General features: G+C 35.5%; 1 protein-coding gene across 2 annotated transcripts; it reads right to left on the reverse strand.

Annotated features, from left to right (window-relative positions):
* Positions 1-11,642: 11,642 nt before the first annotated feature.
* Positions 11,643-55,353, reverse strand: LOC145006526 (cytochrome P450 704C1-like). 2 transcript variants are annotated; one of them, XM_078965606.1, is made up of 6 exons: positions 55,033-55,353; positions 49,420-49,635; positions 48,709-48,996; positions 16,930-17,262; positions 16,400-16,603; positions 11,643-11,970 (listed from the first exon to the last, which is right to left on the reverse strand). In XM_078965606.1, exons 1-6 carry the CDS (start codon positions 55,315-55,317, stop codon positions 11,785-11,787), a joined length of 1,512 nt encoding a protein of 503 aa, XP_078821732.1. In that variant the 5' UTR covers positions 55,318-55,353; the 3' UTR covers positions 11,643-11,784. The 2 variants fall into 2 exon arrangements, with proteins under 2 accessions (XP_078821732.1, XP_078821733.1); XM_078965607.1 differs by lacking the exon at positions 49,420-49,635.
* Positions 55,354-72,089: the final 16,736 nt, after the last annotated feature.

Here is a 72,089-nt window from a genome sequence, read left to right on the forward strand (position 1 = left end):
TTTTTCAAAACAAAAAAGGTCAGTTTTTATATATCAACATGGATCTCTATTTAAGAGGACGAAAAATCGTGAACAACGGTATATTCGGTTTTTTTTTCGATAAAAAGTGTGGTCTAAAAAAATTTAACGAAAAAAGAGGTGAGTTTTTTGGTAAGGATGTGGATTTTTTGATATAATCTGATCTATGTGCATCCAATATACAAGTATACATCTATTTTCTTGGCCATTGATCATTATGATTTCCAACACTCACGACTGGTTCCTTGTTAATTATGGTTCTCTATTGTACCTCACTATATATATATATATATATATATATATATATACATATATATATATATATATATATATATATATCTTGAAATCTAACAAAACGAAAATTGTGTGTAATGCATCACTAAGTTTATTTTATCAATGACAAATCGTTATCCACAATTTACTTAATTTCTAAAACAAATTACCTAGCAATAGTGATGTCATGTAACAAGTTTTGACTGATTAGCCGCACAAAATCACTCACTGCTAGTCGGTCATAAAATTTTGACAAAACTGCAAATTTGATCCTTGTGATTTGCAAAAACCTTTGGATGGGGTCCAAAAAGTTTTCAACTTGCACTGAATGTCCAAAATCAATGTTTTCGTGGGTTTTTAGTCCAAACTGTCTTGGCTCATTTGTTTGGAGCCATTAGGGCCAGCACATGCCCTCCATGTCAGGACATTTTGGTCATTTTGCTTCTCAGCCTCCGTTGTCTCCACTTCAATTAATAAGATTGCAGACTGTACTTCACTCCTTCGTCTTCTCTCATACCTCAACTATGAATCAAGACACAAAAACCCTAACCATTATGTGAAAATCGATTTTCATCCATGCTTTTGAAAAATGTGGGGACTTAGAAATGTTGGAGAGAATCCTAACGTTCAAGAAGTTTATGGTAAGATTCTTTGTATTTGATGATCAACTATCAAGCATTGAAACACTCTAACAGTCATCTCTTTCTGTTTTGAAGATGATTACCCCAACATATTCTCTATTGAACTTCTTCATGGAGGGAGTTCCACAAAGTTTGCAAATATCAGGTATATTAATGGGCAAGTTAGGTACTTTGATGTTGTCAACATTGATGAATTTTCTGTGCATGAACCAGACTTGATGATGAGAGAATTAGTGTATGATGGTACTGAAATCATGTATTACAACTTCACACAATTGGTCAGAGTTGGTCTTTGTCTTATCCCAGGCATCACAACTTACCAATTTCAAATGTACAAGAGTAAGAAACAATTTACTCTACATTTGATAAGTATTATAAACCTTTCTTAAGATTATGTCACTCAAGTGACAATCTTGGAGTATGACTCTAAGATTTGATTTTGGAACGAAGTATGATTCACCTTTTGAGTTAACCATTTCAACAATTCACGATTCCTCTTCTTAGCCATACAAGTGCACTAAGGTGTCCTTAGAGGATTAATTGCGATATGGTTTTCATAATCATAAGGATGATCATAAAACACGATACTAAAGTACTTTCCCTTCTTTTCAGACTAAAGAAACTTATATCTTTCTACCTAATTTGATTATTCTTATTCATTCTACTATTCATTGAAACTTTTCCAACGACTCATAATTACACTTAAACCTGTAAGCATAACCATATTTACTAAACATTAGTTAATCATAACGAATAGTCTTATCATTCTTTGTGGTGGACCTGACTAGTGCACACCCAAGTGTACCTGATCCTTAGTCCTTCACTTGACTCACATATACATGTGAACAAAGAATTAGTCTTAATTCCCTAAAGACAAAGGTTCTCATTCATCAGACAATACAAGTTGCATGATTCCAAGTTTCTATCCATCTGAAACTTGGGTGATGAGAATCTTTCCTTATTTGGTAAATCTTGACACTACCACAAACGAAAGAATGAAATCCATTTTCCAATATTGCTATCAATGGAAACACATAAACAACAATTTTCACAAATGCTATTGAAAGGAAACTTAAAATAAGATAAAAATATAAAAATATATTTTATTTATAAAATGCAGAAAACCTTTCCTTACAATGCAATTACAAATGAAAAACTATGTTATTAAATATTCCTAAGCAACCCATTATAACTCCTAGTAGCAGCTCAAAAATCTGATCAACGAACAATGCATTCGAAATGCGTCTCTTCGCAGCCAGACTCAACTTACTCTTCCTTTAAGCTTCCTTTCTTTTCTTCGATCCTACAAAACATCAAAATGTAATTACATTACATAATGTATAAAAAATATCCAAATAGGAACTTAATAGAGTTAGATAGTGGACTAACCTGAAGCAGAGTCAAACTTTTGACTTTACGATCCTTATGGTCCTTCGGGTAGATACGACAGCTTCACAACCAATGCCCCTTCTCTTGGCAATAGAAACAAACAGACTCTTTTGGAATGGCACACGGGACAATCTCAGACTTAGCCGTTCCCTTTCCTTTGGAAAGAGAAATCTTTTATGGACTTCCAATGTTTCCATTGTCAATATCCATTGAAGTTTCAGAAATTGATCTTCCAATGAAATTTGCATTACCAGTGCACCAAATCATTGCTGATTCAACAGCAATTAGCAAATAGGTAAGATCGATAAGGGTCACATTGTCACACCCCAAAACCATGAACAGCGGAAACGTTTTGGGGTGGAGGACATGATGTACAGTATCACAACAATGAATAGTAGTAAACAAGCCACAACATCATCTATTACATTAATAATATAATTTTAACACAAGTGTTCTGATATGTCTAATAGACACTAAAGTATAAATCAGAATGTAAGATGACTCTTGAACGTACTCCATCTTCTCTAAACCTTGCATCGGTACCTGTCTACTGTTGACCTGAGGATACAAGTTATTTTGAAAGCGAGTATCATCTTTAAAGCTGGTGAGAACATAAATATTTTAGTGTCTAAATTTGTATGAAAGTATTTGTACGTATGAAATGTAAGTATTTGTATGTATATGAAACATATGTATTTGTACGTGTCTGAAATATAAGTATGAAGAAGTTTTGAACATCCTAGAAAGCCCTATTCTTCCTACTGAAAGTAGCCTTCTACCAAGGCATCTAGCATCTGTGTGTCTCTTGTAAGAGTGTGTATTTTCCCAAATCCGACTATCATTAACCAAAAATATAGCTTCTACATTACTGTGCATCGTGTGAATGTTCACGAAGTGAATGTAATGGGAAAATGAAATAGTACTATGGTGTAGTATCAAATAACTACAACCGTACTAACTACCTTAAATCTATTGTAATTTAAAGTAACATGTGATCTACCTGTATCCTGCTACCGACTCTAGTAAAACGACGATGTAAGACGCCGTAAGAAATGACATTTGGCACCCATAGACTTGCAAGTCCCACTATAGCGGGCAGCAAGGTGTACGATAGTCAATCCAGTATACATCTAGATGCAAACTCATACGCTCCCCAATTAAGGAGATTTTGGATACAAAAACGGTCATTGTAGGAAGTGCCATGACCCGTTTAATGGTTCGCATAACTGCATGAAAGTACATGTAATGAATGTGCAACCTATAAAGTGTACTCTTTCTCTGTCTAGCCTGTATGTACTGTAATGTTCTGCGTGTGCTAGCTGTAATGTGTGTTCTCTCTCTATCTAGCATGTATAGTAATGTAATGTGTGTACTAGCTGTAATGTGTGTTCTCTCTCTATCTTGCATCTATAGTAATGTACTGTGTGTACTAGATGTAATGTGTGTTCTCTCTCTATCTAGCATGTATAGTAATGTACTATGTGTACTACCTGTAATGTGTGTTCTCTCTCTATCTAGCAAGTATTGACTCATGAATGAACTGACTCGTGGTATGATTCCGCATTCTAGTAATCGTATTAGTATCTTCCTTTAGTACTCATATGGTATAGCCTACTAGTAATGTAAATGGTACGTATGAACATGGAAGTATACCCTTGCTACCCAAGGGTATTGAATTGACTGGAAGAACCTTTATGCTTATATATGTACACATGATATATAACTAGTAGTTAAACGACCTTCGGATGGATACCCGATACCCTACCAGACCACATCCCAATGAGGAAAAGGAAATAAAGCGGGTTAGTCTTCCTAAGTCCTTCAAACATTACTTATATAACTATACATATCTAGGCATGCAATTGAAAATATAAAAGTATAAAAGAAGTTTTGTAAAACCTTTGAAAAGTTTTATAACTAGGAAAACATGACTTGATGTTAGTTTGTCAAACGATTTGAAAACAGTTTGTTTGATGAGGACAGTTTAAAGTATAAGGAAAACCTTTTTTTTGAAACACAACTGTAAGATGGTTTGAAATGAAACATTTAGTATGTAAGACAGGTTAACAAAGAGTTTTAAACGAGTAAACATGTTTTGGAAAACCATTTGAAGTAATCTGTTTGGTAAAACAACTAAAAGAGTAGTAAATCCTTTTGTATCCTACTTATTAATCACATGTGATTTATATAATAACTAGCATGATTCAACTTGTATCCCCCCCCCCCATAAAAGCATTTAAAAACATTTAAACCATTGATTAAGGCGTATGAACTCACCTGTAGCAAGTCGTTGGCATGAACAGACTGTATAGGATGCTAGGTGTCAAGTGAAGGCTTGCACACATTCTATGATCCTAGATAACATATAATATCACATATATGTAACCAATTAGCCTTTAAACAATTTACTAACAAGGTTAAGACATCCTAAGGCATGTTAAACACTTTATATAAGTGTTACAAGTGCTAAGGATTGCATTTAAGTGTTGTAGAACAAGGCTATTGGGTTTTAGGGTTCAAGGGAACCCCTAAAATGAGTTTACTCCCTAAAGACCATAACCCCTTAAGTTTACGATCGTAAACCTTTTAGTTTACGGTCGTAAGCTCACAACCTTTTGACCATTTGAATGTTTGAAGTCTTCTAAACCATTCCAAGCATTCCTACTTCGTGTTCAAGCCTTAGGAAATGTTTTGTGGCATCAATACACTCCTAGATGGATTTTACGGCCCATGGACCATTTCTCCATGAGTTTGCTGCCATAAACTCCTAAGGAACATGGTTTTATGATGTTTTCAAGTTCTAAACACTTCAAGGTAAAAGTCTAGGCTTGATTCAAGGCATAAGGAAAGAATATGGGTCATTTATACTCACTTTGGATTGTTTACGGTTTTGGGAGATCCCCAAATCGTAAACACATATAAATGAGAGATTTTGGTGCTTCTTATGTGCTAAACACATCAAGGAAGGATTTAGTCATGTTTCTAAGGCTTATGAAGAACTAAGGCACCCTTATTTGGGGTTTACGGTCCAAGAACATTCTTGGACTGTGAACACCTTGTTCTTGGTGTTCTTGGGACATTTCCTTGATGTAAAGATGTATAACAAGCTTTATAAGACTCTAAGATTGAAATAATTACTATATGGAAGCTTCAAATGAGCTAAAAGTCCAAGAACACTAGTGTGTGTTCTTGGTGTTCTTGGTGAAAATGGAAGAATCAACCTTTTGGAATGATTTCATAGTTAGAAATGTGTTAAAACACTAGATTAAGTCTTATAACAACTTAAGAAGGCTAGAAACACTTACTAGATGAAGATCTTGAAAAACTTTTGGATGATACTTGAGAGAGAAATGGGTTTGGATCTTGAGATTTGGAAAAAGTGTAAATAATAACTAACTCTCATATATATACTCCCAAAATTAGGGTTTTTGGCAGAAAATATTTTATTCAGGCCGTAAACTCTAATTTCTTAGAGTTTTGGAATGACAGCGCTACACAATAACCCTAGGACATCCTCTCTCCTGATCACCCGAAGTGTAAATCCTAAAAACTCAAACTTGTTCCAAAAAGTTTGAAGCTTAGCAGCAACTTTTCTGGCTTCTATTGTATTCAAGGGTTGTACAGAATAGAAATTTTAGGTTGTCACATCATGTCACACCCCACTAAAGCAGAAACGCAAGATATGACAGCGATAACAGTTTCATTGCAAAAGATAAAGATACATCACCATAGCAGTATTTAAAAGTTTACAACCCATAGCTTCAATTATTTCCTAATTATTTCCACTTACTAATTATTTCCCGAAAAAGCATGTAAAACGAGGGTCAACAATGAAAATAGTTGGGGAGTTCACAAGTTTATAAAATCGAGCTTGAATAAGGCTTTTCGTAAAACATGTACATTGCTTTGATGAGAAACAAAGTTGATTGCTATTAATGAATACAAGTTTATTGCTATAACGAGAAACGAGTTTGTATGTGTATGAGCAAACAATGAGTCTCAACCAAACCTATGACTGAAGCCCTATCGAGATCTATGCTTATCATTCCATAGATGAATATGGTATCATGCACTCCAGCAATAGGGCGAGTGAGGAGTTGTCAATTCCTAATAGCGTTATCCATAATGACCATTGGCTCAAAGAGTTAATGGTTAGAGATAAGGGAAGGGCCTTAGTATGATAAGTTCTCATGTTCTGTGTTGCATAGACATACATAAAGAAACATAGCAATACAATAGCAATCATGTTTGATAATAATCAATTTAAATACAACATGCAAACAATAGTTTTTTCTGGACATGCTTTTCCACCCCAAAACATAAAAACTGAAAATAGGGGAGTGCGTGAATACTCACAATGTTTCGAGTAGATACAAGTAGTGCCTCGAGATGCACCAACATGTTACTACCGGGATTCTAGGAGATCAAACACACACTAGTGAGTTTCCATGTCGAAATCTAATGTTAATATACTAACTTCTACATATAGTGAAATGCCAATTTATGTTTTACTATTGGAATTTATATTAATTGGTTACACTTTTTCTAAAATAATGAAATTCTACAAGTCGTGCCATTAACTACAACTTTGGAATATTAATTTTCCAGATTTAGTAATATAAATTAAAGGTATTTCTACACATTTAAAAGTGTTTTATATTCCTAAAAATGTAAAATATTATCAAACAGTTTCCAAAAATTGTCAAACCTTGTATTTTCATTGTAAATACAATAGAGGTTTTCCAGAAAAATTTCCTTGAATTTTTAATATGGTTAACTATTTTTCAAATTTTTAAGTCTTCTTAACAACATAAATTCACGAAAAATAGCATTCAAATGATAAAAATTCTCAAATTTTTTATTTTACTGTTATTACACAATACTAAGTTGGGAAAAATATAAAAATGGATTTCCAAGCTGTTTAATTATATTTTATGATTTTTGAGCATTTATTGCAATAAAAATTGAAATAAATAGAAAACAGTTTCCAAAATTACCCAAACTTTTCATTTAACTGTTATTATACATAGCTAGTCTGGAAAAAATTAAAAAGATATTTTTGAGTGGGTATTTCTATATTTCCTTGTTTTATTCCTTTAAATAATCATTAATTGAAGAATAAATATTAAACAGTTAAAATAAATTACCAAAAATTTTTGTGACATCATTTAGAATGTAATTAATCTGGGAAAAATACCAAAAGTGGTTTTCATATTGTATAATCCGGTTTTGGGTATTTATGTGTATTTATGTGTATTTTTGTGACATCGCGCTTTTTCAAGCGCCGTTTCAGTGATCTCATTATTATCATGACGATTCTTTCTCTCTCCTGGCAACGGTATATAAGGAGTTTCTAATTCTATTTGTCTCTTTCACCTGCAACAAACTCTCTCTATATACACGGCGATTTACAACTGCTCATCTTCTTCTTTAACTCAACAATGGTGACTTCTTCATCGGCTGACAATCAAACTGCTTCGTCCACATTGATCTAGATCAATCCAAACCAGAACATGATCATCGAACTCAACCCTTTTTTGTATGATTTGTATATGCTACAAGTGGTTGAGTGTTTGAAGTATTCACCTTTGGTTTTAGCCCTAACACAGGTGGAATCCATCCTAATGTCACTCCTATCACAAGTCTACACTACCGCTTCGTATGATAAGAACAAGGAAAGGATCTACTTCCAAATCTTCTCTCACAAGGCTTCGATTTCAAAAGGGAGATTCATTTGTGATCTCACCGGACTTCATCACCACTACTCAACTATCATCGATGCTTTACGAGATGGGCTACACTGATGTGCTTACCACAGTTACGAAGGGCAAGCAGTCATGCTTACCGCCCAAATGGAATAGATTGCTTACTCTTCTCATCAAGAGTTTGGCGGAGAGGAGTGGTGGGTTTGATGGTACCAGCAAAGGTTTTCTGACCGATCCCCGATCCCCTACTCCAACTGAACCTCTTCATGCCAAACTTCCAACGCCACCTCCATCACCAAAATAGATAGTTCCTATTTCAGTTGCTCATGTTCCCCCACCTACCACATCTCAAACAACAACTTTTATTCCACTACCGCCACCAGTTACTAACATTCCTATTTCTACAACTCCAATCCCTCCTCCTATTATTTCCCAATCAACTTCCACTACTATCCCAGAATCGAAAGTAAGAGTCAACGTATCTGATACGGGGTGACTACTGAGACTAAACCTCCAGTTACTTCCAAACCACTTTCACCATCACCTTCAACCGATTCCGGTGCCACTCTTGGTGGTGCTACTGATGAGTTTGATTCGATCTACTACAGTCCCTATAGGCTTCCTACAGATGATGATGATGAAGCTCCAGTCACACGCCAACAATTGTAGAACATTGATGAGAAAGTTGATAAATTGCTTCATGCCAACAAGTCCTACAATGATGTTATGCTCAAAGCTTTCTTGGATACTACTCTTGAGCAATATACTGAGTCAATTGACAAATCCACAAAGGTTGTTAATGAGTCTACTTCTTCTTGCAAGAAGGCCACTACTGACGTTGCAGAAATTGTTCGCAGTACTCAGATCTTTCTTGAGTCACTCAAAGGGAATGTTGATACCAGTGCAGCCAAGGTGAATGCCTTTGTGGATTCCTTATCCAAGTTCATTCAAGCGGAGCACACAAAGTTTGAGGCTGTTCGTTCTTCAATACAAGCAGAGAACACTTCACTTATCAGTTCTGTGAATTCTCAGTTTGAATCTCTTCACGGTGATTTAGCAAAGGAGAGTGCTATAAAAGAAGATTTTGCACGCCAAGCCTCCACAATTGAAGTTCCGAAGGTGTAGCTCACTCAAGCTAAAAAAGAAATTTCTTTGTTGAAGACGGAGAGAGTTGTCTTTCGTAACTGTGCTGGGGATGTCAAGGATATGCTGACCAACCTCCTTGGTGCTCATGATCCTATCCTTACTTTGACTATAAGGAATCATCTAAATTCAAAACTTCTTCTTGCCCTTGCATTGTTACACGAGATGAAGGGTGTTTCGTAGAGATTTATATCTCTAAAACAAGGGGGAGAAAGTGCTCAACCAAAGGTTATTGTGAAAACCGAAACCGAATCTGCCCAACCGAAAGTCAATGCTACAACCGAACCAAAGGGTAATGAAGCTTCCGGTTATAGTTTTCAAGCTAAGGGGATTGATGATGATAGTGATGATGAAGAAGAAGAAGAGAATATTGCTGACGCCCTTAAACGAAAGAAGAAGGACAGAGAGTTGGATAAAACCTTGAGAGTTGCAAGGGAGGCTGAGGAAAGGGAAAGGAGGAACAAGGAAGAAGAAGAAGCCTTAAACTGCAACAAGGCATTTTTCCCCTCTGGACAAAAGAAACACTTATCAATGAGGCAATAGAGTTTCCAAGCATCTACTGGCTGGAACCTATCGCTTCTTTTGATTGTGACAATTCTAAGGACTCATAGTTCGACATGCCGATAACACGAAAGGCATTCCCGTTTCATTGTTTTGATTCGACAGTTGAGGTTCCTTTCCCTCATCTAAAAGTTGATCGTGAGCTTATCGACTTTTATCTGAAGTATGGCCAACCATAGTACTAGACATGGTGCACACAGAAGATAGTTACTATCAAGGTACTAAAACCTTCTCCTGCTAGGAAGTTCATAAATGTTAATTTCAAAATCACACGAGGATCAGCAAACTCGGTGTCAATTATTTTCGTAGCAGATCTTCTAAATTTAAATCCTCATGACTACATCCTATTGTTTAACATTTTGCTCACCAATCCGAAAGAATATGAGCCGATATTGGATCATTTGAAGAGGATGTTGGCCTCTTACATCCATGAGGTTACTGCTATGGATCAGGAGATAGCGAAAGTGATGAACAAGAAACCGAATGTCAAGCTAACACCGAAACCAGGAGATGTGAACAAAATCAAGATGGGCCAAATCGATTCTACACATCTTACTGTGATGTTCAAAAGAGTCGAAGCCAATCGTTTTCTGTTCGCTCTTGCTGATAAACATTTATTCTTAACTGACTTCTTGGAGTACATTATCAATATTATCCATCGGTGCAAGCAGAATTCAGAAGTAGACAAGAAGAACTTCACGGACATGCTTCGGTGGTACATTACGTTTTGGCATCATCTATTGGCCATCATACCGAAGGTGTTCAAGACAATCAAGAAGTCTTCTGCAACTCAACTGAAGTGAGCTTTCGGCTCCATTGATGCAAAGGGGGAGATTGTTGAGTCTTGTTATGTTGCGTCATGGGCTTGTGTTTTGTATCCGGATTGGGTCTGTCCATCCGTGATTGTCTTGTAAGGGTTTACTATAAATAATGCATGCATGTATGCATTAGAGAGGTTCGTGATTATCATTAATTATTGTTTTGTAACCCTAAGCACCTCTACAGTCGAAGTTCTTAATCGAGCTCTTCTAAGGAGTTGAAGTTTTAATCATACGACATATTTAAAGCTATTCTTGTGTTCATAATTACGTTCTTAATTGTTTGCCTACATAGAATCTATCGATCCTAATAGAACTTTGTTCTAACAGGAATGGTGATCGACAAGGATGAAACAATGATCGACTACGTCAAACGATGATCAGTGACTTTTTTTTAAAACTTCGATGATTGGGTAACACGGAATACGACATATTTTTGCATGACGAGACTGGATCTTAGTTAGCTACGCAATACGCACAACCCAAGTGACTATTCATTTCCTGGGTTGGTCTTTTTGGCTCGATTAAACCTTTACTTTGGTAACCCGAACCAAATAACCCAAAACCGAATTGGGAAAAAATAGATACCCAATAATCGACCCAAATAACTTATTAGGTCTAGGTTTCGATTTCAGTTCGGATATTCGGTCCAAACGTACATCCCTATTTTGGATCCCATCCAATGGTTTTTGCAAACCACAAGGATCAAATTTACAGTTTTGTCTAAAATTAATAATTTCATACTAACCTGTTGTATAATTTGGTTCCTATTATAAAACATCATTTCTTATATTCTATAAAAAGTGACATTGTTGCATCAATTGGAAAAACTACTAAATATTATTTAATAAATAAGTAATTATATTCTTAAATAAGATTTAATTTTTATAAATATAATATATATAGTCAGTTTGGTGGGTTGACCCGTAAATTCAAACATATAACCCAACCTAACCCATGAAATAAACGGATTATCAGGTTCAATGGACAAAAATCTCAACCCTATGCATTCTATTACGCCTATGTCGGTACTTCTACCTTTTCAAAAGCAACACCATTATTCACAACACTTATGCAAATCTTTATTAGCAACATCGTTACATTCCCATTTAAGATACAATTACATATTTTTTTAATAAAGCTTATTAAATTTCTATTTTAACGTATATGTTTTATAAGAGCAAATGTATAAGCATCTTATGTTCACAAAGTTACATCTTAAATTTCACAATTAACTTAACCAAATCTCTTGAAAACACGAATATCCAATGGACCATCGATGTGAAGATTGATTGAGGTTTTGTACCTTGGTATCCTGTTTACGTCACTTAACTTGAACACAAAGCAACCTAACAAGATAGAAGAAAATATTTTCATCTGCATATATGCGAAATCTCGACCCAAACAAGTTCGTGGTCCAGCCTGTGTATGAAAAATATGAAAAAAAATATATATAAGGATTAATTATACAATGAAAATGTACATCAACATGTACTAAATACAAACTTTTAAAAAAAATACTCCATTACGAGAGTTGTTCATACATGGGATTAAAACAAGAGAATTTAGCATTTTCAAATAACATGAAAAAATAAAAGAAAAGACATGTGATATGTGATGTAAGCTTACTATAATAAACATATCTTTTTTATATTATTATTTGTAATTTCTTATCTACAATTCAATGGGATAATGTAATGATGAGATTCAAAATTATTCTCTTCTTATTTTGAGAATATATTAGACACGATTGATTGGAATAATTTTTGTTTGAATTAAAACATATCAAAAGAATTGAAAAGATACAAAAGGGGCCATAGACACAAGGTATTGCCTCGACACAAGGTATGTGGTGCCTAATCCAAGGTCTACAGTGCTCAGTAAAATAGCTAAAATATAGTATGTAATGCTCTAGTGGAAGGTATGTGGTACTACACTATAGCTTGTGGTGTGCATCCAGAAAGCTTATTCAAATATTGGTATCTATGGTTTGTTGACACCGACACACAAGTGGGTTTTAGGTCAATTTTTCATTATACATAAAATTTACATATACATTTATAACCCTAAACATAATGTATGTATTACGGTTGTGTATTTCCTATAACTCTAAATATCTTTCTACTACGTTTGTGGATTAGTCGATCATTTTGATCCTGTGAACGATGTAATTTCCTTGTGTTATTGGTTTTTTATTTATCATGTGAGTTGTGTGTTTATCGATTCTTGATCTTAACAATTTTATTAGTGCTATGACAGGTGATGAAAAGGTTAAAGATCAATATATTTTGATTTCACAATGTTGGCATTTGGCATATGTAGACCAAAGATTATATCTATTAGAAGAAGTTATGTAAACCCTTGTGCAAAAACAAACATGAAGCGGTGAAGAAGGAGGATTGGAACCTGTTTTTTATCAATAGGATCTTGGTGTTCATAGGTTGTCATTAGCGAACAATGTTGTGTATAACATTGTGAACGAAAAGACAAAATTGGTATTGATCAATGTGTTTCAAATATGTACAAAAGGCGCTTGGTTGTGAATATCATTTTCTTGGTTCAACAGTTGATAAATATAAAGGTGAGGAAGGTCGATCAGTTACAAATCATGTAAATAAATATAATCTGTTCCTATCTAGGTTAGTATCAATTGAGTTTCAGTTTGAACTACTAAGATTACTTTTGAAAAGATTTGCAATTTAATCCTTGGTGAGTATATCCGTATAAAAGATTCATGCCGTCTTCCAACAATCCATTAAGTACAAAGGACTAAGGAATTATAATCCAATATAGGGGTTAATGGTAGAGGAATAAAAAAAGTAATGAAGAGATGTCGGTCTAAAAATAAGAAGTATATTTGATTTTGGAATTGTATAGAGAATAGTTACTTCAAAAACCAATGTCAAAACTTTTATAAATAAAGGCAAGAGGGAGATGAATATGGCAGCAAATTATGAGGATCCTTTAATTTTTTAGTTTAGAAAGTTTGATTGAATCTGAAATTTTGAATTTGCATGCTTCGTTTCATGTTATCCATTGAAGAGTAGTGATGTATAATTTTAGGCTTTATAATGGGAAGGTGAGGCTAGTGTATAACAAGCACATTTATGTGACAAATTTTGGGGATATAGTCCTTTACACTAATCTAGGTACGAATTAGAAAATGAAGAATGCCACATATATTCAAGTCATAAAGATTAATTTTGATATCAGTAGAGTACTTGCATGATAATGTGCATAATGTTGACTTTAATGACTAATTGTAGATGGTAACGGAGAATAACCTAGTGGTTACTCAAGGACATAAACAAGAAACATTATATATAGTTGAATTTCCATAGATGTAAAAAATATAATTACTGAATAGGCAACACAATATACTCTACTAACCAAAGACTTGGGCATATGAATGAGAAAGAGATGAATATGCTACCTTCAAAGGGGGAAACTCCACATTTCAAGAGTAAGAGAGTTAACTTTTGTGAGCCATGTTTTCATGAAAAACAAAAGAAGGTTAGATTTGCGAAAATGGAACAAACACCCTAGCAAGGGAAGTTCAGGAAGTAGTAGGTGATTGTGAAGGATCTACATATACATGGATCATAAAGGATAGTGGGAGTTTAGACACTGGAGCAACAAATAAGGTAGAGACCAAAACTCCCACCACCATAAGATGTAGTAGAGAAAGAAGATATTAGTCACATATTCTATTTCATCAAATTAATTGTTTATGAAAGAGAATAAGGATTCAAAATATTATCTAGAGACTCTGAGGATAAAAGAATTCGTATAGTGGAAGAACACAATTGAGGGTGAGTTGTGCTTATTTAACTAAAATCAAAATTAGTCATTTTTTAATTTACCATCTGGGATGAAAGAACTACAAAACAAGTAGTTATTTAGGGTAAAAGGTGAAATATATGGAAATAAGAGGTGCAGGGCCATATTTGTAGTCAAATGTGTCAACAGAAGATGAGATTTTACTACAACAAGATATTCTCTCCAACTGTAAGGACCGCCATAATTATATAGGTTCTAGGTATTATAGATGCATATTGTTTACATAAGGAAATAATAACCCTAAATAAAATATATTGTATTGAGAGATTGACAAAGATATCTCCATGGAACAACTAGAAGGCTTTCAGATAACTAGAAGACAAAATGCTACATCTAGGTTGAAGAAATGTTGTGGAAAAAAACTCCATGACGCTACTAACTGAATCATATTATTTATGATATCATAATGAAGGATATTTTCCCATAATGAAACATAGTGTCTATTCAGAAACAAACAAGGTATAAAAGAGGTAGTACAAAAGAGAAGAGAGGGAGAGAGAGAGAGAGAGAGAGGAGAGAGAGAGAGAGAGAGAGATAGAGAGAAATCCAACCGTTAGTTCTGATATCATTTTGAAGGATATTTTCCCATCATGAAATTCTACTCACAAAATCAATCATATATACAAATTACATATGCATGTGGGCTATACATAATGGAATATATATATATATATATATATATATATATATATATATATATATATATATATATATATATTGAATATACATTACAGCCCCACCTACGCTTAGGTACTAAACCTCTAAAATATGTCGTTTTAACATGCTAAATATACCTGGTTTGGTTTCACTTGGTAAATATATCATTCTCCATAGCATTTCTTTCTTTCATTATCGTTTTATCATCTCCGTTTTCATTCCTCAATTATCGTTTATTACTTCATCCAAGTGAACATTACTAAACCCTAAACCTAAACCTAAACCTAAACCCTAAATTTAAACCCTAAACACTAAAGCTAAACCCTAAACCCTAAATCTAAACCCTAAACCCTAACCCTAAACCGTAAACCCTAACCCTAAACCCTAAACCTTAACCCTAAACCCTAAACCCTAAGCATAAACCTAAACCCTAAACCCTAAGCTCTAAACCCTAAACCCTATTGTGTCGATCTTGAATTTACATCTTGAAGTATTAATCGTGAATCCGTTAACCGTAATCTTTATATAGTAAAACAATATATTTTCAAGAGGTTTAGTACCTAAGCTTAGGTGGGGCTGTAATGTATATTCCCTTTTCCCATATATATATATATATATATATATATATATATATATATATATATATATATATATATATATATATATATATATATATATATATATATATATAGGGAAAATAACTTAAAAGCCCAACGAAGTTTCCAAACCGTTTAAAAAACTCCAATCATGTTTTGTCTGTTCAAAAAAACCCAACAAACTTAACATTTTATCTAAAAAGCCCAACTAAGTTACACTTTTTCGAAAGTCAAATAAGGAAAACAGATGACGTGGCTTATTACCGTATTGGAAAAATAACTTGTTAGACCAACGAAGTTTCCAAAACGTTTAAAAAACTCCAATCATATTTTGACTGTTCAAAAAAAAAACTCAACGAACTTAAACAAAACAAAATTGGAATTTTCTGAACGGTTTAAAACTTTGTTGGACTTTTTAGATAAAAGGTTAGGTTCGTTGGGTTTTTTTGAACAGACAAAACATGATTGAAGTTTTTTTGAATGGTTTGAAAACTTCTTTGGGCTTTTAAGTCATTTTCCCATATATATATATATATATATATATATATATATATATATATATATATATATATATATATATATATATATATATATATATATATATATGTGTGTGTGTGTGTGTGTGTGTGCGCGCGCGCGCGTGCGTGCAAGATAAAGAGAGAAGTAATTATGAAATACAATTGAGATAAAAAAAATTTCGTGAATTTTTTTTTTTAATTTAAAAGGTTAGCCCTTTTATAGTTTGAAATTACACTAACCTGAAAAGCTGTAAATTTAAAGGGGTTCTCTGGATGGAAATTCCCATTTTCATCAAGCCATCTTTTTGGTTTATACTCATGTGCATCATCTCCCCATATGAATTCCATCCTTCCCATTGCATATGGCAAATATGCTACTACATCCCCTTTCTTCACATGATAACCATCAGGCAGAACATCGTCTGAAAAACATATCTTTGGGTCCTATATAAAAAATTATAAGCATGTCAATGCCATTTTACCTAGCAACGAGTTGGTATAAAATATTGATTTCATTAACAAATAAATAAAATGACGATACATGGAGAGACATATTCAGCCTGATAGTGTCGTGTGTGGCTGTGCAACCTTTAACATAAAAAAAATAAAGTGCCTCTACACAATTGGTTTATGAGCATATTTTTTCTTGTAAGAAAAATATTGTTTCACAACTCAACACATGACAAATTGAGATACTGGTTCCTGAAGGCTTGTACTGATTAGAACTCAAAATATGATAATTTAAACATGTGTTGAAAAACATCCCATACCAATGGCAAAGCAGGATAGAGTCTGATAGTTTCTGTCAAAGCTGCATGAAGATATTGCATTTTTTTTAACGCACCCTCACTCACATAAGCTGCAAAATCTACAATGTTTTTTATTTCCTCTTTCACTTCGGTTGCTTCTTTGATATCCTTTGCAACCTTCTCTTGAACTTGTGGATGTTTGCAAAGCAAGTAAATAAACCAAGACATAGTAAGCCCTATAGGATCTTTACCAGCAAGTACATAGTTAAGTATTATATCTCGTAGGTACTTTGGGTCTTTATATTTCAACTGCAAAAACCTCGATAGGATGTCTTCATTCCTCGATTCAGTTAGCTGTAAATCAATAGCCAGATGAAATAATTGAAATTAGATGAGTAGTAAAATTATAAATGTATAATCTAATTGTAATTTAATTCCATGCATTCTTTCATTAATGTCAAGTGTACATATGTAATTAGTAATTCTAGTTGCCATTATATATATATATATATATATATATATATATATATATATATATATATATATATATATATATATATATATATATATATATATGAGCAAAGTGAATATACCTAACAACCTTATATAAGCTTAGGTACCTAATCTCATTAAACTACATCATTTTCCATTAAATTTCCATTGCAATCATCTAAGGTTCTTAAACTTCATCACTAAACTTGATTTACTTCAAAAAAAATTGGAAATTCACCATTATATTTATCCTATATCATTTCATTTGTAGCGGTAGGATATGAAGCCCATCAGGCGGTATTCAATAGAAAGATGTGGTGTAAAAGAAAAATATTGGTGAAAGTCCAAAGATTTTGGAAGTAATAAAGTTATGGGGTTAAAGTTTAAGAACCTTAGGTCATTACAATGTAAACATGATACAAACCAATTTGTATTATGGAGTTAGGTACCTAAGCTTATATAAGGTTGTTAGGTATATTCACTTTACCCTATGTATATATATATATATATATATATATATATATATATATATATATATATATATATATATATATATATATATATATATATATATATATATATATATAATAAAGGAAACATTTTTCCTTTCACCACATTCATTTGAAACTCCTATAACTTTTCAATTTCTTTCAAATAATAATTATAAGTTGCTTAATAAGGTTAAATAAATATCAAATCTAAAGTGTAATCATATATAAACTAAATTTCAATATTAAAATAATATATTTACTTCTACTTATAAAGTTATGTTTTTTAACGTTTAACATATTATATATATAATTTATTAGTTTTAATCTATTGTTATATGTAAATCATTATCATTTTAAAGAGACAATTTTGGAACAATTTGTATAATATATATAAATTATTAGTTTGAATATAACATTACAAGGTCAACTTAAATATCAAGTGATTAATTGTAGTATCTTTCTAATAATGATTATAAGTTGGTTAATAATGTTAAATAAATATCAAACTTAAAGTGTAATCATAAATATACTAAATTTCAATTGTAAAATAATATATCTACTTCTACTCATAAAGTTATGTCTTTAACTTTTAACATATTATACTTAGTTTATTAGATTTCATATGTTAATGTATGTAAACCATTATCAGTTTAAAGCTACAACTTTTGAACAGTTTGGGAAAAAAAATTAAAATTTTAATTTAAATATAACTGTAAAACCTCGTTTATTTATTAAATAAATTAATTAATGAATGAATGGCTCGTAGCCCTAAAACAAATAATTATATATGCAGGGTATTGGTTTCGAGGAGTTAATTCGCACAATTCAGAAGTTGGGTGTTAGAAATGTAAAATATGGCTCTTTGTCGAATTGAATTGGAGCTGGAGGGACCATTTTGGTCATTATGGCAAAATAGTATGAGGAGTCGGTATATAAGGGTATGAAACCCTAACCCTAGCCTCATTTGTTCGGCCGCCAACTTCATCTACACTCCCCTTCACCTTCCTCGGCGTCGCACCACTCATCTCCTCCGATTCCGAGCTGCCATTGACCTCGTTCATTCTCCAGCCGCCAAAAACCACCACGATGCCACACCGTCGCCCAGCTACCATCCACTTGGTAATGGAGACGGGAACACCGAAGACCATCGTCGTGCCTGTAAGTTGTGGTGCCCAGATGCGCTTCATCTCTTCTTTTCATGTTCGCTTTCAACCGCATTGACAGTGTCACTAGGGCTGTCGAGAGCTACCACTCCAAACAGTTGTGGTGAGACGTCGTTGCCACCGCTACCTCCGACCTATGGCGCCACTGTTACATTCTTCTTCTTCTTCTTACTCTGCCTATCGTCATTGCTTTATCTCATCACCACCAGCCACCATGGGTGGTGGCTGTGAGCTCGTGTGGGTGTGTGATGTCGCTTCAAGACTCGTGTGGCTGCTAGCTTGCTGCCACCGAAAACGACCTTATGAAGGCCACCTTTCGTTGTATGCTGCCGCCTACCACCGTTAACCGTCGCTGCCTTCGCAAACTGCCGCCATCTTGCGCTTTCTCCTCCTCGTATGCCGCCAGGTGGGTGGCTATGCTACTGTTTCGGGGAAAAGTGTGTTTATTTCAGTGAAATGGGGTGGTTTGTTTGGCCAGAAATCGTAAGAGCTGCTACTGCCACCACCGTGAGGTGGTGGCTGCCGCCATGAACCACCATTGTGTGTGTTTATGTTATTAGTGTGTGTATTTTAGTGTATGTGTGTGTGGATAAATGCGGTATTTCACATTGTAATTGTAACAAAAAAAAAGGAATAATGAAAAGAACTTGAAAACCACCACCTTATGGTGGTGGCTCCCACCACCGGCCGCAGTGTCGGGTAGCGGTGCGCTTTGCCTCTTGTGACTGATTCGTTTGGGGTGCTAGAAACCCTAATGGGCTCAAAGGAGCTCTAATGGGACCAATGAAGCTTAATGGATTCTAATGGACCCAATAAAACCCTAATGGGCTTAGTAATATTTTAGTGGGCTTAATAGGCCCAATAAAGCCCTGAATGACATAAAAGGCCAACAAATTGATAAATGGGCTAATATTTGGATTGGAAAACCCTAATGCCAATGAATCCCTAACTTTAAGAATCAATCGGGTCACACACACGAGAATTATTTAATAACTTGAGATATTAAATAATAATCATTGGCAAACTAACATAAGGCATAATGGACTTAATGGATTAAGTCCTTAATGGGTTAAGAAAGAAACACCGAACCCTAATCATCATTTCATGTGAAAACTCTAGTTTAGGATTATGGGCTTGGACTTATCGAGACCCACTTTTGGGCCATTGGAATGGAATTGTGTGATTAATCCCAATCACACCATATGACTTATTTAGAAGAATGATGGACTTAATGGATTAAGTCCTTAGAGGAATAATTCCTTAATGGGTTAAGTAGGAAACTTAAGCCTAATCGGTATTTTATGTGAAACCCTAACTTCACTAGGGTTTATTTTTGGGCCTTTCTATTGGGCCTTGATGATTGGATTAATAATGGGCCATCCAAGAATAATTATATGGACTAAAATGATTTAATGGGTCTAGGGTAAGTCCCATGTAAGGGGTTGGGCCCAATTTGGAAAATTGGGCCATAGATGGACCATAGTTGGGCCTTAATGATTGTATGATGTTAGGCCTTAGAATAAGACCATGTATAGGCCTGGGCCTAATTTGGAAAATCGGGCCATATGTTGGGCTTTGATTTCCTAGTGGACTTTGGGCCTAAGGATTGGGCCTTGGGCTTGCATAAAGTCAACCTTGGGGTAATGTAGTAACTATCCAAGTGAGTATCTATGACTATGTGTTGGGACCCAATTATTAATTGGGTGTTATTTTTGTGTTGCCAGTTCGTGAATTTGTCATCTAGCAGATTGGGTGAAGTCTGTGGGACTTCAGCAATGTGGGGTTATGTCTACGGGACTTTAGCAGTATGAGGTGAGTTACCTTCCGGTAGTGGGGGGTCTAAGGCTACAATGTCGGCCTACCAGTAGGAGATGTATGATAGATGATTGTCTTTATGATATCATCTAGGTTTGCTACTACCTGATATGTTCTATGCTAGCATGATATGTTGTATATGATAGTAGTAGAGTTTAGTTGTCAGGACCGAAGGGTAGTCAGACACCCCAGATACGTCTGACAATATGTGATGATATTTTTGCATGCTGGCTTGTTATGTTGTATGCGATAGAGGTAGTAGGAGGGGACCAGTCCCCGAGTTCGGTTGTTAGGACTGAAGGGTAGTTCATGCACCCCATATATGTCTGATATTATGTTTGTGTTATGTTATATGTGATGGTAGTAGTAGGGGAGAAATAGTCCCTAGTATCCGGTCGAGAGGACCGAAGGGGAGGCCAGCTCCCAGACATTCTAGTCAGCATCCGGTCGAGAGGACCGAAGGGGAGACCAACACCCAGATATGCTAGTTAGTATCTAGTCGAGAGGACCGAAGGGGAGGCCAGCTCCCAGATAGACTAGTTTGTATCTGGTCGAGAGGACCGAAGGGGTAGGCTGGGCACCCATATATGCCTGACAAAATATGTATGTCATGTGGTTATATGGTATGTGGTATGTTGGGGGAACTCACTAAGCTTCGTGCTTACGGTTTTCAGTTTTGGTTTCAGGTACTTCGTGTTTAAAGGAAAGGAGCCGGCTTGATCGCAGCTCATCACGCTATGGTTTTCCACACATGAGATCTTTGGGGTTACACTATGATATTATTTTATGGTAACACGTTTGATTATTTCTACTTTGTTTTTGACATGACATGATATTACGGATGTTTTATTACACTGTTGGTTTTATGATGACGTATTTAAAAATGAAAATTTTTGGCCTGTATTTTTAGGATGTTACAAGTTGGTATCAGAGCCTTGGTTTGAGGGATTCGGACATACTCTCGGGTGTGTCTGAACTCAAACTAAGGGCTTGGTATGAAAATTTTCAAAAGTAAAAGCATTTTACAAAAAGAAGTTTGAAAAGAGAAAATGACTTTGAAAAGAACAAGGTGTGTGATGCGTGCAATCAGCCGAGCTAAAGTAAGTTTTCCCCAAGATATCCGTACATGTTATGAGATGTTATGATATGATATGCTTATGAGAACTGCATGCTAGATTAGGGCTAAACATCTAGGAGGATGCCTTATATGCTTATTATATGTGCTTGTAGACGTGTATGCTAGTACTGATCAGTCAGTGATAGGATAGCCTGTTTAGGTTATGCCTGATTGTATGAGCCTTTGAATTGCATGTACAGATTCCTAATTAGAGGATAAAATGATTTGATTGGAATATGATGGTTAGATTTTCCATTGTCTGAATGCTGCTTGCTTTGTGCTTTGTGGACTCTTAGTAATGTGAGTTAGTTATTAAGTGAATATGCTAAGTCACATGTGGCACTGACTCGATAATTTTAGAGTGATAGATTTGACCATATTGCGCAGCTCTCGTTTGAGTCTAACCGATATAGGGATGAGTCAGTTACTTGAAGGATTATCTGATCTTTGTTGCATGTGGCTATATTCATGAGGTAGCTAGTTTCCATTACTGGGAATCTTTCAACAGCTGAGGACTGGGTGAGTTCAGGAACCTAGGGAAGCCTAGGATATGTTTCAGTGAGTTAGTAGTGAGGATGATTGAGACTTGGGAGTATCAGTTCGAGGAAGTGACTTGGAGGATTCTGAAGGATTGCTGAGGAAAGTATGGATAGGTGTGGAAGGTAGTATTGGGCCCATACTACTGAAAGCATAGGATCCATACTCGAATCAGTGAGAGTCTTGGAGAATCTAAGAAGCTTCAAGGAAGAGTTTGTGATCCAGTTTGGGGACAGAGGATGTTCCAGTTGTTGCAGCTTAGACATTGGCAAGCGAGCTAGTGAACGTGACAGGGTGTCAGACCATGAAGGATATGATTTCCAAGAGTTGCATATGCGGGATCAATTTGGGAGCACCCTGGAAATAGAGGTGTGTGCCAGGTGCGTATATAAAGGGGTCTCGGGAAGAGACCCATGATTTCTGATCATCAGGTGAAGGGCCAGCAGGGCTAGAGTCAGTGCAGCACGTACAAGACAGTGTACAAGGGAGTTTGTCACTCCAAGGGTTTAGTCTGCTACAGGGTAGCGGGGTTGGTCATGTCAGTAGAAGGTGATTAGTATTCCTCCAGATGTTGCGGGTATGTCATCTTCCAGTGCTACTAGATGGATGTTGGGGATACGTATCGCATTGGAGTTATGAATGAGTTTGGATAAGTTAGATCTCGGGTCAGTTTCCTGCTAGTGTTTGGGTTATCAAGGATCATATATGTCATCTTGCATGCCGAAAGGTCCTTAATGAACCCACAGAGGGACGCATCTTCCAGAGTGGATTCCGTGCGTACCGTTATCATTCCGGATCTTTGTCGGGATCTATGCAGGAGTGATATTTAGAGGATACTCGGTCAGGGTTAGAGTAATAGTTCTACAGTGAAGTCAGCATTCAGGGGTTCTATCATTGTTCAGGTATGGTCGGTAATTGTCTATGGATGAACTTTGGAGTTCAAGGCACTACCGTTGCTAGGACAGAACTGCTGATAGGAAGAGGGTAGTGTCAGTCGCGGGTGTTAGATGCATAAGTGGTTGGTCATTGGATGTTCAAGAGGATTCTGTTTTCGCCCGGGCTGTGTTCGGTTAGAGTTTAGTGGTACTGCAAGATTGGGAGTGGGAATGAGGATTTGTCAGCTAGAGTGAAGATTAAGGTCTTCAATTGACAGTATGTTAGATGGATTGAGGTGTCCGACTGGATCAGATTTCAAGAGTACTCATCGAGATTTCAGAGGATGGGAGGTCTCAAGGTTTAATCGGCGATTAAGCGCTAGCATTGGCAGACACAAGTTGTCATCAGTGGGATACTAGGAAGCGAGAAGGATTGGAAATCCTTCAATTCTTGCGTGCAGTAAAGATTTAGTCGAATCTAAGTGGGGGAGAGACTTTTTATAAAGTTCTCCAAATGTGAGTTCTGGTTGCACGGGGTGCAATCTCCTGGGCACCTTGTCAACCAGAAGGGTATTCTATTTGGTCCGCCCAAGATAAAGGCAGTGATGCAGTGGGAGATTCTGAGGTCTCCATCTGAGATTCGGAGTTTCCTGAGTCTAGCAGGTTACTACCGGGGATTTACATGTGACTTCTTCGAGATTGTGGTTCTTTTGGCCCGACTGACCAAGAAGTCGATGGCCTTCCATTGAGGGCCTGAATAGCATGCAGCCTTTAATACTCTCAGACAGAAGTTGTGCGAGGCACTGATTCTCACCCTGTAAGAGGGTGTAGATGATTTCATGGTTTACTGTGACGCTTTGATCATGGGCATGGGTACGGTACTGATACAGTGGGGTCACATGATAGCAGGTTTCGGGAACCATGTCAGAATTCCGGTTAGGACTCTAGTTTAGTGATGTGTTGGGTTGAGTGCGTGTCCGACCTGGTATAGAAAGTGTTGTAAGACTACTGGGGTAGCCATAGCATTCACTAGTAGTCAGATGGTATGGAAAGTTTTGTAAGACTACGGGGGTAGCCGTAGCATTCACTAGTAGTCAGATGGTATGGAAAGTGTTGTAAGACGACAGGGGTAGCCGTAGCATTCACTAGTAGTCAGATAGTATGGAAAGTGTTGTAAGACTGCGGGGGTAGCCGTAGCATTCACTAGCGGTCAGATAATGATAAAGTGTTGTGAGAATACGGGTGTAGCCGTAGCATTCACTAGGTTAGTAGATAGTGTGGGCGCATTGTTAGGACGCAGAAGGAACAGTAGTACCCACCAGTTCGAGTGTAGCAGTAAGGATAAGGAAATCCACTGATTGGAATTCGGTATTATCCAGATGGATTAGCTTGGGTTGAGCCAGTGATAAGACTGTAGGAACGCCACTACAATTATAAGATCAGGGAATTAATGGACTGCTTAAGTGCGTTTGTGATGTAAGGCTACCATTGGTTAGGTAGCAATCACTTTTAGTCTCGGATTGGATGATGATAGGATTCGATGCATGGGCCCGATCGGTTAGATCTAAAAGTAGTAGAGTCACAGTGGCATGATAACTAGTAGCAACTAGTTCCAAAGAAGGATTTCATTCAGAAGTCGTGTGAGGCGACTAAGTAGGGACCCCTTTGGCTCCGCGGTTGGATGGGAACCCAGTGTTTCAGGGGATTGGCAAGCGAATTGAGACCCAGGAGGTCTTAGTAGCTTTTGGTAAGCAGCTATGTAACAACGTATACTGCTTCAGGCAGTTCAGTGTTCGGGAAGTTTGAAAGTTTGGTCAGTGATAGTATGTGTGTTTTATTTGCATATGCGGACGAAATAGTTGGTTGATTTGGGGAGTGACAAGTCACTCTCAGCGGGATTAGCTGAGCCTCGACCAAGAATAAGTGTTATTGAAGGAAAATTGGGTCCATGACCCTGTTTTATAGTAGGAACCGCGAGTGATCAGAAGTTGAGTAGTCAGTTGTAAGATAAACTGATTGGATTCAACGATAATGATTCTGTATGAGTGGTCTGTCAGGGAATCCAACTAACTCAAGGCAGCAGATTTCAGACGAAGTGGATGTGATCTTGTCGTGAGGAATTCGTTCACCTTATGATTTTAGGGCTTAAAGAGGATTGGTCATGGCTACCCAGGGAACCCTAGGGTGTGCCCAAGTTGGTGACCATGCTACAAGAGTCGTTAGATGAGTAAGGAATGCTAAGGAATGATTTCGAGGAGGAAATCTAATTTAAGTGGGGGAGAGTTGTAAAACCTCGTTTATTTATTAAATAAATAAATTAGTTAATGAATGGCTCGTAGCCCTCAAACAAATAATTATATATGCAGGGTGTTGGTTTCGAGGAGTTAATTCGCACAATTCAGAAGTTGGGTGTTAGAAATGTAAAATATGGCTCTTTGTCGAATTGAATTGGAGCTGGAGGGACCATTTTGGTCATTATGGCAAAATAGTATGAGGAGCCGGTATATAAGGGTATGAAACCCTAACCCTAGCATCATTTGTTCAGCCGCCAATTTCATCTACATTCCCTTTCACCTTCCTCGGCATCGCACAACCCATCTCCTCCAATTCCGAGCCGCCATGGACCTCGTTCATTCTCCAGCCGCCAAGAACCACCACGATGCCACACCGTCGCCCAGCTGTCGTCCGCTTGGTAATGGAGACGGGAACACCGAAGACCATCGTCGTGGCTGTAAGCTGTGGTGCCCAAATGCGCTTCGTCTCTTCTTCTCATGTTCGCTTTCAACCGCATTAACGGTGTTGCTAGGGCTGTCGAGCGCTGCCACTCCAAACAGCTCTCGTGAGACGTTGTTGCCACCGTTACCTCCGGCCTATGGCGCCACTGTTACATTCTTCTTCTTCTTCTTACTCTGCCTATCGTCATTGCTTTATCTCGTCACCACCAGCCACCATGGATGGTGGCTGTGAGCTCGTATGGGTGTGTGATGTCGCTTCAAGACTCATATGGCTGCTAGCTTGCTACCACCGAAAACGACCTTATGAAGGCCACCTTTCGTTGTATGCTGTCGCCTACCACCGTTAACCACCGCTGCCTTCGCAAACTGCTGCCATCTTGCGCTTTCTCCTCCTCGTATGCCGCCAGGTGGGTGGCTGTGCTACTGTTTCGGGGAAAAGTTTGTTTATTTCAGTGAAATGCGGTGGTTTGTTTGGCCAGAAATCGTAAGAGCCGCTACTGCCACCACCGTGAGGTGGTGGCTGCCGCCATGAACCACCATTGTGTGTTTATGTTATTAGAGTGTTTATTTTAGTGTATGTGTGTGTGGATAAATGCGGTATTTCACATTGTAATTGTAACAAAAAAAGGAATAATGAAAAGAACTTGAAAAACACCACCTTAGGGTGGTGGCTGCCGCCACCGGCCGCGGTGTCGGGTGGCGGTGCGCTTTACCTCTTGTGATTGATTCGTTTGGGGTGCTAGAAACCCTAATGGGCTCAAAGGAGCTCTAATGGGCCCAATGAAGCTTAACGGACTCTAATGGACCCAATAAAACCCTAATGGGCTTAATAATATTTTAGTGGGCTTAATAGGCCCAATAAAGCCCTGATTGACATAAAAGGCCAACAAATTGATAAATGGGCTAATATTTGGATTGGAAAACGCTAATGCCAATGAATCCCTAACTTTAAAAATCAATCGGGTCACACACACGAGAATTATTTAATAACTTGAGATATTAAATAATAATCATTGGCAAATTAACATAAGGCATAATGGACTTAATGGATTAAGTCCTTAATGGGTTAAGAAAGAAACACCAAACCCTAATCATCATTTCATGTGAAAACTCTACTTTAGGATTATGGGCATAGACTTATCGAGACCCACTTTTGGGCCATTGGAATGGAATTGTGTGATTAAGCCCAATCACACCATGTGATTTATTTAGAAGAATGATGGACTTAATGGATTAAGTCCTTAGAGGAATAATTCCTTAATGGGTTAAGTAAGAAACTTAAGTCTAATCGGCATTTTATGTGAAACCCTAACTTCACTAGGGTTTATTTTTGGGCCTTTCTATTGGGCCTTGATGATTGGATTAATAATGGGCCATCCAAGAATAATTATATGGACTAAAATGATTTAATGGGCCTAGGGTAAGTCCCATGTAAGGGGTTGGGCCCAATTTGGAAAATTAGGCCATAGATGGACCATAGTTGGGCCTTAATGATTGTATGATGTTAGGCCTTAGAATAAGACCATGTATAGGCCTGGGCCTAATTTGGAAAATTGGGTCATATGTTGGGCTTTGATTTCCTATTGGACTTTGGGATTAAGGATTGGGCCTTGGGCATGCATAAAGTTAACCTTGGGGTAATGTAGTAATTATCCAAGTGAGTATCTATGACTATGTTTTGGGACCCAAGTATTAATTGTGTGTCATTTTGTGTTGACAGTTCGAGAATCTGTCATCTAGCAGCCGGGGTGAAGTCTGCGGGACTTCAGCAATGCGGGGTTATGTCTACAGGACTTCAGCGGTATGAGGTGAGTTACCTTCCGGTAGTGGGGGGTCTAAGGCCACAATGCCGACCCACCAGTAGGAGATGTATGATAGATGATTGTCTTTGTGATATCATCTAGGTTTGCTACTACTTGATATGTTATATGCTAGCATGATATGTTGTATGTGATAGTAGTAGAGTTCGGTTGTTAGGACCGAAGGGTAGTCAAACACCCCAGATACGTCTGACAATATGTGATGATATGTTTGCATGCTGGCTTGTTATGTTGTATGCGATAGAGGTAGTAGGAGGGGACCAGTCCCCAAGTTCGGTTGTTAGGACTGAAGGGTAGTTCAGGCACCCCAGATATGTCTGATATTATGTTTGTGTTATGTTATATGTGATGGTAGTAGTAGGGGAGAAATAGTCCCTAGTATCCGGTCGAGAGGACCGAAGGGGAGGCCAGCTCCCAGATATGCTAGTCAGTATCCGGTCGAGAGGACCGAAGGGGAGGCCAGCTCCCAGACATTCTAGTCAGTATCCGGTCGAGAGGACCGAAGGGGAGACCAACACCCAGATATGCTAGTTAGTATCCAGTCGAGAGGACCGAAGGGGAGGCCAGCTCCCAGATAGACTAGTCTGTATCCGGTCGAGAGGACCGAAGGGGTAGGCCGGGCACCCATATATGCCTGACAAAATATGTATGTTATGTGGTTATATGGTTTGTGGTATGATGGGGGAACTCACTAAGCTTCGTGCTTACGGTTTTCAGTTTTGGTTTCAGGTACTTCGTGTTTAAAGGAAAGGAGCCGGCTTGATCGCAGCTCATCACACTATGGTTTTCCGCACATGAGATCTTTGGAATTACACTATGATATTATTTTATGATAACACGTTTGATTATTTCTACTTTGGTTTTGACATGACATGATATTACGGATGTTTTATTACACTGTTGGTTTTATGATGATGTATTTAAAAATGAAATTTTTGGCCTGTGTTTTTGGGATGTTACAATAACATTACAATGTCAACATAAATATAAATTCCAGTTCCACATAAGAAATCAAAGAATATTTTGTAAATAGTTAAAAGTGATAAATTGTAGTACTAAATACAAAAACTAAATTATAATCTCAATTGAACTAAAATATTTTCTAAAGATATTTTTAGAATTGTTAAAAGTTTTCGAATAAATAACTTAAAATAACTTACAATAACAATAGTTAAAAATAACTCTATATAAATGTTTATATTGTTACCTTTAAAATCAAAAAAGAATGTTTAATGTTTTAAATAATTATAATGATAGAAATTAAAATGTTAAGCAAATAAAATTTAGAGTAAATTACACGAATGGTCCATGTGATTTGGGGTAATTTACACGTTTTGTCCCTAACTTGTTTTTTTAACTCTGAAGGTCCCTACTGTTTGTTTTTGTTACATGCTTGGTCCCTACTATTTGTTTTTGTTATGCGTTTGGTCCTTATCTTACCTAAAAGTACTATTATTTAAATAGCGAAAAATTGTGAGGTGTGTAAGGTTAGGTGACGAGGGTGGGGTTGAAGGTGTGTTTATTTAAATAAATTAGAAAATCAAGGTTAAAATTGTCTTTTTTTTGGTACAACAGGGACAAAACGTGTAACAAAAACAAACAGTAAGGACCTTCCAAGTTAAAAATATAAGTTAGGGACCAAACGCCCAAATTATCATAAACCATAAGGACCATTCGTGTAATTTACTCTAAATTTTAAAAAATTAATTAACAATAACAACCACTATAAATAACATTAAACCATATATTATATTTAATTTTATTCATGAATAACTCGCGGGTAGAAATCATTCAAACGGTTGAAATTATGCAGTTATAATAGATGTAGATATTATCATATAATTCAAAATAATCAATATAGTATATCAATTTAGTATACGAATTATTATATTAAATTTAACAACGAAGTTATTGCTATATTTAAAAAAACAAATATTTCTAAAGACTCCAACTATATAGGTATTTTTGCGCGTTGCGCACGGACATTCGCCAAGTATATATATATATATATATATATATATATATATATATATATATATATATATATATATATATATATATATATATATATATATATATATATATATATATATATATATATATAGGGAAGGGTTATTTGGAAAATAAAAAAAACCCAAAAAAAATACTTAGAGATCACAAAAGTTTTTTTGAATTTTTTTTATGAAAAAATCGCAGGTATTTTTATAAAATTGCTTGAAAAAAAAATCGTCTTTTTTTTTGTTCTTTTCAAAAAAAAAATTCAGCGAAATTATAGTAAAAGTAACAATTTCTCTATAAAATAGTAAAAAAAAAATTAGGGTCTCTAAGTATTTTCTTTATGCATTTTTATGATTTTTAGGGTTTTTTGTTTTCCATAGAAACTATATATATATATATATATATATATATATATATATATATATATATATATATATATATATATATATATATATATATATATATATATATATATATATATATATATATATATATATATAATGACAACTATGAAAAATATAAAATCAATGGTCCTTTAAAGTCTTAGGGGGAGGTGCTCGGATGCTAAGGATGTCTCAAATATCATCAAATAGAAGATGAGGAAGTCCTTTGGTGAAGATGTTTGCCATATGAAAACGGAAGAACATATGATGTACTCACACATCATCGCGTCATATATTAGCCTGGACAAACTACTTATCAGTTTATATGTTTTTAAACTCATGTTGAAAAGTTTTTATATAGATATAAATTGCACTAAAATTGTTATAAAAAATTAGGGTTGTTATTGTGAGTAGTGAATGAAGTTCAAGAATCATATTACTATATAATTAAGACTCGGAGACAATATTTGCAAAACCTCAGCATTTAGCTTCTACGATGAAGCATGATAGTGTCAAATGTGTTTTGGATGACTATGAAATAAGATTATCACTAAAAATGCATAGTACCCAAAAGTTGATTTGCAGGTATCCAAACACTCACTTAGTTGGCATCCTTGTAAAAAACAATTTGAGTGGATATTTATTTGTTGACATATAATCCAAAAGAGACGGTGTCTTGAAAATACCAAATAATTTGTTTCAAAGCATTAGAGTGATCGGTGCATGGATCATATATGTGTGATCAGACATGTTTGACAAGAATAAATGTTGTTATGACTGGTAAAGGTGGTGTATTGAAAGTTCCCCGAAGAGGCTTTGTGACAACCCGATATTTCTAGACAATGAAATATAACATCAGTCAAATATAGGTAAAAATTAAACTTTCCTAAAACCTTATATGGGTTAAATAAAGTAGTAGGAATCGTGTCAAGGTTTTCATACATATGAAGAACCCTAAAATCCGAGTTATAACGAAGAAGTTATGGCAAATCGAAGATTCTCGGCGAAACCGGCAATACTGATAAACGTAAAACGCGAAGTTTCAATACAATAGTTTTTGGCCTTAGGTGTCTAAATGAAAATTTTAGATATCATCAAACCGTAAACGTACATAAATAGAACGTCCAAATCTAACTTCGTATGAGGAAGTTATGATTTTTGTAAGTTACAGATATAACAGTAGATAGCTAAAAACTCGAAATAGAGATCGAGAGACTTTTAGCCGACACAATCTAAATGAGAATCGAAGGGCTCAACAATACTAGCGCAACGGTAAAAAGTCTGACGAAAACGGACATCGGATGAAGAAGTTATGGAACTTTAACAGACTTTTCCTGTCCCGACCTATTAAAAATATAGTATTAAAAATAAATCAAAACTAGCCAACGGAGTCTAAACGAAAGTTGTAGATCGTAGTCTCACCTTTTTGTGGATATAGAGAACGTCGAAAACGGAGTGCGTATGAGAAAGATATGAATTTTTGAAGTTTGCTAATTAATTAAAATATAAATTTAATTAAAACCCGGTATTATCCGAAGAACGAGTCAGCGGTCCGATCCCTCGTACGCCCAGTGTACTCGGATGCTAGGCTCCGGTTCGTCCACGTCGCTCTAATGTTTCGACCGAGGATGCGCTCATGCATGACGCATGAGTACGCAGCGCATACTCTAGTACGCCCCACGTAACACAACCTCTCAGACCCCTATAAATAGAGATGCGAGGGTGCCGGCCGAAATTGCTAATTTCCTTCCTTTCTCGCGCCGAAGCTCTGCGTTTCGACCCTCGGAATCATCCCAAAGGCCCGGTTTTCATATCCAAGGTGGGAAGAAAGTTTTACACTCCCGAGACTCCCGAGATTTCCCGAGAATCTCGAGAGATCCGCTTTCTCGAGTAGAAGTTCTGCTCGGTTTTCGTCACGCTTTCTTCAATCGATCAAGTGAGTTCATACCCCTTTCAAACACACTTTAAATGCATTTTAAATGCTTTTAATATTCTATAAGGGGGGGGGGGGGAATACAAGTAACCATACGGTTATTATCGTATATTTTATAAAGTCTCACTTCACTTGTTTTTATCAAATAAATCACTTGTAATTCCTTACTACTATGGAAAACTCTTGTCATACTTTGCGTGCATTAGTCTTATACAAAGTATATAGTGATTTCAAAGTAGCTTTCGTTGTTAAGTTTTTTATAAATTCTAAAAACTTATGATTTTGCCTTGTCAAACATTGTGAAAAAGGATAAACTTTGCATACAAAACTATCACTTTAATACAGACTTAGTTGAGAATCCATGAGACGTGTATATCTTCAAACGTTACTTTTCTTTATTAGAAAGTAATGCTGCAAGTCCTGTCTATAACCAGAGCCTCCCGTTCGGAGAACGTGTCAAATGTGTATAGATCTATACGAGAAGTCATGATCCCGCGCCCTGACTGTTAGCTACAGTCCGTCCTTTGGGGTGACATTTGTCATCACGCTGCGACGCTTGAAGAACGTCTTTACAGGCATATTATGTTTAGTATGGTTATAAAACTCATGGGATATACAATTATTATGGTATTATGCTTTTATGAACGGGTAGCTATTAAAATTATTCTTCATCCAACAAATGCGATCTTCGTATAGCTTTATTATATAAAACTATGACACAACTTTTAAGAACGTCGGTTGCTTGCGATTTTCGGTATTAGAGACTGCCAGTTATGTTAGGAAAATAAGGGTTTTTCCTATATACAAACCAAACAACTAATAGGAAAATAAGGGATTTTCCTGGTGCAATTATTTGCAACTTATAACACGAACATTCATATGCATTTCATACTTTTATAAGAAAATAAGGGTTTTTCTTGGGAAACACAACAATTCATATCTCAACCATTAGGAAAATATGGGATTTTCTGGATCTAATACATTCACTTTCAACACAACAAATCACAACTCTTTACATTTGAAATACTGCGTTTTCTGGAAAACATACACAAACTTTCGAATGGCGTACATTTTTTCAAAAGACTACTCGTGAACTCACCAACTTAATTGTTGACACTTTCTTTTTGAAATAACTTGTATTCTTAGGGAACCGCTAAGCAGATTTGGAAATCAACTTTTGGGGATTAACGTACTGACGTTAAATACTTCTTTTGAAAGATGTTTATGTATTTAACTTTTGAACATGTAACGAATACAATTATGTAAACATTTTGGAAACTTTAATATATATGGTGGTTTGTACTTTCCTTTCTATGAACTGTTATGATACTGAATATGACGTCCTCCGCCCCCGAACGTTTCCGCCGTTCTGGTTTGGGGGTGTGACAGATTGGTATCAGAGCATTGTTTATAGTGAATTAAGTATATCAAAACCATTTTTGGTATACAACTATAAACACAACTGGGCAAAAACACTCTGAGTAAGAGTCATACTTTTAAAATTAAATTTATTTAGTTTTGGTAAAGTAGGCATGCATTCATTTCATATTAATAACATGGTCAGTATCATAATTAAAACAAAATAGAAGTATTATAAATAAGTTGTGCAGTGCAGGTATGACTTGGGACATGTAATCGGAACTGGGATGAATGTAGCCTGATCAACTATATTTGTCCAAGGGCCGACTAACGTATGTCAAGGAGTGTCTGCAATGGACAACAAATTTAAAACTTACCAAAAGCATATCATTAAAGAATACTAAGGGAGTATTCGAGTGCCTTCAACCCTTAAACTTAAGAGGAAATTCCATGTACTTTAGCTTGTAGTCAATTCTTAACCCTATTCTCGTATAGACTCAATTGGTTGGATTCCATCACCCCGGTGACCCCTACTATCCCAACCAAGGTAATGGAGAAGGGATAGAGAATGATCCTGAAGAAGGAATGCAAGAAGAATCAGACTCAGATCCAGAGAACAATAACCTACCCTTAACGGCTCCAATTCAAAATCCTAATCCTCGACCGGAATTTCATGGCTCGACGCCCCTTTGGGTAACTAACCTTAATAGGTAGAGTCGTGAATAGGATCAACCCCTTCCATTCAACGGAGACCGAAGCTTCTACAACCTAAGCGAGGGAGGAACAGCAGACAGAGCCCTTCCTATATTGGTTCGTCGGATTTCTCGCATTGGTGAACAAGGACGGACGACCATCCATCGAACCGAGGAAAATGATGCGAACACTGGAGTCAACACAGTTTGCATCCGATAGTTAGGATTAGCTCACGGGAGAATCGTAAATCGAAATGAGGCATTGCAGAGAGAGCTAACGGCAACTCAAACCGAAGTGATAGAACTTCGGGCACGCCAGGCAAGACATGAACTACGTATGCTTGAGATGGAGCGTCAGTTGGCAGAATCTAAGGCCCATGTAGCTAGCTCACGTAACAAATAATACCTGTCTGACTTCCAAAATTTTGTCATAGCATAAGACCTTGGATAAAGTCCTTACTTTTCTTAACCTTGTAATCGGAGACCTTTAGATAGGTCAAATTTTCCTAACTACAAAATGTAATGCACCATGTTTTATAATATATGATGTATTTCCTTTATTAAACCCTTTGCATACCCCTCCAATTCATGAGTTTATCTACTCTCCTTATGAGTCGAACTCAAAAGCCTATTCAGGGGTAAACCAAACTTCTGATATAACAAATCACTAATGCGCGACTTTCGAATCATTAAAACTTATAGTTCTTCTTGTTATTTCCTTATCATAACAATGTCTCCTCGTAGATCAGCATGTAGAAACGCAACCCCTCAATATGACCCCAACATAGTGCAATCTGCTATCACCGCGGTAGTAACAACCGCACTGTCTCAAGCAAACGTTAGCAGCGCAGCAAGGACTGAAAATAACCAACTTACCAACGCAACCCCATTCCTACAATTGGACACTGCCACATTGCAAGCTACAGTTATAGCCACAGTGGTAGCCATTCTAGCATACAATAACTCTGTCTACTCAAGCAAGGAAGGAAACGATATCAAAAATCCTAATCAAAGAGACAATCGAAGCCACCTACCAGTAGCTACCTACAAGAATACCGCAAGGTGCGAAAACAAGAACATGAAACGAAAACCCTAGAGCGAGAGGGGAGGCAAATCAACTCAAAGAAATGCCAAAAAGCAATCAACAAACCATACTCCTACACCCAAAAGGTCGTACAACGGCAACCAGCCTAAGTGCAACCGATGCAACTTTCATCATCACGAACCCTGCCGTGAAATGCATTGCGTTAGGTGCAATAGAAAGGGACACACCATCCGCTACTGTAGAGAACTAGCCCAAACAACTACTCCATCCACAAATATAGGAGTAGACCGTGCTTGTTATGAGTGCGGAGTAGCGGGACACTTCCGAAGGGACTGCCTGGAGTCAAACATCATGAATGCTGGTGGAGGAGGACGAGTATTCACAATGCGCCAAGAGGAGGCTATTGCAGACCCCACGGTTATTCTGGGTACATTTCTCCTTGATAACTTATTTACGTACATTCCATTTGATAGTAGGGACGCAGAGGAGTTCCGTGAGTCGCAAGTTTAAAAATCTACTCGAACAAAACACCCCAACCATTAAACAAAACTTTCATAGTAGTAATAATGGAGATAGACTAAAAAGCACTAAAAACACACACGTAGAATGCACTATTTCACTAACGAACATCTTACAATGAGAAGTACCAACATCAGCATTCGACATGGATTGGTGTGGCCCTACTCATACCAGTTCCATGTGTTATAAAAGACCCTTTCACTTTAACCATCGACTAACGAAACTCAATCGATTTATAATGACAAACCCGACGCAAACACCAATTGGTTCCTACTTTCAAAACCCCGAAGTACTCATGTGAGGAATCTTTACAACCTTCCCGTAGTATCCCCCAACAGATCATTTAGAAATACCTCAACGAGCAACAAACTACCACGAAACCCCGAATCCCAAGCCCAAGAATAACAAACGAAAGTTCTAGGCTAAAGCTAAAGGAAAATCACCCCAAGAGGCGAGCAAAAGACAACAACATGTGGCAACCTTCGCAGCCATGACATCTGTACATCCTACTACCATCCCTCCTGGTATCCCAATTGTCCCTACACCAGCTAGACAGTATGTCGGAAACCTACCGAAATGCAATAAGTGCGGCTTCCATCATCTGGGTAGTTGTCGTCCGTTACACTGCTTTAAATGCAACAAGAACGGACATACTACCAATTGCTGCCGGACTCGGACCCAACACATTACCTCAAACACCAATGTCGAAATCTCTCAAATATGCCATCTATGTGGCGTAATGGGACACTTCAAGAGGGACTGTCCAACAGAGAAGGACGACGGCGAATCCGGAGGAGTTTGACCTCAGAATGGAAAGAAGCAACGAAAGAACCTACTATAGTATATGTTCACTTCCAATCGTCAGTATTATGCATGTCTTTTTAAAACATGTTTAAAACTAGTGCAACTAGAGTCTTATCTTGCGGGATCCCGTTGGTATAGGGATGCTCGTACTGCGTATACTTACCTTTTGTAGTATACCTTATTCGCAGCAATAGTCTTATAGTAGTCTAAAGTGTTGTAACTCTGTTGATGGTTGCACGGTTGTGTTTTGTCTGTAAACATCTTACGTTCAAATCTAATGTCTTTAAGTTTCCTTATGATTCCGACATTATCATATGACTTGATTCAATTTGATCCTCACAAAAATAGCTTCATACGTACATCTCTTCCTCCGAAATTTTTTTTCTAGCAAAGCCATCATTCAAGAATACCAAAGTACTCGTGCATATAGCACTTATTGTTTCTCATCCTTTCCGAAGAAAAATTCAACAAACCGCCCCGAAGTACCACTCGTGTAGTACGTCAAGTTCAATCCAAAGACCCACAGTTTCAAGCCTATTTATATACGGCTCATATACCCGAGACTATGATTGATGAACCTGGTATGTGTTCTACTATGAACTCCAAGACGGAGACTTCCCAAGACTACGAGTGATCGTGCTGCCATGCAAATAAACTTAGAAGCCCAACGCATGCGCTTTCTGTCGATTGGGACAAGGAAGACAGATAGAACAAAAGTACCTATCCTTTTCCCTTAATTCATGAGTAACCATACCTTATTTTAGATCTTCACGACATCTAATCGACCACAAGGTTTTGACTTCATAATCAGTACGACTAGGTTGTGTTCTTATGCAAGAGGAAAGGTCACTGCCTATACCTTAAGACAGCTTAAGACACAGGAAGTTAACTATACAACACATGATCTTGAGTCAGGAGCAGTGATAATCGCTCTGAAGATCTGGAGACAGTACTTGTAGGGTACAAGGTGTACTAATTTCACAGTCCATAAAACATCCAACATACATTCAACCAAGAAGAGTTATCACACCAGTAAGGCAAACGAAAGAAACAAAGTCGTTCCCCAATAGTGAAAGGTTCACTGGAAGGCCATGCGAGGATTTGAATTCACTTAGGAACGCAAAGATCAAATTAAACTTCTATCCATACTGTAATATCACTTCTGCTTAAACTCTAATTTCGGGACGAAATTCCCTCTAACGGGGGGATGATGTGACAACCCGATATTTCGAGACAATAAAATATAACATCAGTCAAATATAGGTAAAAATTAAACTTTCCTAAAACCTTATATGGGTTAAATAAAGTAGTAGGAATCGTGTCAAGGTTTTCATACATATGAAGAACCCTAAAATCCGAGTTATAACGAAGAAGTTATGGCCAATCGAAGATTCTCGGCAAAACCGGCAATACTGATAAACGTAAAACGCGAAGTTTCAATACAATAGTTTTTGGCCTTAGGTATCTAAATGAAAATTTTAGATATCATCAAACCGTAAACGTACATAAATAGAATGTCCAAATCTGACTTCGTATGAGGAAGTTGTGATTTTTGTAAGTTACAGATATAACAGTAGACAGCTAAAAACTCAAAATAGAGATCGAGAAACTTTTAGCCGACACAATCTAAATGAGAATCGAAGGGCTCAACAATACTAGCGCAACGCTAAAAAGTCTGACGAAAACGGACGTCGGATGAAGAAGTTATGGAACTTTAACGGACTTTTCCTGTCCCGACCTATTAAAAATAAATTCAAAACTAGCTGACGGAGTCTAAACGAAAGTTGTAGATCGTAGTCTCACCTTCGTGTGGATATAAAGAACGTCGAAAACGGAGTTCGTATGAGAAAGATATGAATTTTTGAAGTTTGCTAATTAATTAAAATATAAATTTAATTAAAACCCGGTATTATCCGAAGAACGAGTCAGCGGTCCGATCCCTCGTACGCCCAGCGTACTCGGATGCTAGGCTCCAGTTCGTCCACGTCGCTCCAATGTTTCGACCGAGGATGCGCTCATGCATGACACATGAGTACGCAGCGCGTACTCTAGTACGCCCCGCGTAACGCAACCTCTCAGACCCCTATAAGTAGAGATGCGAGGGTGCCGGCCAAAATTGCTAATTTCCTTCCTTTCTCGCGCCGAAGCTCTGCGTTTCAACCCTCGAAATCATCCCAAAGGCCCGATTTTCATATCCAAGGTGGGAAGAAAGTTTTACACTCCCGAGACTCCCGAGATTTCCCGAGAATCTCGAGAGATCCACTTTCTTGAGTAGAAGTTCTGCTCGGTTTTCGTCACGCTTTCTACAATCGATCAAGTGAGTTCATACCCCTTTCAAACACACTTTAAATACATTTTAAATGCTTTTAATACTCTATAAGGGGGGGATACAAGTAACCATACGGTTATTATCGTATATTTTATAAAGTCTCACTTCACTTGTTTTTATCAAATAAATCACTTGTAATTCCTTACTACTATGGAAAACTCTTGTCATACTTTGTGTGCATTAGACTTATACAAAGTATATAGTGATTTCAAAGTAGCTTTCGTTGTTAAGTCATTTTATACATTCTAAGAACTTATGATTTTGCCTTGTCAAACATTGTGAAAAAGGATAAACTTTGCATACAAAACTATCACTTTAATACAGACTTAGTTGAGAATCCATGAGACGTGTATATCTTCAAACGTTACTTTTCTTTATTAGAAAGTAATGTTGCAAGTCCTGTCTATAACCAGAGCCTCCCTTTCGGAGAACGTGTCAAATGTGTATAGATCTATACGGGAAGTCATGATCCCGCGCCCTGACTGTTAGCTACAGTCCGTCCTTTGGGGTGATAGTTGTCATAACGCTGCGACGCCTGAAGAACGTCGTTACAGGCATATTATGTTTAGTATGGTTATAAAACTCATCGGATATACAATTATTATGGTATTATGCTTTTATGAACGGGTAGCTATTAAAACTATTCTTCATCCAACAAATGCAATCTTCATATAGCTTTATTATATAAAACTATGACACAACTTTTAAGAACGTCGGTTGCTTGCGATTTTCGGTCTTAGAGACTGCCAGTTATGTTAGGAAAATAAGGGTTTTTCCTATATACAAACCAAACAACTAATAGGAAAATAAGGGATTTTCCTGGTGCAATTATTTGCAACTTATAACATGAACATTCATATGCATTTCATACTTTTATAAGAAAATAAGGGTTTTTCTTGGGAAACACAACAATTCATATCTCAACCATTAGGAAAATATGGGATTTTCTGGATCTAATACATTCACTTTCAACACAACAAATGACAACTCTTTACATTTGAAATACTACGTTTTCTGGAAAACATACACAAACTTTCGAATGGCGTACATTTTTTCAAAACACTACTCGTGAACTCACCAACTTAATTGTTGACACGTTCTCTTTGAAATAACTTGTATTCTCAGGGAACCGCTAAGCAGATTTGGAAATAAACTTTTGGGGATTAACGTATTGACGTTAAATACTTCTTTTGAAAGATGTATTTAACTTTTGAACATGTAACGAATACAATTATGTAAACATTTTGGAAACTTTAATATATATGGTGGTTTGTACTTTCCTTTCTATGAACTGTTATGATACTGAATATGACGTCCTCCGCCCCCGAACGTTTCCGCCGTTCTGGTTTGGGGGTGTGACAGGCTTCTACATTGTGATGAATCCATTATAGGGATACCATTGCTTGAACCAAAGTTAGAGGTTGTATCAACCGAAGTTTGAAATGGTTTTATGAGAGCATGTCAGTGTACCCAATGTTATCCTTGGCATAATGGGCCTTACTAAGAAAAAGTCTATGAGGCGTACATGTAACTGAGATGCCTAAATATCAGTTGAGCAAGCCAAGATCATCATGTGAAGAATTCAAATGTAATTACTATGACTAAATACTGTCGAGTGTATGGGACAATGTAATGAGGATAATGTATTCCCCTTAAAGTAAAAAATTGTTGGGTTATTTACCTTTACCTTTTGCAAATAAAAGAATTCAAATAAAGCTTGACTGGATAAGCAGGAGCTGCATGTGTGGTTTACTCGGTCATGAGCTATCTGTTTAGATTTAGTATTATCTCTGTTTAGATTTAGTATTCTTCGGTTTTATTGTTATTTAGTTATTTTCTTAGTTGTATTTAAAGCCATTCGTCCTCATTTGAAATTGGAATCAGAGCAAAACACTTTCACAAAAAAGAAGCAACCATGAATGACGATAAGGTGAAGGTTCCAGTCTTCGATGGTCACTATGAGCATTGGAGTGAGATGATGGAAAATTTGTTATGTGCAAAATAGGTGTGGAACCTAACAGATCCCGGAATCAGAGAGTCGGTGGTTGGGATCGCTCAGAGCAAAGCAGAAAAGAAGAAGTTGGAGGAATTGCGAACGAAAGACTTACAAGTCAAGAACTACTTGTATCAAGTGATCAATCGAGTAACCTTTGAGCAAATCTTGGATAGGAAGACATCCAAATCAGTGTGGGATTCGATGAAGCAAAGGTTCGTCGGGAATGAAAGAGTTAAGAGATCGATGTTGCAAAAGCTTCGAAAAGACTTTGAAGTGCTCGAGATGAAGGATAACGAATCTATATCTGATTATTTTGGTAGGGTTTTGGTGATATCGAATGAAATGAGAAGCAATGGGGAGTCGATGACTGATTGCAAAATAGTTGAAAAAAATCCTCAGAACTCTAACTGATAAGTACATGTATGTGGTGATTCGATTGAAGAATCAAAAAACATTGAGGAGATGTCCATTGAAGAACTACAAAGCACCTTGGTGGTTCACAAACAAAAATATAAAAGGGTAGGTAAGGATGATGATCAAGCACTGAAGGGAGAGGCAAGTCTCAATCCAAATGGTCATGGAAGAGGAAGAGGTCGATCCAATAATAGAGGAAAAGGATGAGGTTGCGGATGTTTGTTATTCAACAAAGAGACAATAGACTGCTATAATTATTACAAGTTGGGACATTATTCATACAAATGTCCTCATACCAAAGAAACCAATTATGTTGGTTTTGATGAGAATGAGGAAGTGATGCTTATGGTTGAGATAGATGTGGAGGAAACAACTTACATTGCAGATGAAAGTAACGGAAGCAAAGGAATTTTGTGGTTTCTAGATGCAGGTTTTTCCAATCATATATGTGGAAATAAAGAGATTTGTCAATCTAGACTATGGATTCTCAAACTCTGTGAAGTTGGGCAATAACACACGTATGACTGTGATTGGAAAAAGGGAGTGTGAAGTTGTTCCTAAATGGATCAATGTTTGTAATAAATGATGTCTACTATGTCCCGGACCTCAAGAACAATCTCCTCAGCATAGGACAACTCCAGCAAAAAGGGTTGTCTTTTCTCTTCCAACAAGATGTATGTAAGGTGTTTCACCAAGAAAATGGTTTGATTTTCAAATCATACTCAATAGGATGTTCCCATAAGTGAAGAAACAAATACAGTCACAGAACAGAAGATAGAAGGATGTATGTACACAAGTGATGAAGATAGTGCTAAGTTATAGCATGAAAGGATGGGTCATCTTGAAAATTCAGGCATGGAGATACTTTAGGTGAAAGGAATGGGTCTTTTTGGCATAAGGGTTGGGTATATCTGTTTCCAGAAAAGTCTCAAGCTTTTGAAAGCTTCAAGCAATTCAAGAAGAAAGTAGAAATTAAAACAGGAAAGGTCGTCAAAGCACTTCGAACAAATAGATGTGGTGAATACTTATATGATGAATTCAAGACATTTTTCTTAGAGCATGCCATCAAAAAGCAACTCACAACAAGTTATTCACCCCAACAGAATGGGGTAGCTGAACGGAGAAACACAATTTTCATAAATATGGTCATATCAATGATTGCAGCGAAAAAGTATGCCAAAGAAACTTTGGGGAGTGGCAACAGTATGGAGTTTCTATGTCTTAAACAGGTGTCCCACTAAGCCCTCACAAACATGACACCACAAGAAGCCTGGAGTGGGATCAAACCAACAGTCAGCCACTTTCGTGTTTAGGGATGCCTAGCATATGTTCATATCGCTAAACAGAAAACAACTAAACTTGATGCAAAAAGTTCAATTTGTATTTTGATAGGAGTCAGTGAAGAATCAAAGGCATACAGGCTGGTAGATCCACACACACATAAAGTTGTTATAAGCAAAGATGTCATCTTTGAAGAACACAAGTCTTGGAATTGGAATCAAGCTGAAGATGGAGAAGATGGGCAAGAAATCATATGGGGTGATTATCACTTCATTGATGATGACTATGAGTTTGTAAATACTCATCATCTTGATCAAGATCATGAAGTGATGTAAGACGAAAACACAAATCAACACTCTAGCCCCATGATTAATGAATCTGTTGCTGGTCCTAGCATTCCAGCAATCAAAGAAAAGAAGAACTCAGAGACTAAGAAGACCACCTGCTTACTTATATGATTATTTTGTAAGTGATGAGGAAGAAGTAGAATTCGATGAAGATGAGATGATGTCCGCTGATCTCATACACCAAGACACTGTGCATTATGAAGATGCAACTAACGATGAGAGGTAGAAGAAATCCATGGATCTTGAAATTTTTGGTATTGAGAAAAATCAAACATGGCAGCTGGTAGACCTGCCAAAAGGAGCCAAATGCATTGGTGTTAGGTGGGTTTTCAAGAAAAATCTCAATGAAAAGGGTGAGATTAAGAAACACAAAGCAAGTCTTAATTGTGAGGGGATATGGCCAAGAGTATGGCATTGACTATGAAGAGGTATACGCCCCAATTTCTCGAATGGATACAATTCAATTAATATTTTCTCTTGCTGCTCAAAAGGGATGGAACATTTACCAACTAGATGTAAAGTCAGCTTTCCTCTATGGAAACTTGGAAGAAGAAGTGTATGTGCAACAACCACAAGGTTACGTACATAAGAATCAAGAACACAAAGTTTACAAACTCCAAAGGGCTCTATACATGCTTAAACAAGCCCCTAGGGCATGGTTCAGCCGAATTGAATCATATTTTGTCAAGGAAGGTTTCACTAGAATTAGATCTGAACACACTATGTTGATCAAAATGACACCAGATGGAAGTTGTCTTTTTGTTAACATTTATGTTGATGACCTCCTATACACAGGTGACAATGAGCAGATGCTGTAAGATCTCAAATTCTCAATGAAAATGGAGTTTGAAATGATGGACCTAGGGAAGATGAGATACTTCCTATGAATAAAAGTTCTGCAAACGACAGCTGGAATACATATTTCATAACAAAAGTATGCAATAGAGATGCTACCACGGTTCAACATGTTGGATTGCAATGCAGTCATCAATCCAATTGTTCCTGGGTGTAATTTGAAATTAGAAGAAGGCGAACCTATGGATGAAACAGAATTCAAAAGCTTAGTGGGAAGCTTAATGTATATCACAACTACAAGTCCATACATTTAGTTTGTGATAAGCTAGATCAGCCGTTTCATGTCTAAACCCACCACTACTCATTTCGCAGTATCAAAGAGGGTGCTACGATACCTACATGGTACTTTGTATTATGGTATCTAGTACAAGAAGGGAGGAAGTGGTTCAATGGAAGTATTTACAGAAAGTGACTTCTCCGAAGATTGAAATGACCAGAAAAGTACTTATGGGTACTTAATTTTGTGGGATGGGGCAGCGGTCTCCTGGTTATCAAAGAAATAGAGCATCGTTGCACTGTCTTCGACTAAAGTAGAATATGTGGTAGCAGCAGCATGTGCCTATCAAGTGGTGTGGATTCGAGGAATTCTTGAAGAACTCGGAATTAAACAAGGAAAGGGAACAATGATCAGGTGTGACAACACATCTACAATTAAGCTCTCGAAGAATCCAATGTTTCACGGCCGATACAAACACATAGGAGTAGAATGTCATTTTCTTCGAGACCTGGTTGGAAAAGGAACAATCGAGTTAAAACATGTTGGAACGAAGGAGCAAGTAGTGGACATCTTCAGAAAACCTCTGCATCATGATATGTTTCTCAAACTAAGAGAGAAGCTTGGAGTATGTTCATCGGAGGACAAACAAGACGTGATTGTCTAGTTTGGGGGAAATTTTTTTGGGTTATTTACCTTTTGCAAATCAAAGAATTCGAATAAAGCTTAAATAGCTAAGCAGGAGTTGTACGTGTGGTTTACTCGATCATTAGCTATCTGTTTAGATTGAGTATTATCTATGTTTAGATTTAGTATTCTCCAATTTTATTGTTATTTAGTTATTTTCTTAGTTGTATTTAAAGCCAGTCGGCCGCATGAATAAAGTATTCCATTTTGTGAGCAAATATCAAGTGTTAGTTCTTTCACAAATAAGCAACATAACAAATATAGTAATAGATATATAAATATTCATTTCACTTTGTTTGTATGTAACTGTTGGTAGATACATAGTTTTCAAACCATTAATACCAAGATTGAGACACTTGTTTGAGACCATATAATGATTTCTTGACAAAGAACACATAATTTAGATAGGAGTGACCTCGAAATTACAAAGCTTGATACATATATATTATCTCATAAAAATGACTATTAAAAAATGTGTTTTTTACATCTAGTTGGTGAATTGTTAATGATTTGAGATTGATATACTTAAGACTATGCTTATTTTTCATAACTTTAAACACATGGATAATTTTTCATTACAATCTATTCCAAGTTGTTATGATTTCTCATCACCAAAAAATCACACTTTATTCAAAATTATAACTTGTTGATTATAGTTTATGGAAAGAGGGAGTGACATAGACATCAGTGATTTCATAAGATGGATTTCATTTTTCATGTATCTGTGTCTGTAATTTTAGTGATAATTTTGAAGGATATGATATGAATAAGGAAGGTAGACATTCATAAGACATGGTACCAAAAATTGGTAGACACATGAGAATGGGTTGATAAAGTATGGATGATGTTTCTTGAGTACTCTTACCATGCGTTCAGATTTACCACTTATGGGGAGAGGTGTATGGACAAGAAAAATGGAATTCATGCCATTATTATAACAAAACTGAGCAAACGAGTGATTATTGTACTTAGTACTATTATCACATTAGAAAGTTTCCATGAATTTTCCAAAATCGTTCTAAAAAAAGTTTCTTAAGTCTAGAAAAGGGGGACATACTTGAGGTTTATGAAAAGCAGAAAGTTCCAAAGAAATTTTGAGAAATCATCAAGGAAAAATATGTAAAAATGATATCCCCTAAACCTAAAGTATGGCAGTTCCTTAAATTACTAAGCACAATATCAAATAGAATGAAGTTAGTGAACTTAAATCATAAAATAGTAATTTAACTTGTGCTCAAGAATTGAAAGTTGATGTATCAGAGAAGGAATAAGTCTTTTAACAGTTATAAGAAATAAAAGTGTTGTTTGTAAGCAAAAAAAATTATTTCAGTAGAGATGGACTAGACATCGATGCCACAAATCTTAAAAAAAGTGGAAAATATTTGGATTATAATCCTCCTTCTTCATCGCTCCAGGTTTATTTTCGGCTAAAGGCTCTTGTAAAAAAAACACTAAATGATTTCTCACATAGAGTAATAAATGAAAACAAAACTATGAACATAATAAATTTACATGGTTCACAAGATGAGAGTGATCAATTATGCGCACGACATAAATACTAATTGGTTGACTTAAAACTGCCAATAAGTCCAAGCCCATAAATTTGACGAAAATGGACCATGATGAAAATGAAGGCAAATCTAATATAGGAACTAGCACATAATTAGTTTGCCTAGCAGCTATACAGTCAAAGGGTAAATTAGTTTCCACACCTTAATAGTTGTTGTTGTGGTCCTAACCTATTATTCTTCTTGTCAGGTACAAGCTAAGAAATTGTTGGATATAAACAATATGGAATGCTACAAGTATCTTGGGCACAAGGTCAATGGAGATAAGCACTCTATTATTGTTGTTGTCGGTTGTGGTTGTTGTTTCGACTTAGGGAGGAGCTACATACATCTTTGGTGGGTCCTAGGACCTACCCAAATTTTAATATTATCCACAAATTATATAGTTGTTTGGAACCTATCTCGTTGTATTGGGAAAATTTAAGGACGTGCCTAATTTTAAATGAGGGAACCACCTTGTTTTCTTTTCAAAATTTATCATTGGTTATGACCTTGTTTTGTCCACTCTTACTGCTCGCTTATCCGGTTTTTCCATCACGACAAAATCTGGTGATATAAGTGGCAACCTCATATGATGTTGTGACAGAAAATGGGTGCCCTGTTAGCACTATCTTTGTTGTTGTAAAGGACATAGAAGTGAGCAATTTTATAGAGGAGTTGTGCATTTGTTATATGGTTTTCCTCATTTATATAAGTACCAATATGGGTTGTTATTCATAGACTAGTGATAGAGGATTTGATTTTTGGATCAAAGTAGAAAGTCCATTGTAATTCTTGTTGAGACCTGTAATTAACTGAAACAAGAGACGAATTTCAGTAATGGTCACATCAACGTTATAGAGTTGGCCGATAATGAATTTTAGCTCTTGCAAATAGGCTAATACATTTGGGAAATCATGAAGTCTGATTCTCAAAAATTCATGCTCTTAGTAGATGTCTCTAGAGTTCTTATTTACTTGTCTTGAAATATGTTTGGAAGACAATCCTAAGCTATTGAGCAATGGAATCGAGAAAAATGATGGTCTGGAGAAGGCTAGTACATTTGTTACAACAAATCCATTGTGAGGCAATGTTGTCTAAGTGGTACTACTGCTATTTTACTTCAACAATTAAGGAAATGAGGTCATTAGCAGTCGTCTAAGCATGACCTCTTCTCATCCCTTCTTCACATCAGTAGTTTTTGATTAATGGTCAGCGAGAATAAACTCCATGTTGTCCTTACCCCCTCCAAAATAAAAAATTTGATGTTGCAGAGTGTAACGACAACGTGGAATTGATTCTTCATGGACATCAAAACAGAACAATCAATGTAAATATGGGATGAGAAGATACCGTTAGGGGAAAGAGGTGTGGATAAGGTAAATATGAATTACATAATACCATATAAGTTAACACCTTACCTTATTTCATTGATATCAGTTATGTATATACAATATAGTAACCCTAGCTCTAGGCACAAGTAAGTTATCTACATGTAACTATGCAAGTTAATGATAACTAGGATAAATACAATGACTAATAAGTACATAGGGCAAAATTCATAGCTACCAAGAGTAAATATTGTGTTTCATTTAGGTAAAAAAAAATATGAAATGGTACTCTCTACCTGATTAGGTTCTGTCTATGGCTGTAAACGAACCGAACGTTCGGTGAACCATTCGGAGGAAAGTTCATTTACGTTCGTTTATTTAGTAAATGAACGAACATGAACAAAAATTCTCGTTCATTTAGTTAAATGAATGAACATTAATAATGGTCTCGTTCATTCATTTATGTTCATGAGTGTTCGTTTAAGTTTATTTCATATATGTTCAATTGTTTTTATTACATAGCTATATTATGCATTCGTTAATGTTCATATATTTTCAATTGTGTCTATTTATCTTTTTTCATTTATGTTCGTTCATTTATGTTTATTTAACATGTTAACGAACATAAACAAACGAACATGAACAACATAATATTTAAACGAACGAACATGAACAAGAAAACTTATTTGTTTATCTATTCTTGTTCTTTCGTTTGTTTGGAGAACATGAACAAACCTTTGTTCATGTTTGTTTGGTTCGTTTACAACCCTACTTCTATCTCTTGACAAATGGTAAAAGTTAGAAGAATGTTGGTAGGTTTGTTGGTTGTTGGTTATTTGTTTTAACATTACATTGAATAATGTCAATTAATATGAGATAATCATAATATGTGATATATAAACACAGATGTTATTAAAACTTTATAGCAGTAACCATAATTTATTTGATATGTTAGAAAAATTATTCACAATGATGAAGATAGTCTTAGTATTTTAACCTGAGAACAAAAATATAAGCTTACCGAAAAGTCGGTTGTGTTATGAATTTGTTCAGACTTGATCTGGATCAAGTTATAAACAAACTCATCAACAACTTTCATATTTTTCTTTAATTCTGCTTCGGACCCAATATTAAAATACTTCTTGATCTTCCAAGACATGTCAAAAAATCTTCGACTTGTCAACGTGTTTGCGTCATCAAATGCACGACTGAATCTTACAGCTTGTTTACTTGAACCCCATATGTTGTCAAGATCAATTCCAAAAGAAACTTTAAATATTGAATCTAGCGTTGCTTTCATGAACAAATCCTGTATAAACGTGTGTCTATATATATATATATATATATATATATATATATATATATATATATATATATATATATATATATATATATATATATATATATAAAGGTTCAAATGAAAACAAAAAAATATTAAAAACCGTAAAAACCTCTAATTTTAGATGTTTATAAAGGGTTTAAGGTTTAGGGTTACCTAAACCCTTCATAAACATCTAAAGTTAGAGGTTCTTACGGTTCTTAATCTTTTTTGGTTGTCATTTGAACCTCTCTCTCTCTCTCTCTCTCTCTCTCTCTATATATATATATATATATATATATATATATATATATATATATATATATATATATATATATATATATATATATATATATATAATCAATGAGTATCTAGTTGGTGAATTAAATATTAATGACCAAACGAGAAGCTTACATATATATCGATTTTATGGTTGTTATTTGCTGCTTCTAACAATATGTTTCCAAGTTTTATGGCATTCTTCCTGAAAATCACACTGCTAAAATTTCTCAAGACTTTTGTAGAGAATTCATGACTCGATACCTTCCTTTGTTCTCTCCATTTCTCCCCATCAACTGCAAATATTCCATGACCAAGTAGATCCTCTAGAAGGTCGTGGGTATAAGTTCCCTACAATATTTTTTGGAAATATTTTAATTTCTAGGGGAAATGTAACATCAGGGACATGTGTGACAATCTCTCAAAACGTAAAGCCTACAACATTAACCCTTTAGTGTGGAAAAGATCACAATAAAACTATTCGGTTCTTGTACATATAACCTTTTTGTCTGGACAAGAGCATAATAAAACCATTCGACTCTTATATATATAACCTTTTAGTGTAGACAAGAGAATAATAAAACCATTTGATCGTTATATATAAGACCAAATAGAGAAAAATCTAAGGATGCATACGAATGCTCAATTCAAACTAGTTTTTGACAATTAGAAAATGAAAAATTATGTATGTACAAAAATGACATGAAAGTAACGATTCATCTCCACTAAGAAACATCAAAGTGGTCCAACAAACTATATGGTAGTCTTCATCTATCTTAAATACGATCAGAATAACGTCTAAAAATATGTCTTTTAAATCATTTATATGTTTTATTTTGTATTAAATACCAAGTATATAATCTTGAGTTGTTTATTCTTATATTCTTATATTTCGTTTGACGTGATTGCCGCTACTGATATTTAGCAATCGGGTCGTGCACTACGCTGAAGTCTAGGGTCACAGTTGTGGTACAATGTGTGGTGTCGTATGCGATGTGTAAACCGGTTAAGGTTGACGTGCAGTACGAGCGACAGTGTGCGGAGCTTGGTCCTAAGGTTCACAGTGCTCGGTTCTCCGGTGTGCAATGCTGAGTTGCAAAACTGTGTTGATCGGCCATACATGCTAGTGAGATCTTTGGCTTTTGTGGCCTTGGCCCACAAAAGCCTTGGGTCAAACATTTGTAATTTTAAGGAGATGTTATTGTACCTTCATAAAGTACACATAAATAGTGTGTGACGAATGTAAATTCTACATATATAAAAAAAACTAGGAAAATGTGGTCTTAATGTGTCTATTAAAATTACTTAATTATAATTTAGACAATATATATTGTTGAAAATGATTAGTCATAGACATTAGTTATGCAACAATAATTTGTACATAAATAAAATCCAACTTCTTTGAAAAATATTATAAGATAAACGTACATTACAATCACCTTTTGAAATGCATAAATAAAATTAAATATAAGTATCGATTTAGTGTTCTTTTTTACCATTGTTAATTTTAATTAATTTAAAAAAAAATAAAAATTGATTGAGTTTTATTTTTAACTATTGTTATGGTTAATTAATTTAAAAATACTTTTTTGGCTGAGATTAATGACTATGGAAACACATTTAGTGAAATACAACAATATCTAAAATATAAGAGAAAATAAAACATAATAATAATGCAAATGTTACTTGTTTCATACATATTGTTACGGAAAATAACTTCATATTTATCGTAGGGTGTAAAGAAATAGAAATTTCATTAGGTATATTTAAATGTTTAATATAACATAGAAACTTATTTCAGAACTATTTTAGGTTTTCAGTTTGTTAATAAACCGCAAAACAACAATAAATAAAATAGTTTTTAAATAAAAAATAGTACAAAAAACAAATATTAAAAAATAAGATATTAGAAAAATATTATAAACGATATTTACGATAACAAATAAGATATTATTCATCTTATCTATCATTGTCTAACAGATATTTTTATTATTGTATGTTTTCGTTTTGTTAATAGATCGTAAAAAACCAACAAATAAACTATCTTTTAAATAAAAAATAGAATCGAGAATCAACATTAAAGTGACAAACAAAACATAAAATCTAATATTAGAAACAATAAAAAAATACAAAAGAAGATTAAAACGAAGAAAATGAATAAAACTAAAAACATAATAAGAATGTACTTTACCAAAATGTCTATAAAAAAACAAAGTTCTCTCAATGTCTTAATTGCGGTAATAGATTTTTGCATTTTCTCAAGTCATCTTTTCCTCAGATCTTATTTTTGAAAGGGTGAGCAAAAATCGCACTGTAATTAAAATTAACCGCAAAAACTGCATAAACCGCAACCAATTAACCACAACCGCAATAAAAACTGACAGTGAGGTTCTTTGTTTTTCAAAACCGCAAATTTGCGGTGCGGTGCGGTTATTAGTTTGCAAAAACCGCACTGCACCGAACCACACCGAACCGTACCGCGATCATCCCTACTTGAAACCCTAACTACTTATGTTAAAAATCTAACTCTAATAAAATAATAGTCTTTTTGCCAAGGGACATTCTTTTAGACCCTCTTTCAAATGTTTTCCCGCCTATAGCCTATTTTTGATAAAAGTATTTATAGATTTTTTTTATAAATTTAAATATATCAGAAAAATATGGTAAATCCTGTTAAATAAGGACATAATAGATACAATTGTTAAGCAGTTCATTTGTTTTCCTGTTTTCCAACTCAATTAGTCTTCATTCGTTTTTCTGATTTCACTCTTCATTCATTTTCCTTTTTCTTTATTAATAAAAATCCCATAAAATGGCCCATTAAATTATCATCAAGATATGTTAATAAACAGAATCTAAAAAAATCAAGAACCTTTTTCAGAATTGAATTTGTATTGGTTTTCTTATCTTCATATTTTCCCTTCTCATCTACCCTAACAAATGAAAATGTTATTATCACTTGTCATTTTCTTATTTATTTGGCTACATGTCATTTTGTCATAATTTTAAAATATATTTATTTTCCACTTGTCAATTATTTCATTATTCATTTCCACTATATCATTAATTTAGTTTCCATAAATTAAACCTACTATAATAACTATTAATTTCAAATTTAAATTTCAAATTTCAATTTCAAATAAATTTACACTTTAAATATTTGTATTTAACATTTTATTATAATAAATCGTTTAGTACACGGGTCTAACAATTAAACACATAACTTTAATTAATTTATTTTTTGTATGTTTTTTTTTATTTTATAATTTTCACTTATTTCATATTTCAAATTCAAATAAACTTTTCATTTAATCGTTCCTGTTAAAAATTATGTTTTAATTAACCCGTATAATATACGGGTTTCACAACTAGTTGTATAATCGATTAGCATCCCATATAACCCTTTACTACTTCTTTTTAAAAGGCATTCAATTTCAATCGACAACTCAAAATATTCAAAATTTTACAATCCCTATTGGATTTGATCGGCCGACACTTAACTCAAGTCCAGATTATCCGATTTCCGAGTAACAGTGTCACTCAACCCCTCATTGTATTCCAACTCATTCGCTTTCCTTAAGTTGACCATTAGTACATATATATTGCATAAAGAAGAATGAAATTGAATAAGTGGAATATTCATTTGATGATTATAGGTTGAGAAAGTTAGAATTAAGTTGAATAACAAATTTGAGAAGTTGGTTTTGTGGTATTCTTCATTTTAATTACAGATAATTTGAAAAAATAAACTGTTATAACATTGTTTTGTTTTATGCCTTTATGTAGGATCTGGGGATGAAGGTTTAATGTAAGAAGAGTCAGATGAGTAATTTTGTTGAGCGGTCATGACTTAAAAATGCAATGTGACATTAGTAGATAAGAGCGTTAAACATCATAAAAGAAATACATTAAGCACTAAAAAGTATTCTAATTTTAATATTTACAGCACTTTGCGAACTAATACTAAAAGTATCTCAAATTTTAATCTACACATACACATTTTTAAATCTTAATGGCTTTTAGCTATTAGTTAAACGTTTATGTTAGAGAATAACATCATCATGGTAGTGGTTTTATTTTTTTTATTTTTTTTTTAATTGATCATTGTAGTGCTTCGTTTAAGAAAATGCCTAAGAAAGGAAAATATAACATAAGCACGTTATTATTTCAAATATGTTCAAGATTTGGTATGAAACACATGATAAAGCTTGTTTGAAAATAAAAATGAAGGCATCACTGCATTTACATCAAGTTCAAATTTTAATAAAGGTATAAAACATAGTAAAAAAATATATTAAGATTTTAAATTATCAATAATTATATTATAATTAGTCGTATTAATAAAATATATTACGATTTTAATTAAGGTATAAAACATATATTATAAGTTGCAATACAATTATATTAAAATTAGTTATTAGTATGATTTTAAATTATTAATAATTTTTTTTAAACGTGGTTTTCACAGTTATTAACCTAATATGAGTTAGACATTTTTATATCAACCAATTAAATACAATAACTTCAAAAACTTTTGAGTTATAATGATTAATTAGTTGAGCAATATAGAGATTTAGTATTAAACTAATATTTAATGTAGATACAAAAAATCATTGATATGCATTAATTATGCGATAAGTGAAGAGTTGTAAGTTCCAAATGAATGTGCTTAAAGTGTATATATATATATATATATATATATATATATATATATATATATATATATATATATATATATTAGTTTATAACCCATTAAAACCTTGGTTATAAAAATAATTAAACTTTCATATTAATAAATCAAATTTATTAATCTACTTTTTTAAAATTAGTTATTAATTAAGAGATATTGTTTAATTATATAAAATTATAATCGTTGATTTAAATAAATACATGAAGTTATATCACCTTTTAAGATATATTAATTTTATTTAATTTCTTAATCTAATATTTCAAATTTAAAATTTAAAATTTAAAATGAAGAATCAATTATTAATTTAATGTATTTAGAGCGATAAATTTAAATTTTGAAATTTGAAATTTATAATTAATAGGTTGACAATTGGCATGATAGGTGACATATAATCTTAATGAGGAGTTATAATAGTATGATACTAGTCAATAAGATAATAAACATATTCATTTGTTAAAAAATGGATATATATATATATATATATATATATATATATATATATATATATATATATATATATATATATATATATATATATATATAGGGATAGTTCAAATAAAAACTGTAAATACTGTGAAAACATAAAAAATTACTTTTATGTTATTATTCTAGAATGTATTTTGTATGCATAGCTTTATGTCATTATGGAAAAATGAATAAATGAATACTCACATGTTCAAAATAAAATTAGAAATTACTATAAAAATGCACATACATAAATTTATAATAGAATAATAATATTATAATGAATATATGAATAATCAAACGTTAATATTCATATTAGGATTACTTTAATAATACACGTATACAACATTCATTGCAGAATAATAACATAAACATAATGTTTTTATGTTTTCATATTTTTACTGTTTTTATTTGAACTTTTACATATATATATATATATATATATATATATATATATATATATATATATATATATATATATATATATATATATATATATATATAAATCATTTACCAATTACTAAATTTGAAGAAAGTAAGCTTATCACAAAAAAAACATAATTATAAACATTTAATTCTAAAGGCGGATATACCTTTCCATAATTTTCGAAATTCGTCTTGAGAATATACTCCACATTCATCGGATCAGTTGTATAGATCTCACCTTTGAAAGGGCTTATCAATCTATAAGTTTTGTATTTTTTTGCAAGATTGGTCATGTAATCATGCGCCGTGTTGAAGTGGATGAACAAACTAAATACCGTCCCAGCAACCGGATGATATTTCTTTGTCTTCCTCCCATATAAGAAAACAAGAAGAAAAAAAACAAGTGCGAGTATGATGATTAGATTTGATAAAAAATCCATGTAAGAGGTCATGTAAAGTAAGGGAATGTATTGTTTGATTATAAGTTAAGGATGATCCATAAAGGGTTCCAATGTGTTGTATATATAGGCCATTGAGTTTCGAGGGGTCTTGGGCCACTAATAAAAAAATTTGTAGCTACTAGTAGGTTGAACAAAAAAAATATGGTGCACCAAATTATATATATATATATATATATATATATATATATATATATATATATATATATATATATATATATATATATATATATATATATATATATATATATATACTAGCAGTGTACCCGCGCAAAACGGCGGGACGTATAAATTTTTTCGGTGATATGTTTCCTCTACAAAAATGTTATGTTAGAAAAGAAAGTACATATCGAAGACAAAATAATCAAACTATGGTGTTATTTGGGAAATGAAGTCATTTTTGTTCCTGAACGATGGGCTTTATAGCAGAGAATGGAGCAAAGAGATATATGCGATTGGAGGGATATTTGAATCAACATGCTAAATTTAACGATATCTAAAAGGGTTCAAAATTTGAATGAATCCGAGATTTGAGGGAAGCATATCAAATTGTTGAGAAATATAAGGAGATTTGATGATAAATATTTGAATTCAAAATATGGTTAAAATTTAATATTATTTTATTAATGATTACTTGTACTATCAGCTTCATCATTTGGACGATAAATGTAAAATTTATAAAATTCTTTGAATTAAATCAAGTTAAAAGTTGAATTAGAAGAACATTGGACAATTATAATATGTATATATGATATAAAACGATGTAATATAGTGAGTTTGGGTACTTAAACTTATATACGCTTAAGGGTATATTCACTTTTCCCTATATATATATATATATATATATATATATATATATATATATATATATATATATATATATATATATATATATATATATATATATATATATATATATATATATATATATTAGTTAACCCAAAATTGTACGAATGAACAAAACCATAAAACTATTTGCTGAGGTCTGTGTTTAACACATTCTCCTTAAAACGAATTCGTCATATATGGGTGTTTATTTCCCATGATACAACAGTAGAAATCAATTCTTCTAGATTGCCTGAACCCTCACTTGGCCCGAATTATACCTTGGTTGCAGCAAGAGAGAAAAGATGAAGCAGAAGCGTAAGAGAAGAAGAGAGTGATGTTTTTTCATCCGGTGTGTTGAAACAGTCACATAGGCGTTGTATATATATTACCCAATGTAACCGATGTAATTAAAACAAAATTGTAACTGTCACTACTAAATAAGAGAATTAATCAAGAAATCAAAACCAAAATCTATGATTAATTACTCTTAATTTGTTTTTCTAACTTTTAACCAAAAGGAAAAAATGAAAAAAAAGGTCTATAAACTTTTCTGGTCAACTGGCGGTGCATTCGTGCCCGCAGGACGTGCGCTCGCACATAAGTTCATTGGCCCAAATCCAATATTGCTCGCATTTGCACCCCCCATGTATGTGCGCGCAAGAGAGAGCTTTGGTTCTAATAAACCTTACAAAGGTAGCTAGTCTTTGTAGTTATAAACCACTTTCCTTTTCATTCTCCCACGAATGTGGGATGAATTTTAAAACACTAACTCCTTTACTTTCTCTTCCAATTTTCCTACTTTGACAAGTAATTTCTCATTCATTTTTAATCCGTTTTGTACGTGTGATATATCAAAACGAAGATATCATGGAGGAGAACACGAATATATAATCAATAACTCGTTTTGGTTATATTTAGAGTCCAAAATTTGTGCTCAAAAATGGAGAAAATCCATTTTTGGAAATTAACAAAATTAATTTTCCAACAATCCCCCACATGAATGAAAATGGCTTCAGCATCCGCAATTCCAAGTTGCTTTAGGTAAAATCCAGCAATTGAATCATGTACATGATAGGTAGGTTTGACCCTTTGAACCTTCCCTTAAGATACATATTTATTTTACTAGCGGACCAGTGAACTCGGTGTCCTTGAACTATTCTACTATTTGTGTAAATAATCAATACATGTCTCACATGGTTCTCCTTGACCTAGTTTGGTTCTCATTGATGTGTCTATTTTTTGTCGTGGACACTAACCTGGTTCTGTAAGAGCTCTTAGGAACTTTCCCATTCAATTCCCTTTTGAAGTGGCCCCACTTCTCTCTTACATAGGTGATTATATCATAATCATTAAAAGCTAAAGCGTGATGATTTTCAACTTATCACCAACTATTATAAGCTTAACCTGCATCACTGTTATTTATAGGAATGGGTTGGGGTTGACCCCCATAGTGATCCACATATGTTGTATGCAAGTAGGTTGTCCCCATTGAACCTAGATCTTGGGATCTCCAGTCAACTACGTTAGGTTTTCCTTCGCAATAACTTATTCGTTCACGGATTTTAATCCCATTCCTTTAGACGATTTTGCAACTAACTCCCTGTTTAACCCTTTGGTTAGCAGATCCGCAATGTTATCCTTGCACTTTATGTAGTCAACTAAGATAACTCCAGTTGAGATTAGTTTTAGAATGGTGTTGTGTGTTCGACGGATGTGTCGAGACTAACCATTATACATAGCACTTTGTGCCCGTCCAACTTCCGATTGACTATCGCAATTGATTGAGATTGCCGAAACTAGTTTAGCCCATCCTGGTATATCTTCCAAAAATCGTCGTAGCCATTCAACTTCTTCTTTACTTTTATCAAGTGCTATAAATTCAAATTCCATGGTAGATCTAGCTATAAATGTTTGTTTTGAAGATTTCCATGATATAGCTCCACCTCCAAGTGTGAACATAAACCTGCTGGTTGACTTGGAGTCTTTAATGTTAGATATCCAATTTGCATCACTATACCCTTCTATCACCTCAGGATATCTTGTATAGTGCAACCCATAATTGCCGGTGTACCTTAAGTATTGTAATAATCTTTTAATACTCTTCCAATGTTCATCACTCGGATTACTGGTATATCTACTTAGTTTGCTTATTGCAAATGCTAACTCAGGTCGGGTACAACTCATAGGGTACATCAAACTACCAATAATTCTTGCATATTCGACTTGTTCAGCTCCTTCACCTCTATTTTTACCTAGATGATGACTTGTATCAATTGGTGTCCTAGCTACAGTAGTATCACCGGAGTTAAACTTCTTAAGAATTTTATCCACATAATGGGTTTGATTTAAAGTAAGTCCATTTGTAGTCCTTGTAATCTTCACACCAAGGATGACATCTGCCAAACCCATATCTTTCATGTCGAATCTTGCCTTTAGCATGTCCTTTGTTGATTGAACCACTTTATGGTTACTACCAACAATAAGCATATCATCAACATAAAGGCATAAGATAACATAACCATCACCTGTGTTTTTAACATAAACACACTTGTTACATTCATTAATCTTGTATCCATTTTCCAACATCACATGGTCAAACTTTTGATGCCACTGTTTTGGGGCTTGTTTCAACCCATATAATGACTTCACTAGTTTGCAAACCTTTGATTCTTTTCCTGGGGCAACATACCCTTCTGGTTGTTCCATGTAGATTTCTTATTCTAAATCCCCGTTTAGAAAAGTTTTTTTTTAACATCCATTTGATGTACTTCAAGATTTCTTATAGAAGCGATTGAAAGTATCAATCTAATGGATGTAATACGTGTGACAGGAGAGTACGTATCAAAGTAATCAATGCCATTTTTCTGTCTATAGCCTTTAATTACTAGTCTTGCCTTATACTTGTCCATGGTTCCATCCACTTTCATTTTCTTCTTGAAAATCCATTTATAGCCTAGTGGTTTGCAACCTTGAGTTAAATCCACTAGCTCCCATGTATGGTTTTGCAAGATGGAATCCATTTCGCTTTTGATTGCCTCTTTCCATTGAGGTCCTTCTGAGGAGGTGATTGCCTCTTTGAAAGTTTGATGCTCTCTTTCAACCATGTAAGTGTAGAAATCATCTCCAAATGACTTTTCCACTCGTGCCCTTTTACTTCTACGAGGATCTGTTTCTTCTTCTATTTCTGCTTCATAAGAGGATTCATTGTGCTCAATTAACTTTGAAGCATTTGTCTCAACCTTATGAAGACATGGAAACACATTCTCAAAGAACGATGAATTTCTTGACTCCATTATTGTGCCTTTGTGAATTTCTGGAATTTTTGAGTCATGCACAAGAAGTCGATACACACTACTGTTTTGTGCATATCCAAAAAATATGCGATCAACATTCTTAGGTCTTATCTTAACCACCTTGGGTGTAAGTACCACAACCTTTGCAAGGCACCCCGTCACTCGAAGATATTTGTAGGATGATTTTATACCTGACCATAACTCGTATGGTGTTTTATCCGATTTCTTTCGTGGGACCTTATTTAAAAGGTAGTTACCTGAAAGTATAGCTTCTCCCCACATTGAGGGTGGCAACCCAGAACTTAACAACATGGCATTCATCATTTCCTTTAAGGTCCGATTTTTCCTTTCTGCCATACCAATTTTGTTGTGGTAAATAAGGTACATTAAGCTCATGTATGATACCATGAGTTGCATAAAATTCGTCAAACGGTGATACATATTCACATCTATGGTCACTTCTTAGTACTTTAATTTTATTATTAAGTTGATTTTCAACTTCACTTATATACACTTTAAACTTCTCTATAGCCTCATCCTTACTTTTAAGTAAATAGACTTAGCATAATTTAGTGTAATCATCAATAAAATTGATAAAGTACTTATTTCCACCTTTAGATGGAATTGATTTCATGTCACACACATCGGTGTGAATTAATCCAAGTGGTTCGGTTATCCTTTAAATGGACTTGAAAGATTGTCGTGTAAATTTTGATTCAACACCAGTGTTGCATTTGTATTTTGAGTCAATGTGAGTTTAATTAAAAGACGAAGAGTATCAAAACTAACATGTCCTCATCTGGCATGCCATATATTTGAACACTCAACCAAGTAAGTAAAGGAGTTATTCATTTCATTATCATTGTCACTTGGCTTAAGATCCATTACACAAAGTTTAAACATATGATGTTGGAAAATGGATACAAGATTAATGAATTTGACAAGTGTGTTTATGTTAAAAACAAAAGTGAGGGTTATGCTATCTTGTTACTTTATGTTTAAGATATGCTTATTGTTGGTAGCAACGATAAAATGGTTCAATCAACAAAGGACATGTTAAAGGCAAGATTCGACATGAAAGATATGGGTTTGGCAGACGTCATCCTTGGTGTGAAGATTACAAGGACTGCAAATGGACTTACTTTAAATCAAACCCATTATGTGGATAAAATTCATGAGAAGTTCAACTACGGTGATACTACTGTAGCTAGGACACCAATTGATACAAGTCATCATCTAGGTAATAATAGAGGTGAATGAGTTGAACAAGTCGAATATGCAAGAATTATTGGTAGTCTGGTGTACCATATGAGTTGTACCCGACCTGAGTTAGCATTTGCAATAAGTAGACTAAGTAGATATACCAGTAATCCGAATGATGAACATTGGAAGAGTATTAAAAGATTATTACAATACTTAAGGTACACCGGCAATTATGGGTTGCACTATACAAGATATCCTGAGGTGATAGAAGGGTACAGTGATGCAAACTGAATATCTGACATTAAAGACTCCAAGTCAACCAACGGGTTTTTGTTCACACTTGGAGGTGGAGCTATATCATGGAAATATTCAAAATAAACAGTTATAGCTAGATCCACCATGGATTTTGAATTTATAACACTTGATAAAAGTGGAGAAGAAACTGAACGACTACGACGATTTTTGGAAGATATACCAGGATCGACTAAACTAGTTTCGGCAATCTCAATCCTTTGCGATAGTCAATCGGCAATTGGACGGGCGCAAAGTGTTATGTAAAATGGTAAGTGTCGATACATCCATTGAAGATACAACACCATTCTACAACTAATCTCAACTGGAGTTATCTCAATTGACTACATAAGGCCCAAGGATAACATTGTGGATCCGCTAACCAAAGGGTTAAACTAGGAGTTAGGTGCAAGATCGTCAAAAGGAATGTGATTAAAACCCATGAATGAATAAGTTAGTGCGAAGGAAAACCCAACCTAGTTGACTGGATATCCTAAGATCTAGGTTCAATGCGACAAACTACTTGCATATCACATATGTGGATCACTGTGGGGGTCAACCCCAACCCGTTCTTATAAATAACAGTGATGCAGGTTAAGCTTATAGTAGTTGGTGATAAGTTAGAAATCATCACGCTTTATCTTTTAATGATTATAATATAATCACCTATATCAGAGAGAAGTGGGGTCGCTTCAAAAGGGAATTGAATGGGCAAGTTCCTAAGAGCTCTTACAGAACCAGGTTAGTATCCACGACCAAAAACGGACACATCAATTAGAACCTAACTAGGTCAGGGAGAATCATGTGAGACATGTATTGATTATTTACACAAATGGTAGAACATTTCAAGGACATCGAGTCTACTGGTCGGCTTGTAAAATAAATATGTATCTTAAGGGAAGGTTCAAAGGGTCAAACCTACCTATCCTATGCATGATTCAACTGCTGGATTTTACCTAAAGCAAATTGGAATTGCGGATGATGAAGCAATTTTCATTCATGTAGTTTTTGATTATATTAAGAGTCCAAAATTTGTTCTAAAAAATGGTGAAAATCCATTTTTGGAAATTAACTAAATTAGTTTTCCAACAATCCTCCACATAAATGGAAATTGATACAGCACCCGCAATTCCAAGCTGCTTTAGGTAAAATCCAATAGTTGAACATTTTTGGTCGACCGGTGGTGCATTCGTGCTCGCAGGACGTGCGCTCGCACACAAATTCAGAGCCCCAAATCCAAATTTGCTCGCATTTGCACCCCCCTGTGTGTGCACGCAAGAGAGAGCCTTGGTTCTAATAAGCCTTACAAAGGTAGCTAGTCTTTGTAGTTATAAACCAATTTCCTTTTCATTCTCCCACGAATGTGGGGTGAGTTTTAAAACCCACTTGACTCCTTTACTTTCTATTCTAAATTCCCTACGTTGACAAGTAATTTTTCATTCATTTTTAATTCGTTTTGTACGTGTGATGTATCAAAACGAAGATATCACAAAGGAGAACACGAATACATAATCAATAACTCATTTTGATTATATTTAGATCCCAAAATTTGTGCTTAAAATGGAGAAAATCCATTTTTGGAAATTAACAAAATTAATTTTCCATCAATCCCCAGCATGAATGAAAATTTCTTCAGCATCCGCAATTCCAAGCTGCTTTAGGTAAAATCCAACAGTTGAATCATGCATAGGATTGGTAAGTTTGATCATTTGAACCTTCCCTTAAGATACATATTTATTTTACTAGAGGACCAGTAGACTCGATATCCTTGAACTATTCTGCCATTTGTGTAAATAATTAATACATGTCTCACATGATTCTCCCTGATCTAGTTAGCTTCTCAATGATGTGTCCATCTTTGGTCGTGGACACTTGTTTGGTTCTGTAAGAGCTCTTAGGAACTTGCCCATTCAATTCCATTTGAAGCGACCCTACTTCTCGCTCACATAGGTGATTATTGCATATTCATTAAAAGCTAAAGTGTGATGATTTCCAACTTATCACCAACTACTATAAGCTTAACCTGCATCACTGTTATTTATAGGAATGGGTTGGGGTTAACCCCCACAGTGATCCACATATGTTATATGCAAGTAGGTTTTCCCATTGAACCTAGATCTTAGGATCTCCAGTCAACTAGGTTGGGTTTTCCTTCGCAATAACTTATTCGTTCATGGGTTTTAATCCCATTCATGTTGATGATTTTGCAACTAACACCCTGTTTAACCCTATGGTTAGCGGATCCGCAATGTTATCCATGGAGCTTATGTAATCAATTGAGATAACTCTAGTTGAGAGCTTATGTAATCAATTGAGATAACTCTAATGACATGTATACGTTCCACAGAATCCAAGTAATCCTTCAAGCAAACGCAAACCTCTACCGCAACCGGGGTAAGATTCGTCCTCAACTTTGATAAAACTCTTCCACTAAAAGAAAAAGCGGATTCCGAAGCTACCGTGGAAGCTTGGACGGTTAGTAAATCACGGGCCATGACGGAGAGAATAGGGAATTGTGCTTCCTTTTCTCTCCACCAAGCCAAAAGATCCAAATTTTTAAATTGTGGTGCACTCATGAATTTTAAAAAGTTTGAACCCATATAAATTCCAAGTTCGCTACTAGGCGTTAATGTGCATGCTCTTTTGTTTTGCTCCTCCAAAAGGTAGTTATAGAGGTCGATATGAAAATCCGTTCGACCCCCACCACTACCCGATGCACCGCTAGTAGAGTCGGTCACACTTGCAAAAGTGTTTGACATATTGCCATATTTTGTAGCGTAAATGTCAAACAAATTAGTAAAAGTATCATTAAAAATGTTTATTTGGTTATGGATGTAGTTTGAGTTATCTTTGTGCAAATTTAAAGACATAGCAATTTTGGTAATCAAAGCCTCTACACCCGTAACATTGATACATGGGTTTAATGTTGCGGCGCAAATAAAAAGTGGTGGCATTTCTTTGAAATATTTGACTAGTTTTTGTCTCATTGGTCTCGTAACCAAAAAAAATATTTCACTTCTTTGTTCAAAACGTTCCAATTGTGCGGACATCAACCATAATTCATTTAGTAACAACGGACTTGTACGGTAATACACACCCGATAGAAAAGTGGTTGATTGTTTAAAAACTTTTAACATTTCCACAAACTCTTCCATCAAATCCCAATCATAATCCGAAACCGGGTTTTTTCCTTTTGAAATTGTGTCGTAAAATAATTGCAAAGCGATTCTTTGACGTGTCAAACTTTCAAACATCATGCATGTTGAACTCCATCTAGTGTCACAATCCCAATGAGGACTATATGGAGTTACGTTAATGGAAATGGCAAACTTTCGATATTTTTCCATTGTAGCTTTATGTCTTCCAAAAACTCTAGTTAACACAGTTTTGAATTTTTCAATCGTCGAATCTATCATTTTTAAACCATCTTGTACCGCAAGATTAATAATGTGACAAACACATCTAGTATGAAAAAACGAGCCATCCAAAATAGGTTTATATTTTGCAATTAATCTTTTTGCCGCGGCGGTATTGTTACTTGCATTGTCAAACGAAATAGAGAAGATTTTGTCACGTAAATTATAAGTCTCTATAACGCTTACTAAAATTGCAAATAATCTTGCCTCCGTGTGAGGATGCGCAAAAAGTTCAAAAGCAATAACTCGTTTGTTCATTACCCAAGTAGAGGGATCTATCCAATGTGCCGTGACACAAAGATAGCTTTTGGGACAACTACCGGCGGAGGACCAAACGTCACAGGTTAAAGAAACACCGGTTTTTATATTTAAAAATCCCAATTGCATATCTTTTTTGGCTATATCCCAATACTTTAAAGCATCACGTCTAAGAGAAGTGCGACTTACTTGCCGGTATTGCGGTTGCATTTTTTCCCGCAAAATCCTTGTTAATCGTGGGTTGTCGAAGTGGTTGAAAGGATAGCCCTCTTGAATCACGAACTTGCAAAAGCTTTCACGAAGGTCATCATTGTTGTAAATGAAGATCGACCCGTCGGGAGTAATATTTGGTTGACTTGGATCGCTTTGACCTTTTACAGCCGGACAAGTTTTTGTTGTATGACTCCTTAACGTGCTATTGCCATCTTTTCCCAAAAACATTCCGCACTTCTTGCATCTCGCTTTTTCCTTCCCGTTCGACAACAAACACAAATCGTAATGTTCCCACACTTCTTTACTCCGAGTGGTTGGTATGATTTTAACCACCGTTGCATCCGAATCTTGACCCGCGGTTGAATTTCTCGAGCTCATTTTTTTGAGTATTATGAGAATAAGTAGTAAATTTTTTGTGTAAAATTGAAATGTAGCAAATGAAAGGTATATATAGGTGTTTAGAAGTGCCAAAAAGTCAAAAAAAAGTCAAAGTAGCCGTTTTTTTAAGTTCTAACGGCTAGTTTTAAAAAAAAAAAAAAAATTTGAAATTTCCCGTTTTTTAGCGGTAACAAAAAAATCCGGTTTCAAACCGGTTTTGGATCCGGTTCGGTCATAATCCGGTTCTCGATCCGGGGTTCTAATCCGATTGCCATCCGAAGTCCCGATCCGGTTTCAATCCGGTGGTCGGTTCAATCCGATCTGGTTCGGTCAAAACCGGTTTTGACCAAATCCGGTTTTCGGATCGGATCGGATCCTATAGCCCAAACCGGTTTTTGTGTGCATGTCTACTCATACTCCTCCCAAGTATTGTCTCGCAACTTTCCAAGTCACCGTACAAGAAGATCACATAACAACTGAACACATTAGATAACAAAACAAAGGTTTTATATTACTCTTTTAAATAATTACATAGGTATTCAAGTTCACCTTAGACTATGCCTCTAATAGGAAACACCATACGAAACTATCCATATGGTTGCTGCATAATTTGATGAAGTCCTCATCCTCGATTCATTGCGTTGTTTTCTGCTTCATCGAGGATCATGTGGAATTCCCTTGGCTTTGGTGGTGTGTTTGGCCTCGCTGCCTCGTTTTTCTTTGGGAAATCTCTAGAAATATGCCATTCTTTGTTACATCCGTAGCACACCTTTTTGTTGGATGCGCACTTGTTGGCGTAATGCCCTGTCTTTCCACATTTGTAGCAAGTCATCTCGTCGCTACACTTCCTGAAGTGTTTCTTTTTACACTCCTCGCACCACTTAGCTTCACCTTCACCTCCAAATTTTGAGAATTTGCTTTCTTTGATGGTCTTTGAATATCCCTCATGCTTCCTTTTCTCGCCAACTTCAACCTTGTTGGTGGCTCTACTCTTGATCATATCTTCTACAGACTTAGCATCCCAGATAGCCGCCTTAAGAGTAGGTGTCTGGCGTACTAGCACCGCATACTCCCATGGAAGTCCCTTTGCATACTTTTCAATTTTCTTCAGCTCGTCTAGGACAAGGCGCAAGGCAAATTCCATTTTACCGGAGAAGTTGTTGGTGTATTCATCGATTGACATGCTACCTTTCTTCAAAGTTAGGAATTGGTTTTCTAGCTCGCTCAAATTTTGGGTTGAGTAATACTTGATCTTGAAATGCACCAAAAACTTTGGACAAATCAATTGCATGGGCTCATTGGGGCTTAGAGTCTTCCCAAGGGTGTTCCACCAGCGAACATCGCCTCCTCTGAACTTATCACACCCCAAAACCGGAATCGGCGGAAACGTTATGGGGTGGATGATGTCATGTCAAGTATTACAACATATGCAGTATAGTAATCAAAGTACAACAACCATTGCATTAATAGTAATAGTTGTACATAAGTTACATTTCATAGAGACATTAAAGTAATACAGAACTAGTATAGATGCAGCTCAGTTCTAGACTGACTTCGCCAAAAGCTCCTGGGATGTACCTATCTATCGCTGACCTGAGAATACAATTTATTTTGAAAGCGAGTATCAACATTTTTATAAATGCTGGTGACTTCATAAGTATTTAGTGTCATTTGTGTAAGTAAGCATTTTATTCAAAATAACTTTATAACAAGTAGTAGTTTAGAATCTACGGTGTATTAGCGTCCTTTCCAGAAAATCCTATATTTTCTAATTAAAAGCAGTCTTCTACCAAGACTTGACAGTGTTATGTTTTATAGAGAAATTTTCCATGAAATACTATCATTACCCAAAATACGGTATTTGACTTTAAAGAAAGTAGGAGAATATCACTAGTATAAACATTAGGGAAACTAACATATGCATCAGCAGGAAGTACTGCTGACTAAGACAAAACAAATCATAGACTCCAGGAGAGTATTGAATGAATGATATGCCTGGCTCAGTCTAACAAAAGGAAACACAGACCCCGGATGGTATCAAATGAAAGATAAAACTAGCAAGGTCTAAAACAAAGAAACACATACCCCAAACAGTATCAAATGAAAGATACAGCTAGTAAGGTCTAAAACAAAGAAACACAGACCCCATACAATATCAAAAGAAAGATACAGCTAGCAAGGTCTAAAACAAGGGAAAATCCTATGTGGGTTGTTTCAAGAATACAGTGTTAGACTCTCGTTACCTTAAGGCCATGAATTATAAGGTAAACAAGGAGATACTCGTAACCATACTGATTGACACTAGAGTACTTGACGCCCTGCAAGCATCGGAATGAATATGAAATTTGTCACCTCTTGGCTTGGTAGACCGTTGACTGAAGCTAGCATTCAGGGTGCAGGAGTGTCAGTCTCGTATAGATCTATACACACAGTGCCCACTCTCCCTACAGGAGACTCTGGTTACCAACTCGACGATGAGGAGATCCGTGTCTTGAAGATGCATCTCGTAATCTGAATTCTATTAGAGGCGCTGGAGAAATGATATAGAATCACATATGAACTAACTCCTGTGGAATTCTCATACTTGAAAGAGTGAATAGAACCTCCTAACTATTCCTATAATAGTTACTAGTGTCTTTGATCTATGAATGATGAATGGAAGGACGCCCTTGCTACCCAAGGGAAATGAACTGGCCGATGTAAACCTTTATGTCTATACGTGTATACATGATATATAATTAATGTATAAACGAACTTCAGATGGATATCCGATACCCACCAGACCATATCCCAACGAGGAAAAGGAAATAGGGCGAACTAGCCTTCCTAAGTCTTTTAAACATTATTTATATAACTATACAAGTAGAGGCACTCAATTAACGAAACAGAAGTATAGAAGTATAGAAGTAAACTTTGGTAAAATCATTTGGAAAACCTTTAAAAAAATAGGAGTTTACGACTTGATATAGTTATGTAAAACAAGCTTTGAAAACCGTTCATAAACACGTTTTGAATATAATTTGATAACACAATATAAGTAAGGAAAACCTTTCTTTAAAGCACTGCTGTAACTGGTTTAGAAGTAAAACATACAGCATGAGAGAAAATTTGAGAAAAGATTTAAACAAGTAAAAATGTTTTGGAAAACCATCTATGGTATTATACTTGGTAAAACTACTGAGAGTGTGATAAATCCTGGTGCATGCGGGTTATTAATCACATATGATTGATATGATAACTGGCATGTTTTAACTTGTATTCCCCCCCCCCCCCATAAATGCATGTAAAAACATTTAAAAGGTTAATTCAAGGGTATGAACTCACCTGACGTTGGCGTTTCGGATGAATGGACGGTATAGGACGCTAAGTGTCAAGTGAGGACTTGACCACACACGCAACTCCTATTTAACACGTAATGATACATTTAAGTATTTAATTAGTCATTTTAATAACTAATTAACCAAGTAAGGATGTATTACTACATAAAAACACTTTGCTACAAGTGCTAGAAGTATCAAGGGTTGCATAGAAGGTGTGTATGGACTCACATTGGAGTTTACTCTTCAACTGATGGCCCTTATGGGTGTTTACGGTTTCAAGACCATTTCCCCCATGATTTTATGGCCGTAAACTCATGGTAGTGGTGTCATGGGATATTTAAAGGTCTTAAATCACTCATAGAATCATGTTAGAGTTGAATCAAGGGCTAAGGAAGTGATTTTGGGGCTCAAAATGGACACAATAAGGAGTTTACGGTCCATTGACCACTCCTTGGGGAGTTTACAGCCATAAACACATGAGTTTACGGTAGTAAACTCATGTTAGTCCATTTATTTTCTACTTTGGTGGTTCTAGGCTATGTAGGCACGGTTCTAGTCACTTATATGAGCATAGGAAGGTGTTAAAGGCACTTAAACACCTTGGAAAGGTAATTACGGTCTATAAAGGTGTTCGTGGGGAGTTTACTACCATAAACACATGAGTTTACGGCAGTAAACTTATGTTCGTCCGTGAATCATGTGTTTTGGTGGTTGTAGGTTAAGCATACAAAGTTCTAGGTCCAATTCTAAGCAATACAAAGTGTTAAGGGCACTTTAACACCCTTTCGGGGTGTTTATGGTCTAAGAAAGGGTGTTTATGGTCCAAGAACCTTCTTGGGCTGTAAAATATAGTGTGACTCACTTGTGTATGTTTTGGTGCATCTCAAGAAGGAATACAAGGTTCTATGCACTCAAGGAAGCTCATAGAAGCTTTTGGAGGCGTTTAAGGGGTAGTTTAACACCCAAAAAGGTGTTTAAGGTCCTTGAAGATGGGTTTACGGTCCAAGAATGTTCTTAGACTGTAAACTCATGTTTACTCCCCATATGCTAAGATTTTGGTGTTCTAAGTCCTTTCATGTAAGCCCCTAAGTCATTGCTAAGCATTAAAAGTGGTTTGGAAGGGTTTTTTGGGCACCAAAACCCTCTTTCAAGGTGTTTACGATTTTGGGATGCTCCCAAGACCGTAAAATCTTGTTCTTGGGGTTTTTGGATGTTTAAGCCACGAATTTGCAAGCTAGATGAGATAAACAACAAGCTAGGAAGGTTAACTTACCGATTTGAAGGTCGAAGTGGTGATTTTTTTTACCAAAACCCGATTTGTAGAGAGAGAAAGTGTCAAAGGTGGGAAAAAGGTTGGGATGAAACCCATTCAAGCCTTATATAGGGTGGAGTTTATGGCCTTCACCCGACAACAACCGTGAACGGGGTTTTTCACGACTATCGTTGAACACGACAAATTTGAAAATTTTACCTCCTTAATTTTGGTTTGCTTGACGAACATTATTTAAAATATTCCAACGGGTTTAAATCTGGTCAAAAATATTTTTGTGATAAATTTGGCTAATTTTTGACGTGCTTAACTTCGACGTTAAAACTAACGGAAATTTTTGGATTGTCACATTATTCCCCCGTTAGAGGGAATTTCGTCCCGAAATTAGAATCTAGGCAAAGAAGTAGGCATGAATGATCGAGTAATGAGGTGAGGGCACTTTTTATTCAAATGTTCCTTGCACTCCCAAGTGAACTCCGGTCTTCACTTGGCGTTCTAACAAACCTTCACTTACGGGATGTGGATTCCGTTTCGTGCAGTTAGCGATTCCTACTGGTTCGTCTATGAAGTTACGGTTCCCAATGGGTTCTATCATGATGAGTGGGATACAAAGAGTGACGTCAGGTAAACACTTATCAAGTCTAAGAAGTGGATTGATTTGGGGTGAAACTTGTGGAATATCCGAAAGTAGTAGTGGGCTGACGAGGGTTGGACCAATTTTTGTGAAGAATGTCGGATGGTCCTAAGCTCTCGGAAGGGTAGGGCTTTTTGGTACTTAGAACATAGTGTACTTCTATGGTGAGATCATCACTGGCATAATCGCCATTTTGAAGTTCTAAACGTTCTCTCTCATACTGGAAGTGTAGTCCTTCAAGTTGGTTCTTAGAAAGCTCGGGTTGTCCTTAGATTCATGTTTCCTGTCAATTGGCTTTCAAAGATTTTCTAGATCATCGGATGGATTGCATGTCTACGAGTATCTGTTTGCGGCAGGGTGGCTATCTCAATCTTGTGCAAAATGAACATGCACTTCTGATTCTTGAGATGTTTCTAACAGAAACTCTCCGGGTCGGGGAGATAGGGTTTCACCAGACGAGTGCTTAGAAAGTTTTAAAACTTTACATTATCATCTAGTTAGCGCTTTCGTAATATGATTCCGAACGGGAAATGATCATGCTCTTACTTGCCTTGTTGTTTCATGAATAGCAGGCTCCGCTCAGGGATAACTCAATCCTTAGAGATTTTCTGAAGTGTTGGGCTACCTCGGGAGGTGGTTCTACTATCTTTGCGCGAGATAGTATTCTTGGAACACCTACTAGTCCAATGTATCTTTAAGACATGCTCTGATCTCTAAGGCGTCGATTTATTTTAGTTGCGGAAACCGCGTGCTCTTGTATAACCCATCGACTAACACCTAGACTGGCGTCACGTCAATAATATCTTCGGGATCTGGGTTATAAGGCTTAACGCATCCTACTTTTGTACTTTATTCAAGTATTATTGGATGCGGAGGTTATCTTGTGGTTCTTGGCATTCTAGTGTTCACTTCGGAGAGTGCAGTCTATCGTCTACAGGGCGACAGTGACTTCTTCCACGTAAGGGGGCAGAGTGTCCTAGGCACTACTCGTCGGTAACAGAGTGGACGAAGTGCCTGAGTAGTGCGAGCATCTTCTGGAACTACTCTTCTGAAGGTTCTGAGTTTTCTCGGAACCTTAATCTCCTCATCCACGTAAAGGATCTAGGTCAAATCTAGTGAGTATAAGGTTCCATCACTCGGAACTTTAATCTCCTCATCCACTCTTCTCAGAGTTTAACTTATCGTAGCTTCTAGGGTTCTGGGATATCCGTTGAGATGCTTAATTCGGGGAATTAAGCGTGAATGGATGGTCGTAGTCAATGTCCTTGACTCTTACGACTCAGATTTCTTTACCAACCGAGGGTGTTAGCTACTATGTTGGCTTAACCGGGATGACAACAAATTTCGGATTTGTGGTCATTATAGTAGCTCAACCCACCGTGGTTCTCTTGACTCTAGCTCCTATTCTATGGAATATGATGAAGGGTTTTACTATGAGGTTTGTGGTAAAGCTCATACTTAGCTTAACCACTAATACTTGGTGTATGCAAGCCGTATATAATCGAGGTCGGCAGGATGTTCAGTTGTGTGACTCCTCCCCAGACCCACAACCCAACGAGGAACATGGATTAGGGAGGAAGCACACATCTTAAATTTTTTTTATCTCAATTATATACCACCCCTATGCATATACTCAGTTATAGTGTTTAGTCCCATGACTTC

Source organism: Lactuca saligna, chromosome 7 (assembly GCF_052625555.1).
Source record: "Lactuca saligna cultivar CGN05327 chromosome 7, ASM5262555v1, whole genome shotgun sequence".
NCBI lineage: Eukaryota > Viridiplantae > Streptophyta > Magnoliopsida > Asterales > Asteraceae > Lactuca > Lactuca saligna.

Bases quoted from the DNA above. Each gene is read 5' to 3' on its own strand.
- LOC145006526 (XM_078965606.1), bottom strand. From the start codon at position 55,317: ATGACCTCTTACATGGATTTTTTATCAAATCTAATCATCATACTCGCA. The intron at 16,604-16,929 runs GTATGGGATGTT...TTTTTTATATAG, and splicing joins TCTATCCTGCTTTGCCATTG to GACCCAAAGATATGTTTTTC. The intron at 11,971-16,399 runs GTTAGTGTAATT...TTTCATACACAG, and splicing joins TTAAATTTACAGCTTTTCAG to GCTGGACCACGAACTTGTTT.